Source organism: Heptranchias perlo, chromosome 5 (assembly GCF_035084215.1).
Source record: "Heptranchias perlo isolate sHepPer1 chromosome 5, sHepPer1.hap1, whole genome shotgun sequence".
Lineage (NCBI taxonomy): Eukaryota > Metazoa > Chordata > Chondrichthyes > Hexanchiformes > Hexanchidae > Heptranchias > Heptranchias perlo.
The window spans coordinates 49,179,059-49,251,147 of NC_090329.1; the positions used below are offsets into that span (position 1 = coordinate 49,179,059).

A 72,089-nucleotide genomic window follows, 5' to 3' on the forward strand; every position below is an offset into this window, starting at 1 on the left:
AACCAGGCATGTTTCAGCCAGAATGCACCTCCCCTTCAAGAGATGCTGGCTGCCTTTAAGTAACGTCCAGGTCTCCCAATATCACCGCCCCCACTCACCCAAGAGGCATTATGTTTGACCTGCATGGGTAATAATTAGCGCAGATAACCTGCCCCGCACGCCTATTTTCCGGAGCTATACAATTTCTAGGCCAATGTTTTTTTTAAGATGAATATTTCTTTTACATTTTTGTGTTCTAAAATAACGTGTGACAGGTCAAGAGTGACATAGTGAATTTTAATAGTAAATTATTGCACATTACATTACAGACCAGCACCTTGTGATATTAAATCCTCGCAGTCTCATGTTCTGGAGAGTACTTTTTAGCTTGATTAGCAGATAAACACAGTCAAGAGGGATCAATAATAGCCATGCCAACAGCTGAATACTTCTAGTATTCCATTCTATCAGCCTCCTCTCAAGCATCAGCAAAGCGATGGAAGGAGTCATGGACAGTGCTATCAAGCAGCACTTACTCACCAATAACCTGCTCACCAATGCTCAGTTTGGGTTCCACCAGCCCCACTCGGCTTCAGACCTCATTGCAGATTGGTTGAAAGATGGACATAGAGCTGAATTCCAGAGGTGAGGTGAGAGTGACTGCCCTTTACATTAAGGTAGCATTTGACCGAGTGTGGCACCAAGGAGCCCTAGTAAAACTGAAATCAATGGGGATCAGGGAGAAAACTCTCCTGGAGTGGCTGGAGTCATACCTGGTACAACGGAAGATGATTGTGGTTGTTAGAAGCCAATCATCTTAGCCTGAGGACATTGCTGCAAGAGTTCCTCAGGGCAGTATCCTCGACCCAACTATCTTTAGCTGCTTCATCAATGACCTTCTCTCCATCATAAGATCAGAAGTTCACTGATGATTGATTGCACAAAGCTCAGCTCAATTCCTCAGATAATGAAGCAGTCCATCCCCCTTATGCAGCAAGACCTGAACATCCAAGCTTGGGCTGATAAGTGGCGAGTAATATTTGTGCCATACAAATGCCAGGCAAAGGCCATCTCCAACAAGAGAGAGTCTAACCACCTCCCCTTGACATCCTATTACCAACGCCAAATCCCCCACTATCAACATCCTGTGGGTTGCCACTGACCAGAAACTCAACTGGACCTGCCACATAAATGTCATGGCTACTAGAGGGTATGTACTCAGTGGCATTTGGGTCCCCTCCTGACTCTCCAAAGCCTCTCCACCACCTACAAAACACAAGTCAGGATTGTGATAGAATATTCTCCACTTACCTGCAGGGGTGCAGCTGCAACAACACTCAAGAAGCTCGACACCATCCAGGACAAAGCTTGATCGGCAGCCGATCCACCAGCTTAAGCATCCATTCCCTTTACTACCAGCATTCCATGGCTGCAGTGTATACCATCTACAGGATGCACTGCAGCAAGTCACTCAGGCTTCTTCGGCAGGACTTCCCAAACACGCGATCTCCACCACCTAGAAGGACAAGTGCAGCAACTGCACGGAAACTCCATCACCTCCAAGTTCCCCTTCAAGTCGCACACCATCCCGACTTGGACATATATCATCGTTCCTTCATCGTCGCTGGGTCAAATTCCTGAAATTCCCTACCTGACAGCACCACCACATGGACTGCTGTGGTTCAAGAAGAATTGTAAACAATTTTACAACACCAAGTTATAGTCCAGCAATTTTATTTTAAATTCACAAGCTTTCGGAGGCTACCTCCTTCGTTCAAGAAGAAGGCACACTACCACCTTCTCAACGGCAACTAGGGATGGGCAATAAATGCTGGCCTTGCCAGTGGTGCTTATAGCCCAAGAATGAATTTTTAAAAAGAATATGGGTTCCTTTTAGCTATATATTAGATGAATATTGGTAGGAATGGCCGATTCAGCAAATAAGTAAAGACAGAAGAGTCTTTTAGGTATTTCAGCATATCAGTGTTGAGATGAAGGTGAAGAGTGTAAGTAAGCTTTATTGTTTGTGCTGATTGGAACTTAATTGATCTTGTTCCTGCCACCCCACCCCAAACATCTGCAAGCTCCAGAAAATCTGTCTGTGTGCTCAGAATCTGGGTGTGCGATTTGTTTCAGGAAAGGGAAGAATGTAACTCCAAAGTATATTTTGAGGGTGATATTTAAAATTCTGACTCTAATTTCAACATTTAAAAGTGGTACTGAGAGATCAAACACAGATGAAGAAACAAGGCCAAAGTGTTTTCAAGCACCTTCAGCCATAAGTACCAAGTGCCAATGGCACTCGACCTCCTGCCAAGATCCCCAATTCAGTTCACTACATGTGACATTTAGAAGCAGCTGAGTGGACGAGATACATCGAAAGCTATGGGCCCTGACAACATCCTGGCTGTAGTACTGAAGACCTGCGCAGCAGAAATTGCCAGTCCCCTAACCAAACCATTCCAGGGTAGCTATAGTACTGGCAGTTACCTGATACTGGGGAAAATTGTCCAGGTACGTCCTGTTCGCAAAAAAACGGCCAATTACCACCCTGTCAGTATCCTCCTACCCAATCAGCAAAGTGATGAAAAGAATCATCAATAATGCCAAGAAGAAGACCCACTTACCAAAAACCTGCTCACCATTACTCAGTTTGGTTCTGTCAAAACCACTCGGCCCCAGACCTTGTCATAGTCTTCATCCAGACAAGGATGCAAGAGCCGAATGCTAGAGGAGAGCTGAGAGTACCCGCCCTCAACATCAAGGCAGCATTTGACTACATATAGCATCAAAAAGTCCTAAAAAAACTGAGGTCAATGGGGATCGAGAGGAAAGCCTTCTAGTGCTAAGATCCATACCTGACACCACAGAAGATGGTCATGGTTGTTTTACGCCCAATGATCACAGCTCCAGGACAACACTGCAGGAGTTCCTTAGGGCAGCGTTCTAAGCTCAACCACCTTCAGCTGCTTCATCATTAATCTTCCTTCCATCGTAACGTCAGGAGCGTTGATTCTACAATGTTCAACTCCATTCCCCACAACTCTTGATATTGATACCGCCCATAGCAGCCTACAGCAGGACCTGGGCAACATCAAGGCTTGGACTGACAAATGGCAGGTAACATTCTTGTCATATAAGTGCCAGACAATGACTAAAGCCTGACAAAAAAGGCTCTCCTGCCTTTCGCGACCTTCAACGGCACCAACCATTGCCAAATCCCCTACTGTCAACATTCTGTGGGTCACCATTGACCAGAAGCTTAACTGAATCAATCATATCAACAATATCACTACAAGAGCAAAGTAGAGGCTGGGTACTCTGCAACAAGTACCTCCCCGCCTGACTCCTCCAAGCCTGTCCACAGTTAGAAGGCTTAAGTCAGGAGGGTGATGGACTCACCTGGATGGGTGCAGCCACAGCAGCCAAGAAGCATAACATAATAGTGTTATGCTTCTTGACTGGGGAAGTGCAGTCTGTTTGATTGGCACCATTGCCACTGGATTCAATATCCATCCCTGCACCATCATTGCGTTGTGACTTAAGTACATATTAACATTACACACTGCAGCACTCACCAAATTTACTTCAACATCACCTCCTAGCCCCACGACCTCTGCACGAAGAAGAATAAGAGCAAAACAATCATAGGCGCATCATCCCCAACAAGTTCTCCTCCAAGTTACACACCATCTGATGTGGAATATATATCCATTCCATCATTATCACTGGGTCAAAATCCTGGAATTCCCTACCGAACACCATTGTGGAGGTACCACCAGCACAAGGAGTGCAGCGGTTCGAGGACAAGGTTTTCTCAGGGCAACTATGGATGGACAACAATGGTTTTTTTTGAAGTGTAAGGTCCAGGAGATAGTATGTTCAGGGGACAAAGTTTGGTGTCAGATGCTAAGGTCATCAGAGGACTTAAAGGTCAGTGACCAAAGTTGCAGGAGGAAGACCCAGAGGTCAAAACACTGACATTGGCTCATAATAGAAAATAGGAACAAGAGTAGGCCATTCGGCCCTTCGGGCCTGCTCCACCGTTCAAAATAATCATGGGTAATGATAGGGTAGACCCCGAGAAGGCTTGATGTTCCTAAAATATAAACCTAAAACCCAGCTGGACATTACCGCAGGGCAGTGTTTAAAAGAGTGCAGGTTATGTCGGATTGTGCTTTTGCAAAGAAAGACCTTGCATTTATATGGTGCCTTTTACCACCTCAAGGCCTCCCAAAGTGCTTCACAACCAATAAAGTACTTTTGGAGTGTAGTCACTGTTGTAATATAGGCAAATACATCAGCCAATTTGCACACAACAAAGTCCCACAAACAGCAATGCAATAAAAGACCAGATAATCTGTTTTTAGAGGTGTTGGTTGAGGGATAAACGTTGGCCAGGACCCCAGGAGAACTCCCCTGCTCTTCTTCTAAAAGTGCCATAGAATCTTTTACATTCACCTGAGAGGGTGGCCGGAGGTGTGCTATTGTTACATCCTCAGGTTATGCTATTGTAAGGTAGAATAAGGACAGTGTGAATCAACTGCCATAGAAGCAAGATGCTCAGACTATTTACAGAAGTAGTCTAATGGTCCTGGAACCTCAGTATGAAAACCTATGATTCAATTTAATAAAACACATGAATTGATTACATTTTAAATTCAGAATTTTATTGAACTTATGCATGCTTTCTTTATTCTGCTTTGTGTTGATCTCTGTCACAGAGAAAGAGAAAAGATAGGTTAACATGTCAGGTGTACCCCTTTGAAAACTGAAAGATAAGCAAACAATTGGAAAATAGGAAGGGAAGAAACAACAGATACTCTAATCACAGAAAGGAAGTTAATGATGGAATGACCTGCAAACTTCTTATATGATCATACAGATCATGTACGGTACAGTAGTATTTCATTACTCAGGTACTATACAGCTCAATTTTGCATATATCGTTCTGACTTCAAACAATTTTGTTTTGTTGTATCTGCATAAATGCTTGGCAAAAAGTGGAACCACACTGAAGAAAATGTAGAGCAGGATTTCCAGGTTAAATGAGCTTGGGCTGCCTCAATCCAGTTTCCATAGAAATGAGCCCACAAAACAAAATTATAATTGATTTGGCGCTAATTTGACAAACTCATTTTGACAGGGCATAAGGAAGACTAGAATATAGAAATGAGCCGTCACGCTGGCAGAGTTGTGGTACCGTTCCAGGGTTGGGCCAAGGCACATTGTCAGGGGATGTATTTGGACAATCCATACCTGACTTAGGAATGTCTGAAGCTATTGTTGGATTTGTTTCCAAGCACTTATCTTCATCAATTAGTCTACAAGCACAAATATGAAATATGAACAAAGCTTATTAACAAAAAACCCAGAGATATAGTTGTGGAAATTATGCATAACATCAAAAATGTCAGGAGAAGAATGCATATACAGAATTATGTAAATGTCTTTGCACAAATAAAGGACCCAATTTTCAGAAATATGTTCCTTTTTAAAAATTAAAAATGTTTTATTTTTCTTAAGGTAAGTAACTAAGAATGAAGGGACAAAAATGGGCCATTCAATACATCCAGTTCATTCCATTGGCCTATCTCAGGACTTGATTTAATTCTTTTTCCTGTCCTAAATTTGCATCTTTTTAAATATTTCAGCATAGTCATCATTTACTGCAAGGGACGCCAAGCCATTCAATAAGTTAACAGCTGTAAGCATCTATTATTCGGAATCATAGAATCTTACAGCATGGAAGGAGGCCATTCGGCCCATTATGCCTGTGCCAGCTCATTAAAAGAGCTATCCAATTAGTCCGACTCGCTTGCTCTTTCCCCATAGCCCTGCAATAAATATATATTTTTATTATATATTAAAATCTGCAGGTGGGTCATTTAATTATATGCAATACCTGTAGATGGCACTGTGATACACATTTTTAATGTAAAATGTAACATAACATTATGAACTTTCAAAAGAAAGATTTTTACCTAGTTATTCAAGTCTGAATTGTACGCCATGCACCAGCCAAGGCTCTGCCTCATCCCAAAAGCTTAAAAAGTGCTAAAAAGAGTAATGATATTAAAGTAATCATAGTAATATGACTATGTGGCGTTGTTGCCTTAACATTTTACACAATGCTCTTTCGGTTTTGTTTCCAATTTTCACATCCCCTAACCAATTCAGCATCATAGGTACTTTTTTCAGAAAGAAAAAGCTCCCCTTGACTTCTAATATAATTTATCAAATTCCAGAATTCCAATCTAACAATGCAGCCTTTAGTGTTCAACACTTAGCTTTCAAGATGATATTTCAATGGTCCATGCATATATAAATCATAAAATATTCTTAAAAGCTTCAATCCAGTTCTTAAATATATATTTATCCAGCTCATTTTCCATAGGTGTTAATTGAGATAGTATGGATTCTTTTTGCTGGGATTCTATTCCATATATTTATTGTGGGGGAAAAAATCAGGTCATGCTTGAGGCTTGTTAATTTTGTATTTATGTCTATATTTCTGCAGTTCTAGTCTAAATTCAACAACTTGCTTACAGCCATATTATCTGTGACTTTCAGCATTTTGGGGCCCAAATCTTATACCCTCAATCTTTTTATTTCAATGGAAACAAATTTAGCTCTTTAAACATCTCCTCACAAGTCAGAATCAATCTTACTTTACTTCTTTAAACCCTCTCCAGATCATCAAAATGTTTTTGAAGGTTGTGCTCAACATTTGGTCAATTATTACATGTAGATCCTTTTCCTGAATCATCTTATTTAACAGTGTACCTTTCTACTGTTAATATATTACAAAATATTTAGTACTATTATGCATTCCTTTACTTTTCTCAATATTAAATGCCATTTATGATTCATCTGCTCAATTGGATTCTATAAATCTTAAATGTTATCTTTCTTTTTATTGTGATTAATAATTGTCATTATTAATCACAATGTTATTTGTGTACTCAAATACCTCATCTACACATTCAACTATCTTAAAAAATGATTGTTTTCTATAATTAAAACTAGTTAAAAATATAACTGGCTGAGGAAGCAGCGGCGGCTACACTGATTGACACAAAAATTGCATTGTCATTTGAACCCAATTTAAATATATTGATGAGGCCCCCAGCAGTTTCCGGCGGAACCGCTGGCTGTTTAAATCGGAACGGGTGGATCTCTGGTGGTAAGTCGGTGATTTAAATGAAAAATGTTATCCTGCTACCTCCTTGTTTGTGCCTAAAAACGAGACAAAAATTGGTCCCATTGTTTCAAGTTGCAGCCCTGCCGTATCTTCATGAACTGACCACCCCTGTTAACAGATCCCTTTTTGCATTTAATTTCAATTTAAGGTAATTAACATGCTGCATAATTAATTTTTTTTGCCGTGGGAGTGTATAGAAATGCACTTATTTAATTGCTTCTCCTTAGTTTTTATCCAGATTTAGAACTCCCATCGTCCAAAGCTGATCCACATTTTTCAATAACGTTCACTCAATTGGTGGCAATGTTACTTATAGGAATTGTAAACAATTTTACAACACCAAGTTATAGTCCAACAATTTTATTTTTAATCCCACAAGCTTTCGGGGGCTTTCCCCTTCCTCAGGCGGTGTGGAAATGACATTTTCGAATCCTTCGCATTTTAAGATCACAGAACAATGCTTGGTGATTACTGCCCGTTGCCAAGGCAATCACAGTGAGCAGACAGAAAGGTGTCACCTAAAAAGGCCACCGAATATACAAACCCCCAAAAAAAAGAGAGAGAGAGATAAGGAAGACAGTCAATGACCCGTTATATTAAAAACAGATAACATTTGTTCGCTGGTGGGGTTACGTGTAGTGTGACATGAACCCAAGATCCCGGTTGAGGCCGTCCTCATGGGTGCGGAACTTGGCTATCAATTTCTGCTCGACGATTTTGCGTTGTCGTGTGTCTCGAAGGCCGCCTTGGAGTATGCTTACCCGAAGGTCGGTGGCTGAATGTCCATGACTGCTGAAGTGTTCCCCGACAGGGAGAGAACCCTCCTGTTTGGCGATTGTTGCGCGGTGTCCGTTCATCCGTTGTCGCAGCGTCTGCATGGTCTCGCCAATGTACCATGCTCTGGGGCATCCTTTCCTGCAACGTATGAGGTAGACAACGTTGGCCGAGTCACAGGAGTATGAACCGTGCACCTGGTGGGTGGTGTCCTCTCGTGTGATGGTGGTATCTGTGTCGATGATCTGGCATGTCTTGCAGAGGTTACCGCTGCAGGGTTGTGTGGTGTCGTGGACGCTGTTCTCCTGAAGGCTGGGTAATTTGCTGCGAACAATGGTTTGTTTGAGGTTGGGTGGCTGTTTAAAGGCGAGTAGTGGAGGTGTGGGGATGGCCATAGCGAGGTGTTCGTCATCATTGATGACATGTTGAAGGCTGCGGGGAAGTACTGGACGACAAAGGGTACTCTGTTGGTTGCGTCCCGTGTTAGTCTTCTGAGGAGGTCTACGCGATTTTTCGCTGTGGCCCGTCGGAACTGTCGATCGATGAGTCGAGCATCATATCCCGTTCTTACTAGGGCGTCTTTCAGCGTCTGTAGGTGTCCATCGCGTTCCTCCTCGTCTGAGCAGACCCTGTGTATTCGCAGGGCCTGTCCATAGGGGATGGCCTCTTTGACGTGGTTAGGGTGGAAGCTGGAAAAGTGGAACATTGTGAGATTGTCCGTGGGCTTGCGGTAGAGTGAGGTGCTGAGGTGCCCGTCTTTGATGGAGATTCGTGTGTCCAAGAAAGAAACTGATTCGGAGGAGTAGTCCATGGTGAGCTTGATGGTGGGATGGAACTTGTTGATGTTATCGTGTAGTCTCTTTAGTGATTCCTCACCGTGGGTCCATAGAAAGAAAATGTCGTCGATGTATCTGGTGTATAGTGTTGGTTGGAGGTCCTGTGCAGTGAAGAAGTCCTGCTCGAACTTGTGAATGAAAATGTTGGCGTATTGGGGTGCAAATTTAGTCCCCATGGCTGTTCCGTGTGTTTGGGTAAAGAACTGGTTATTGAAGGTGAAGACATTGTGATCCAGGATGAAGCGGATGAGTTGTAGGATGGCGTCTGGAGATTGGCTGTTGTTGGTGTTGAGTATTGATGCTGTCGCAGCGATGCCGTCATCGTGGGGGATACTGGTTTATAGTGCCGAGACGTCCATCGTGGTGAGAAGTGTTCCTGGTTCAACAGGTCCGTGGGTACTGAGTTTTTGTAGAAAGTCTGTAGTGTCGCGACAGAAGCTGGGGGTTCCCTGCACGATGGGTTTCAGGATGCCCTCGATGTATCCAGAGAGGTTCTCACACAGGGTTCCATTGCCTGATACGATAGGACGTCCGGGTGTGTTGGCTTTGTGTATCTTTGGGAGGCAGTAGAAGTCTCCCACGCGGGGAGTACGTGGGATGAGAGTGCGTAGGATGTTTTGAAGGTCTGGATCGAAGGTCTTGATCAGTTTGTTGAGCTGATGGGTGTGTTCTTTGGTCGGGTCTGCGGGTAACCGTCTGTAGTGTTCCTGGTTGTCCAGTTGTCGGTATGCTTCTTTGCAATAGTCCGTTCTGTTCTGTATGACGATGGCTCCTCCTTTGTCGGCTGGTTTGATGACGATGTTGCGGTTGGTCTTGAGAGCTTTGATGGCGTTGTGTTGTGCTCGGGTGACATTCTGGACTGTCTTCCGAGTGCGGCTGATGAATCTGGCATAGATGCATTTCCTGACAGCTTGAGCATACATGTCAAGCTGAGGGCAGCGACCCTCTGGAGGAGTCCAGTGAGACTCTTTCCTCTTCGGTTGCTGTATCGCGGATCCCTCTGTCTGCTGTTCCGGATCGTTGATTGTCTCATTGGGTTCGCTGCTGAAATTTTGTGGTTTGTGGTAGAATTCCCGGAGCCTCATTCTCCTGATGAATTCCTCTGTGTCTGCCGCGAGACTAGTGGGGTCCATTTTGGTAGTGGGGCAGAAATTGAGCCCTCGGCTGAGAACTTCGATTTCGTCTGGTTGAAGGTATATCGCCGCAACCATCTCATACACCAACTCTACAGCAGACGCCACAACCTCGAAACTAAGATAGAGTCCATACTCTCAACCTGTACTCAGGACACAGCAGACCAGCTACGATATACCGCCAAACAGACAAAGCAAAGGAACTACGCTGCCTACATGAAAACCAAGAGCAGGAAGCTTGAGAAACTCGGCATCACCACCAGCATCGACCAAGCTTCCCCTGGTACCACAGTTGCAACCACAGGGAAGTCTATCGTCAATTTGTCCGACCACACCCTTCAACCAGACGAAATCGAAGTTCTCAGCCGAGGGCTCAATTTCTGCCCCACTACCAAAATGGACCCCACTAGTCTCGCGGCGGACACAGAGGAATTCATCAGGAGAATGAGGCTACGGGAATTCTACCACAAACCACAAAATTTCAGCAGCGAACCCAATGAGACAATCAACGATCCGGAACAGCAGACAGAGGGATCCGCGGTACAGCAACCGAAGAGGAAAGAGTCTCACTGGACTCCTCCAGAGGGTCGCTGCCCTCAGCTTGACATGTATGCTCAAGCTGTCAGGAAATGCGTCTATGCCAGATTCATCAGCCGCACTCGGAAGACAGTCCAGAATGTCACCCGAGCACAACGCAACGCCATCAAAGCTCTCAAGACCAACCTCAACATCGTCATCAAACCAGCGGACAAAGGAGGAGCCATCGTCATACAGAACAGAACGGACTATTGCAAAGAAGCATACCGACAACTGGACAACCAGGAACACTACAGACGGTTACCCGCAGACCCGACCAAAGAACACACCCATCAGCTCAACAAACTGATCAAGACATTCGATCCAGACCTTCAAAACATCCTACGCACTCTCATCCCACGTACTCCCCGCGTGGGAGACTTCTACTGCCTCCCAAAGATACACAAAGCCAACACACCCGGACGTCCTATCGTATCAGGCAATGGAACCCTGTGTGAGAACCTCTCTGGATACATCGAGGGCATCCTGAAACCCATCGTGCAGGGAACCCCCAGCTTCTGTCGCGACACTACAGACTTTCTACAAAAACTCAGTACCCACGGACCTGTTGAACCAGGAACACTTCTCACCACGATGGACGTCTCGGCACTATACACCAGTATCCCCCACGATGACGGCATCGCTGCGACAGCATCAATACTCAACACCAACAACAGCCAATCTCCAGACGCCATCCTACAACTCATCCGCTTCATCCTGGATCACAATGTCTTCACCTTCAATAACCAGTTCTTTACCCAAACACACGGAACAGACATGGGGACCAAATTTGCACCCCAATACGCCAACATTTTCATGCACAAGTTCGAGCAGGACTTCTTCACTGCACAGGACCTCCAACCAACACTATACACCAGATACATCGACGACATTTTCTTTCTATGGACCCACGGTGAGGAATCACTAAAGAGACTACACGATAACATCAACAAGTTCCATCCCACCATCAAGCTCACCATGGACTACTCCTCCGAATCAGTTTCTTTCTTGGACACACGAATCTCCATCAAAGACGGGCACCTCAGCACCTCACTCTACCGCAAGCCCACGGACAATCTCACAATGCTCCACTTTTCCAGCTTCCACTCTAACCACGTCAAAGAGGCCATCCCCTATGGACAGGCCCTGCGAATACACAGGGTCTGCTCAGACGAGGAGGAACGCGATGGACACCTACAGACGCTGAAAGACGCCCTAGTAAGAACGGGATATGATGCTCGACTCATCGATCGACAGTTCCGACGGGCCACAGCGAAAAATCGCGTAGACCTCCTCAGAAGACTAACACGGGACGCAACCAACAGAATACCCTTTGTCGTCCAGTACTTCCCCGGAGCGGAGAAACTACGCCATGTTCTCCGCAACCTTCAACATGTCATCAATGATGACGAACACCTCGCTATGGCCATCCCCACACCTCCACTACTCGCCTTTAAACAGCCACCCAACCTCAAACAAACCATTGTTCGCAGCAAATTACCCAGCCTTCAGGAGAACAGCGTCCACGACACCACACAACCCTGCCATGGTAACCTCTGCAAGACATGCCAGATCATCGACACAGATACCACCATCACACGAGAGGACACCACCCACCAGGTGCACGGTTCATACTCCTGTGACTCGGCCAACGTTGTCTACCTCATACGTTGCAGGAAAGGATGCCCCAGAGCATGGTACATTGGCGAGACCATGCAGACGCTGCGACAACGGATGAACGGACACCGCGCAACAATCGCCAAACAGGAGGGTTCTCTCCCTGTTGGGGAACACTTCAGCAGTCATGGACATTCAGCCACCGACCTTCGGGTAAGCATACTCCAAGGCGGCCTTCGAGACACACGACAACGCAAAATCGTCGAGCAGAAATTGATAGCCAAGTTCCGCACCCATGAGGACGGCCTCAACCGGGATCTTGGGTTCATGTCACACTACACGTAACCCCACCAGCGAACAAATGTTATCTGTTTTTAATATAACGGGTCATTGACTGTCTTCCTTATCTCTCTCTCTCTTTTTTTTGGGGGTTTGTATATTCGGTGGCCTTTTTAGGTGACACCTTTCTGTCTGCTCACTGTGATTGCCTTGGCAACGGGCAGTAATCACCAGGCATTGTTATGTGATCTTAAAATGCGAAGGATTCGAAAATGTCATTTCCACACCGCCTGAGGAAGGGGAAAGCCCCCGAAAGCTTGTGGGATTAAAAATAAAATTGCTGGACTATAACTTGGTGTTGTAAAATTGTTTACAATTGTCAACCCCAGTCCATCACCGGCATCTCCACATCATCACTTATTGGAATAGAATTCACATTCCAAGCACAGCGCCTTATACACTGGGAATGCAGCCGCAGAGATCAGCGTTTCTCTGCAGGTTTTTCCGTCCATTCATTTTAATGCATGAGAGATCCTGACCTCTGCACCCAAATTCCTGATGTGCATTCCCGGAAAATGAAGTCTTGCATCGGTAGTATGAATTCATAAAATCTACCAAAGGTCAGCTTGACTCAATTCTGCCTTCTGAGTCAAATATCAGGCCCGACTCCAGTACTTAACTAATGCGTTCTGCACTATGAGGGGTGCTCCCTCTACAGGAGTTCAAACACAGAAATAATCGTTACTTGCTGAAGCATATATTAGGCTATGTGGAATCTGTGAGTTGCCTGTTAGTACCCTAGTACATAGAATTTACAGCCAAGAAACAGGCCCAACTTGGCCATGCAGGTGATCATGCTCCACAAGAGACTCCTCCTACCTCTCCTCATCTAACCTTATCAGCATAACCTTCTATTCCTTTCTCCCTCATTTAAGGGACTATCAATATCACCAAGTCTTTTTGTACTGCCATCAACCAGTGGGGTCAATTTTGGACATCTGTTCAAGGCAGTGGGACATCCCTGAATCACAGAATTTTGTCCCTGGGCCATCTATATTCACCAAACACTTGTCAGGGTTTTTTTTGACAGCTCTATAGTAATATAACATGCCATGTCACATGATTCCAGTGTTGAGTGGAATGTAACAGGCAACAAAGTATTAACAAAAGTACTTAGTTCGGTAAAATGTAAACAACAAAAAACATGCAGTTTCAAGATCTCAAGAGTATAGACTTATCACTGTCAAAGTTCATGGACATTGCTTACTCACTCTCTCCTGTGCTTGACTTTATGTATTTGGCATTGGAATCATGAGCTGCAATTTTATCCCATAGTCTCTGTTATGCTACAGCTATACAAAGCCCTGGTTTGACCACACCTGGAGTACTGTGTTCAGTTCTGGGCACCTCACCTTAGGAAGGATATATTGGCCTTGGAGAGTGTGCAGCCTAGATTTACTAGATTGATACCTGGACTTCAAGGGTTAAATTATGAGGTGAGATTACATGAACCAGGGTTGTATTCCCTGGAATTTAAAATATTAAGAGGCGATTTGATCAAAGTTTTCAAGATATTAAGGGGAACTGATAGGGTAGATAGAGGGAAATTTCTACACGCAAAGGGTGGTAAAAGTTTGGAACCCTCTTACGCAAACGGCAGTTGATGCTAGCTCAATTGTTAATTTTAAATCTGAGATTGATAGATTTTTGTTAACCAAAGGTATTAAGGGATATGGGGTTAAGGCAGGTATATGGAGTTAGGTCACAGATCAGCCATGATCTCATTGAATGGCGGAGCAGGCTCGAGGGGCTAAATGGCCTACTCTTGTTCGAATATTCCCCGAGAAAGAGAAATGGTATTAATACACAGAATACAAGTAAAAGGACACAAATATCCTCAGGGCACTTTCTTACATAGCAGCCAATCAAGTAAGTGGAGTGAAGTAAACTTTCCTCTCCTGAATCCTCCTGCAATTAGCAAGGATAAAAGAGTCATGAATGGATTGGAGGCAGTTAGATGACATTCCTGGAATCACACATCACCTGCACGTTTACTGAATGAAAGTCTTTACTATTCGGGTGGAAGTTGACTTTTTTTTTGGGTTGTGGGAGGGGGCTCGCAGGAGTTCTTGCAAACCTCTTAAAGGCAACAATGTAGGTGAGAACAAGAGTTATTTTTAGGCTGCAGTTATACTGCAGCTATTGATCAAAGAGCAGTAGCTGCCAGCTGCATGCATAGTGCTCTGCTGTTTCTGTTGCTAAGTTTTTAAACGTTAGGAGCGAGGTACAGGGAGTGTCCTTTTTCTCATTTACATTAAACACACTGCATATAAAATTTTAATAGTTCCCAGGAGTTCTATGAACTGTCTGGGCACTTCTAAAATATGGCATTGCACTAGGCAATTGTACCACAGCTGGTGCAAATTTGACAGAATGGCCTGTTGGAGGGTGATTCAGACTGGTTACCTTTCATGTGCTTATCTGCCAGATCAGGTTAAACAACCACTTCTCTAGTCGATGTGCACATTGATACAAAAGTACAGCCTTTGTGGCACAGCAGTGCATGATATGACACTGCAAATCTTTTTGTACTCCTCCAACACATACAGCATTTGTTTATTGATGCTAAGTCTCTGGAAGCAATACAAATGGGACTAATCAATAAAACTCCAATGATCAGAACATCGGGGTGGGGGAGGAAGGAATTTATTTCTTCATAACAAAATCATTGGTTTGCAACTTGCACCACTGTTGATCAAACAAAATTAATGCTAGAGTATCATCACTTCTTAATATGTAGTTGAAGTGCATGAGTGAAAATCTTCACTCATTTTTGGCAGACCCTCTGAAAAGTGCAAAATAAAATCATGTTGAGTTTACTTAGCAAATTCCTCAAACTTGCCAAGATTTGGCCTACAGCTTTATTTATTCAGGATGCATCTGTTGTCTCATAAACTCAGCAGCTCTAATGCACATTACTTAAATGCATTTGGGACAGCCTTTTCACATTACAATAAAGCACTACCAAGTCAGGAAAACTTGCCTCAAAGCTCCATCCACTCTGACCCAACAATGTGCCTTAAGCCCAACTTCAGAAAGCAACATTGCCATGTCAGTGCCAAGTGATGAATGTCATTTTCCAATTGGCTATGCCCCATAAATGGATGTGAGGGCAAAATCTACTTCTTTCACCTTTGGTCCCCACATCAGCATCAAATATTCAACTCTGAAACAAAACTAGATATCAAACTGATATTCCCCACCTTTATTGAGCACAAATAGTCAAGAAAACATTGGAAAAAAATCTTACATAAACGATTATTTCTCACTCACATCTTTCAGAAGATTCTGCTTTGGAAATTGTTTGGAATAAAAGCAGTTGAATAGTCCATACACAGCAACTTATACAGGGTGTGAGTTCATAGAGAGTGTACCACTGAATAATACATAAAGAATTCCCTGAGCTTCTTTCATGCAGCTTGCTTCTGACACAACCCACTTTAAGCATAATCACTATTTTACAACTGAAATCACTGACAGCCTGAGGAAAGGAAATTATAGAAATGAAAAAATGCAAAATGTTATTGCAGCAAATAAATGATGTTCAAAAAATCACTAACTCTTATTTTGCAAACATAATTACTCAAAAGAAAAGCACAAAACATAAAAGGCCATTTAGTCAAACAATCTGGCCCTTCAACACATATACAGTCTTCTCCATCATGGAATATATCTGTCCTATTTAATCTCTGCAGAAAAAGATCTGCAAAGAATCTCCCTACCCTCCCCAAAGGTGAATCAAGCAAACTTAACAATATCTATACAGTATTATGTTGTACATTATGCATCCTTAACCATGTACCTTCCTTGGAATGACATTTTCATGGCCCTGCAGCTCAGCAACCATTATGTTCCACACAGCATTTGAACATTTCTATCCCTACTTATTTTTACGACCCTCAATACTTGTCTATTCATCCAATTTTTAAAACAATGTTAATTGCCATATTAATTGGTTTAGCTGAGTCTACGTTCACATAACCATCATCCGTTGGGAAAACTTTTGCTTGAAGCTGTTTAATTCTGCACAGCTGAGCATACATTTCCAATTGGTCATGCCCCATAAATTGGTGTCAGAGCAAAACCTACTGTAAATACGGCAGAGATTGATTATAGGCAGATATCTGCCTGTGAAGTAAATCATATGCATTTCCAGTCAGATATTTGAAGGAGGCAGAATGATGCTGTCGGAAACAGGTGAGAGCTTAATTGTAGTAAGTTGATGAAGTAGATATGGGCATTTCTTCGTTGCCCATGTAAGTTCCTAGTGCTTTCGCAAGTGTACAGTTGCATCAATTTGTGCATGCAAGATGGCATTCAGGATACAGAATAAATTTAAAGGGGTAAATAGCATGTAAATTAGAGGTTTTGAAGGAAGCTTCAATGCTCATTTTTGTGCATTTTTTTTTCTGACAAGCATATTGTTTTTGCCCAGTTGGGAGATAAAAAGGGTTTTAACGACTTCTTAGGCATTGCCATATTTATTTAGATCCTAGAAATTCAGACAATGGGTTTCCCTATGTGAATACCACTATATTTTTATTTTCTGGAGGAAAAAGCAACAGGATGCCTGGCAGGTAAGAATGCACCAAAGGAGGACTGCGTCCACTCACTCTCACTCTCCTAAACTAGATATACAGGCAGAGACAGACTTACTTGGACTTGTCCAAGGAACAGTGGGGGTTAAATTCGATAACTCCCGAATCCGTGTGTGGAGGTCACAGTGCGCGATTAACCCGCGCCCAGTCGTTACGATGCAGACGTGCTGCGTGGTCATTTACCTGATTTCTGCATGCAGCCATCATTAACCATGCTGTTGAGTGGCTGCATGCACCAGCAGGAGGCCCTATATGGGGCGTGGCCAGCACTACTTAAAGGCAGCCTGCACCTCTTAAAGGGGAAGTGCACTGTCAATGCAAACAGTGGAGGATAAGAAGTGGAATGGCTGGACCGGCAAGAGAGCGTGCTCCGAGGTTCTCCGATGACACACTGGAGGCCTTGGAGGAGGAGATGGACGCAGAGGAATGCCAGGAGCTTTGAACCACGCAAGAGGATGCAGTGCAAGAAAAATTTCAATGATTTGACACGAGTGGTTAAGGCGAGTGAATGCAAGTGTTCAGTGGCACATCCTACTAACTTCTCCATGCACGACACACCCATCACCCACCCACCAACAAACACTGCCCATCCGTACGCATGGCTGCACTTCGCAAGTTGCATCTCATCCTCACATAGTACCACACTTGCAATCCACACACCCAGCACTCACAGGTCACACACACACTGGCAGCTATTTGACCATGACAGGCACATCACCCAAACATCTTGCAGGACACTCACTGATACACTTCCCCACTCACTGATACACTTCCCTTTGTCTTGCTGGAGAAGGTGATGCATAACAGCGGATGGAGACAGGGACACCTACATGTCCTCACTCCCACAGAGGAGACAGTGCTGGGGATCATTGGATGGACCATCGCCGCGGCCGTGGCCACTGGAGGTCCTGATGATGAGGGTCTCTGCATACCTAATCCTCTGTCTCGTTTCCCACTTCTCCCTCATCTCACGTGCTGTAGATGGTTTCAGCACGCACATCTTACTTGCTCCTCTCCCCGCTCCACAACTCAACCCATCTCCCTTCGTCATTGCAGATATCCAAGAATTGGAGCCGGAACCATCCGAGGTGGTGGAGGAGGAAAAAGACAGTGACAATGAAGCCACACTGTCACTTGATCTGACACTCGCATTCAACAGCTCAGATACTGATACTGACACTGCGCATACTTTAGAGGCCAGGTTAGAGGAGGGATCCGCACGTGGTGAGACACTGAGCACAAGTGTGCAGGAGCTGGGGCGGGGGGAGAACGGATACCACAGGTGCCAGCTCACCAGAGGGCGAGATCTCACAATGGTTCTGCTGCCGAGGAGTCAGATGATGACTTTGATGGGCCAGGCTACAGAAGACAGCTGATGGGCGTACACCACCAAATGCTTGGGACACTGGAAAGCCTGCCAGAAAGACCTGCGCACAATGACAAGGGGCATGGAGGAGTCCACCTCAAACTCCGTAATGGGCTTTGCACAGAGCTTGGAGCCCATCTTTTCCCACATGGAACGGGTGCTCACCTCCATCAGCACATCTATGGAACCCACCATGATGCAGCATCTGATGACCGATGTCGCGGCTTCCACTGCAGCACAAACCAATGTCATCAAAGGTTTATATGCTTCAGTTGGAGCTAAGACAGCTGCTATGGCAGCTAGGACTATTGCTTTGGAAGCGCAGACTGCTCTGTTCCAGGCTCAGACTGCTGCTATCGTGGCTCTAGGTAACACTGTGGAACGGGGCTTCCAGGGCGTCACAGCACTCTAGCAATCTATCCTCCAGCAGATCACCAAGATTGCTGAGGCGCCACCCCGGGAGAGTGGCAGTGGCGCCATGGCAGTCGAACCTGCTGTCCTCTCTTCAGATGACAGCATTCCTGCTCCCACCCCTGCCACACTGCCAGTGCTCTTGCTGTTGCCTGTCAGCCAGCCAGCTGCAGCCCAGGCCGAGATGGTGCAGTCTGAAGCCGGGCCCTCCCGGGCCAGAGCTGCTCGAGGTCATCCTCCACAGCCATCTGAATGCACCTCAATTGAAGGTCAGCAGCCTTCCACACCCATGCTCCAGCCACTAGGGATGCACCTCGTAGAAGCACTAGGAAAGGCAAAGGCACACGAACAACAGGCACTGAAGGAATGCACAAGGGTGGATAGTGTAATGTATACATGAGTTCATGTGTAACGTTATAAATTTGTATTTGAAGTCGCAGTTGTTGGTGGTTTTTATTTATGTGATGAGCTGCAGGAGGAAGCAGTGTTTAATCACATGGAGGGTGATTGGATGGTCACGTGGGAGAGGATAGGTGGGGAGCGTAGGAGTGTTGGTGACTTGGGAGGTTTTGTTGAGGTTAATGATATCGCTCATGAATAAGGTGAGCACGCAGAGCCCTGGCAGACAGGGTCTGTGCACCTTATTGCTTCCTTGCGTCTTCCTCATTCTCCTCTTCCTCTGGCTCAGGGTCTTGCCGGATAAGAGATGGCAAAGACTAAGGGCGAGGTTGTGCAGCACACAGCATACCACGAAGAATCTTGACACCCGCTCAGTGGAGTGCTGCAGGGCTCCACCAGAATGGTCCAGGCAGCAAAAGCGTTGCTTTAGGATGCCTATGGTATGCTCAGTGACGTTCCGTGTGGCCGTATGGCTCTCCTTATAGGCCTGCCCTGCACGTGTGCATGCATGCCTGACCGGAGTCACGAGCCACCTCAGGATAGCTCTGGTCACCCAGTAGCCAGCCTTTGACTTGTCGAGCTGGTTCACAGATAGTTGGAACGTTGGACTGCCGCAGAATGAAGGCGTCATGACTGCTGCCAGGGTAGCGGGCACTGACCTGCGTGACGCGTTGCGTGTGGTCACACACCAGCTGCACATTGCGGGAGTGGAACCCCTTTCTATTCATGAACATGGCCATTGTTTAAAAAGGGAGTGAGGGATAGACCGAGGAATTACAGGCCAGTCAGTCTAACCTTGGTGGTGGGCAAATTATTGGAATCAATACTGAGGGACAGGATAGGATAAACCGTCACTTAGAAAGGCATGGAGTAATCAAGGACAGTCAGCATAAATTTGTTAAGGGAAAGTCGTAACTGACTAACTTGATAGAATTTTTTGAGGCGGTAACAAGGAGGATCGATGCGGGGAGTGCATTTGGTAGTCTACTTGGATTTTAGCAAGGCTTTTGACAAGGTCCCACGTGGCAGACTTTTTTTTCTTTATTCGTTCATGGGATGTGGGCGTCGCTGGCGAGGCCGGCATTTATTGCCCATCCCTAATTGCCCTTGAGAAGGTGGTGGTGAGCCGCCTTCTTGAACCGCTGCAGTCCGTGTGGTGACGGTTCTCCCACAGTGCTGTTAGGAAGGGAGTTCCAGGATTTTGACCCAGCGACGATGAAGGAACGGCGATATATTTCCAAGTCGGGACGGTGTGTGACTTGGAGGGGAACGTGCAGGTGGTGTTGTTCCCATGTGCCTGCTGCTCTTGTCCTTCTAGGTGGTAGAGGTCGTGGGTTTGGGAGGTGCTGTCGAAGAAGCCTTGACGAGTTGCTGCAGTGCATCCTGAGGATGGTACACACTGCAGCCATGGTGCGCCGGTGATGAAGGGAGTGAATGTTCAGGGTGGTGGATGGGGTGCCAATCAAGCGGGCTGCTTTATCTTGGATGGTGTCGAGCTTCTTGAGTGTTGTTGGAGCTGCATTCCGGACACCATTTTGGGACCTTAGGAGGCTGCCTGCAAAACGGGCGGTATAGGGCCCAATTTATAGCCCAGTGTCTCCTTACACTGATTACTCTGGGGGATTAAGTTGTGCCATATGCTATAAGGACACTTGTAGCATCAGTGGCAGACAAGACTAACAGTGCACTCAACCTTTTTGGCTTCACCTCCTGCCAGCCTACCATAGGCATCATCTGCACTATCAGCTGTTGTGCTGACTACAAATGTATGAAACAACTGATAGATGCATCTGTCAGCAAATCCAGCTATTTCATCTCCTTTCTTAATTTAGTAAGAAAAGTGTGACATGGCCCTAACTTCACCACACAATTACAAGTACAGAGAAACCAGCAGGTTGCTGCTTCTCCTTTGGCACCACTACTTGCTCCTTTTTACTTGCACTCTGTGGCAGGGTCGGCCTACCTCCAAACGGGTGAACACAAAACCAGCCGCACCTGCTTCCTGTCCAGTCCATATGGGAACCCAAAAATACTTTCTCAGCATTTAAAAACAACTTGCATTTATGTAGTGCTGTTAATGTAGTAAAAACATCCCAAGGTGCTCCACAGGAGCGTTATCAGACAAAATTTGACACCGAGCCACGTAGATGTTAGGACAGGTGACCAAAAGCTTGGTCAAAGATGTAGGTTTTAAGGAGTGACTTAAAGGAGGCAGAGAAGCTTAGGGCCTAAGCAAATGAGAGCACAGCCACCAATGGTGGAGTGACAAAAATGGGCGATACACAAGAGGCCAGAATTGGAAGAATGTAGCGATCTCTGATTCCTTTTCCAATGTGTCATATTATTTACGTAAGTGCCTTAGCATGTCTATCAAAAATCTAGATCATAGGGTAGATTTTCCAAGATCTTGCCTGCTTCAAGCACATACGGTGAAACGGGTGTGCATAAGAATTCAGGTGTGCAGTTATGGGTCTATTCAGATAACAAAACCAACTTAAGTACAAAATGGTGGCTAAGCATAAACACAATAATATCTCTAATTAATTTGGAAAGTGTGAACAAATAATTCCTTGTCTACAGGATAAAAATGACATTACTCAAAATATCTTTTAGGACACATTAGAACCATCATATGAAGTTTATATAAAACTTGTTAATTGCTTACTATTATGACAAAGCATTTTTACCAAAATTTGTATGAAATTACCTGCATTGAGTTAAAATACCTTAAAAATTAGGTAAAACTAAATTTAAAAATATAACTGACCATCTAAATATTGTTGCAGGATTATTGCAATTTCTTGATAGAATACAGAAATGTTAATTTCCAGAATTAAAGTTCAGCTCAAGGAAGCAGATGGCAAACTGTTCAGCAGATTAATAGGAATGTATGAGGAATGTAATACGTATGCTCTTCCTCTGCTAATTATACATGCCAGGTGTCAAACAAACAGTAATCACAAAGCTGTCAAGAACTGCCTAGTACAGTGGCAATGCATTTTCTTTATAAACAGGGTGCTGCAACATGCTGGGTTTTTTCTTTTACGTTTCAGAAACACCAAATTAAATGTTGAATAATGCAAGGCAGAGATACTTAATTTTCTCCAGCAACAGGTAATGTGTATTAGATATTTATGAAATGGTTTGAAATATTTGGAGAAAGTGGGTGATTTGCTTTAATCACCACCAAAATAGGTTGTTAGGAGATGTGAGTACTTATTCCCCTCTTTTTAAATTCATATTTTCTTCTTTTTAGGTCTCCAACCTCACTGAACAAGGCATCACTTGAAAGTAGTCAGGTGATCTGTTTTCAGGCCTCAGGCAACAAAGCTCTTGGAGAGCCACCAGGAGGCATGAGAGAGCATATCAATCCCACCCGCTGGAACCGTGAGGATTAGATTGTGAAGAATCATTGATCGAGCATTTCTTGCTACTATGCTGTCTGAACATGTCAGAAAAAAAAAATAACATTCATAAATATTCTACTTAAAAGGATTCAAGTTCAGTAAACATAAAGCAAAGTATATTTTATTGTCTCCTACTTTGGAAGGAAAATATCCTTGCTTGTTTAATCATCTTTTGAAACAGTATTACAACAACTTGCATTTATATAGTGCCTTTAACGTAAAACGTCCCCAGGCACTTCACAGGAGCGTTATCAAACAATATTTGACACAGCCACATAAGGAGATATTAGGACAAGTGAGTTATATTTTAAAGGAGTGTCTCAAAGGAGAGGTAGCGAGGCAGAGAGGTTTAGGGAGGAAATTCCAGCGCTAACGGCAGGGCTGCCAATGGTGGATTGATTAAAATCGGGGATCTCCAAGAGGCAAGAATTGGAAGAGCACAGAGATCGGAGGGCTGTAGGAGGTTACAGAGATTGGGAGGAGCAAGGCTATGGAGAGATTTGAAAACAAGGATGAGAAGTTTAAAAATTGAGGCATTCCCGGACCGGCAGCCAATGTACGTCAGCGAGCAGAGGGGTGATGGGAAGAACGGGACTTAGAGCAAGTTAGGAGTTTTGGATGAGCTCAAGTTTTGGAGTGTGGAGAATAGGAGGCCAGCCAGGAGAGTATCGGAATCGTCGATTCTAGAGGTAACAAAGGTCGAGACGGGGATTTCAGCATCAGATGAGCAGAGGCGGAGCAGAGACGGGCGATGTTTCAGAGGTGGAAGTAGGTGGTCTTGGTGATGGAGCGCATATGTGGTTGGAAGTTCATCTCGGGGTCAAATAGGACACCATGGTTGCAAACGGTTTGGTTCAGCCTTGGACAGTGGCCAGGGAGAGGGATGGAGTCAGTGCTTAGAGAACGGAGTTTGCAGCGGGGACCAATAACAATGGCTTTGGTCCTCCCAATATTTGGTTGGAGGAGACTTTTGCTCGTCCAGTACTGGATGTCGGACAAGCAGTGTGACAAATGAGAGACAGTGGAGGGGTCATGGGAGGTGTTGTCAGCATACATGTGGAATGTGACCGTGTTTTCGGATGATCTTGCTAAGGGGCAGCATGTAGATGAGGGGACCAAGGATAGATCCTTGGGGGACTCGAGAGATGATATGTCATTTAATCTACACATATTGCTGAAAACCTTAAAATGCACTTATCCTCTCGTACAAGACAGAATGTAGTACAGGTTAGAACGTCATGATGTTAAGGTGTATTTTGACATTAAAAATTATGTGGCTGTATGTCAGTTCTTCTGATCACAATCATATACCACAATACTAGTGATAATTATGGATAAACTCAGCAGTAATAAAATCTGCAACTTTATTTTGGTGAACATAATTAAGCATCCCAGAAATGGCAAGATTTATTTAATCTTTCAAAGTAGGCAAGAAGGACCTGCTCTGGCTTTTTCTAGGATTAAACATTTCTATGCTTTGAAGTAATTATCCCGTTAGAAGAATCACAGCAGGCCATCTGAATTATGGAACTAGGAGATTGTTTATTTAATATGATGATGAAACTGTATAATTGATTTTTCTTGTTCACTGGTTTCTATGGAACCACGACGAATTCTTCGTATTTCTTCAATTGCATCAACTCCTGTTATTTTCTTACTTTTTACAAGATAACAGGCAAGCATCGTTCCAGTTCTTCCAAAGCCATGCAGACAGTGGACTCCAACTCCCTAGAAACGGATGAAATAAAACAAGCCAGTTAGTACTGAACTCTCGTTTCATTAGTTCACTGGTAATTCACTACTTTGGTGCTAAAATACTATCATTTGTAACTATCAATGTGTACATTTCACTTTTTAAAAAAAAAGACATGTACGTACAAAGCTCTTCAAGATTTGGAGGTCCATTTTGGATTTTATAAATATTCTGACTTACTTTGAACCATCTTTACAGACTCAAGTAAGCATTAACTCAGTCAAGGATGTTCTCACAGTACAAGCTCAACATTGCAATGTTCCCAATCAGTGGAATATGTTGAATTGCAAAAACCTCAACAAAATTCTTAAAAGGAGTTACTTTTGTTACATTACAAAAAGTTATTTCCGTTTACCTTGTTGCAAGCAATTGACAGTTCATTCAACTAGCCACCCTTTCAATTTCCAGACAAATTATATACATTGCAAACTTCAAATATTCAAGTGTCACAATAATTCCAGTAAATCTATACAGAATTGAATTCCTCACAAACACAAAACAAGTGAGGTCAGTCAGAGACCAAAGCTTGCAATTTTTTGGCTCCTTTAGTAAAATAGATGTTCTTTTCAAAACTCTGGGATTAAGGAAGGGATTCTGAATTACCCTATATAAGTCTAGGAATTACTGTTAGCAATACTAGTAACACGCTGTAATGTTTTTATATGATATTCCTCCATCTGCCCTTTTAAAGATGACTCATTTAAGCATTCATCCTCTAATCTAAGCAACAGTAATTTCTAAGCTATGTTTAAGTATAACTGTGAAATTCAGCATTTAGGGAATAAGCATTGGGCTGGATTTTGCTCTGAAAATAACATCGAGCCTAACAGGGCTCATCATTATTTCAGTGCAAATGGTAGAGAAACTTCCGGTGAGTGTAGATGCGCAGTTAAACGCAGAAATCTGGAAGTTTCTGTATCAGATGCCCTGCTTCTCCGTAAGCTTTGTGGGAAGGACATCTTGCCGGCTGACTCACCTGCTCAGATGAATGGAACAACGAGATGTTTCTGCACTGCCTGATGGATACAAAGTAATCTCACCAAAAAAAAGTACGTCAATTTTTTTTTAAAAGTCTAAGCACCCTGTTAATGGAGTGGTAAGTCTTAATGACTGCCAAATAATCACTGGCACTGAAAATTTACTTTTACAAGTGTGGCGTCACAATCCTTCAAATTTTAATTGTTGTTGGTCATTAAAAGAAAATTAAATTTTTTTGTACATTTTCTCTGTCACTTAATTCAATATTTCTTAACCTCTTTATGTTGCGTTGTGTACCTGATCTGGAAATATGAAGCACAAAAGAATTTGGCAAATATCAATTACTAAGCCTAAAAGTATAAGAAATGGCTTCAATAGGTTAATCACAAGTAATTTCTATGTGTTTCTTACATACAAAAAGGCTATTTGGTTCAGGAGGTGTTGGCATTTATGCACTGCATGTGCAGCAGTCCTAATCCCATGCACCCACACTGTTTCCATATCCCTTCATTCTAATTTCCTTTGGCCACCTATCGGATGAGATGTTAAACTGATGTCTGCCCTCTCAAGTGGACGTAAAAAAATCCCATGGCATTATTTCGAAGAGCAGGAGTTCTCCCAGTGTCCTGGCCAATATCTGTCCCTCAACCAACATCACAAACAGACTATCTGGTCATTATAACATTGCTGTTTGTGGGACCTTGCTGTGCGCAACAGTGACTATGCTTCAAAAATGTGCTTCATTGGCCGTAAAGCACTTTAGGATGTCCCGAAATTGTGAAAGGTGCTATATAAATGCAAGTTCTTTCTTTTTTTCACCTATTCTTAAATGTTGATATGGTTTATACTTCAATCACTAACTCAGGTAGTGCATTTCACAGTCTCGCAACCCTCTGTGTAAAAATGTTTCTCCTGCTCTATGTCTGAAATCCCTTACATTTAATCTTTTATCTATGTAAATTCTCTTATTCTAGACCCCATAATCACTGAATAGTCAATTCCTATCTACTTTGTCCCATCCCTTCATAATTTTAAATACCTCTATCAAATCACTCTGTAATCTCCTCTGTTCTAAGGAAAACAGCCCCAATTTTTCCAAGTCTTTTTGTATTTGAATTTCCTCATACCAAGAAGCATCCTAGTGAATCTATGCTGCACGCTCTGTTGCCTTAACATCCTTCCTATAACAGAGCCCAAAACTGCACAGTGGTCTTAGGTTTTATATAGATTTACCATTACATCTTGATTTTCATATTCTGAAACCTCTCGTCATAGAACCCACCATTCCATTACCTTTTTTGTGGCCTTATCCATTTGAAGTATTGCGTGAGGAACCTGAACCCCCAATTCCTCTGCTCTTCCACATCACCCAGCTTTTCCCCAAAAGTATAATTATTACTTTTTTAAAAAAAATGTTCCTCACAATTATTGATATTGAATTCCATCTACCACCTTAGTGCCCATTTCACCATCTTATCAATATCCCCATGTAGCTTTGTTTGGTCTTATTAATCCAATTTTCTACCCTTCCACAAATTCCATACCCCTTAATCTTCTCCAGTAGTCTCCTGCGTGGTACCTTGTCAAAGGCTTTCTGAAAGTCCATGGATACCACATTCACAGCATTTCCCCCAATTATCATACCGGTCACCTCCTCAAAGAATTTTATTGGGTTTATCAAGCATTATCCTCCTTTCTGAAATCCTTGTTGCCTGCTTCTAATCAATTTATCTTTATCTAGATATTCATCAATTTGATCTTTAAGGGTTAATTATTCTTTACAATAACTTCTCCATTTTGCAAAAAAAATGTATTGGTTGCAAGGTAAATTTATTGATAATGGACCAAAGCTTGCTGGAGCGGGGCACCTCCCGGCATGCGCTGTTAGTTAGACTTTTTCCTGCACTCTTCAGTTCAAATATATTTTGCGCCATAACTTGCTGGAAGTTCGAGTATCTGGAACCTTAGTGAACAACGGGACCAACAGTGTATCTCAACCAATGACATTTAAGGATTGAGAAAGAAAGAGGAACATAAGGAGTAGGCCACATGGCCTCTCGAGCCTGCTCCGCCATTCAATAAGATCATGGCTAACCTTTGAACTCAACTCCATTTTCCCGCCCGATCCCCATAGCTCTTGATTTCCCTAGAGTCCAAAAATATATCGATCTCAGCCTTGAACATACTCAACGACTGAACATCCACAGCCCTCTAGGGTAGAGAATTCCAAATATTCATGACCGAGTGAAGAAATTTCTCCTCATCTCAGTCCTAAATGGCTGACCCCTTATCCTGAGACTAGGTTCCCTAGTTCTAGACTCTCCAGCCAGGGGAAACATAGTCTCAGCATCTACCCTGTGAAGCCCTCTTAGAATCTTATAGGTTTCAATGAGATCACCTCTCCTTCTAAACTCGAGAGTATAGGCCCATTCTACTCAATCTTTCCTCATAGGACAACCCTCTCCTCCCAGGAATCACTCTAGAGGCAGTGCAATGAAGGTTCACTAAAGGCAAGTGTATCCTTCCTTAAGTAAGGAGATCAAAACTACACACCGTACTCCGGGTGTGGTCTTACCAAAGCCCTGTAACAATTGCAGCAAGGCTTCCTTACTCTTGTACACCAATCCCCTTGTAATAAAGGCCAACATACCATTTACCTTCCTAATTGCTTGTTGTACCTACATATTAACTTTCTGTATTTCATGTACAAGGACACCCAAATCCATCTGAACACTAAAATTTAATAGTTTCTCACCATTTAAAAAAAATTCAGTTTTCTATTTTTCCTACCAAAGTGAATAACCTCACATTTAGAGACTCGATGGGCCAAATGGCCTCCTTCTGTGCTGTAACCTTTGAGTCTATGATTTTCCCACATTGTACTCCATCTGCCCACTCACTTTGCAGACTCTTTGCATCCTTCTCACAGCTTACTTTCCCACGGAGCTTTGTATAGTCAGTAAACTTGGATACATTACACTCGGTCCTTTCATCTAAGTCATTAATATAGATTGTAAATCACTGAGCCCCAAGCACAGATCCCTGCAGCACCCCACTAGTTACAATCTGCCAGCCCGAAAATGACCCGTTTATTCCTACTCTCTGTTTTCTGTCCATTAACCAATCCTCAATCCATGCTAATCTATTATTCCCAATCCCATGAGCCCTAATCTTGTGTAACAACCTCTTATGTGGCACCTTATCAAATGCCTTTTGAAAATCCAATTATACTACATCCACTGGATCCCCTTTATCTACCCTGATAGTTACACCCTCAAAAACCTCTAATAGATTTGTCAAACACAATTTCCCATTCATCATTGTGTTGACTCTGCCTAATCATATTATAATTTTCTAAGTGCCCTGTTACTACATCCTTAATAATAGATTTTAGCATTTTCCCCACTACTGTCAGGCTAACTGGCCTATTTTCTGTTTTCTCTCTCCCTCCTCTCGACATATTCAAAAGGTGTATTGGATGTTCACTGAAAATTCCTGATTTTTTTTGGATAAGTACAGAAACACCATATCAAATAATTTTGACTAAACTACAAATTAAATTTATTGCAAAAATTACACACAATACAAATTAGCAAATAAACAGAAATGCACTACTTACTTCACCAATAATTTAAATTGATTTCTAGAATCAAAATAAGAAGCTATATATAAGAGTCCTTTTTCACAGTTTGTTAACCGAATTTTGGATGAATGAAGCATGAACACTTCAGCTTCACGCAGTTCAGCCTCAGCACCATAATCTGTAAATACCGTTGGACTAAGGCCGAGTAAAAAGATGGCCAAAAGGTTGGGGCTGAAAATTTGCAGGAGGATCCATAAGGAGTAAGTGCCAAAATGTGCCTGTCCAGGATCGTGGCCACTGACCCTGCCAATGTTTGCATGGGCGACCCAGGTCCTCATAATTGACATCACAATGGCAAGGACCTTTGCTCCTATGGATGCATCTAGGGCACCCACTGAAGAGGCTTCCCGCTGCAGCGCACTTTGCCAGGTCTTGGAAAAAGGGGGTAGAAAAGTGCTGGGTCTACCCCGGAAGATTTAATGAGCTGTATCCTTGGTCTCTTTGTAAGGCGGCTGCTTTAAATATACAAGAACATTTTACTTACCTCAAATCTTCAGGGTTCCCGGCTATGATCCATGGCCTGAACTCGTAGGTGGGCCCCACAGCCGCTAATTAACGGCCAGGTATTCAGGCATACCGCCAACCAAGATAATATGCTGGGTCTCTGAAGCCAAGGATGCAGAAAATCTTGGTGCTAAGTTCTCAACTCAGTCCCCGCCCCTTACTAAAGGGCTCTTGGAGCATAGAACTGTCAATCAAGCTTGATCAGACACACACAATAATAGGAGATGCTTACATTCCATGTTAATGACCATACAGCCACTTGATAAGCCAGGGTTTCATACCTTGTACAGGTCTCATATAAACAATTAACGCATTGACGAGACATAATCAGATTTAGTCCTGGGAACAACGCTCAGTAGTCTCAGTCACTTACAAATTAAAGCAGCTAGCTGACTCTGCAGATACGCCCATAACCAGCAGGGTCACCAGCTTAAGGTTTTTCCATTGCAAATCTATTACATTTTCCATAAAGTTTATATCAAGTTAAAATCATAAAGGAAGAGATACATAATGGCCCAAAATTTGCTGGAGTGGGGCATCTCGTGATGTGTGCTGTGAGTTGGATTTTTTTCCCCTCCCCCCTTCAGCTCCAACTATTATTGCGCCGCAAATTGCTGAAAATGGGAGTTGATAACGAGGCATCTGGTGAACAACAGGACCAATAGCCTATCTCCTTAACCAATTAAATTTAAGGATAAAGAAACAGAGCGAACAACAGAGAAGGAATAGGGTGAATTAGAGTCAAATCAGATACACAGAGAAATAAAGAGGGAAAGATTGGATTGAGAGAAATAAAGAGATAGAAAAGTAAGAAAAAAATTTAAAATTTAGGCGTGGAATTTCTGATGGGGCACAATCAGAAAATGTGCTGGATACTGCGCCAGTTTTCCACAGGTGAAGTTACGACCAGCTTTCTGTATAAACTCATTAGCATAAACCCAAAAGTAAAATCTCCCATGAATCTGCGGCGAGTTTAATTCGTATTTACAATGCAAATCCAGCAATTTCTTGACACTCATGGGGATGTTGATGGCGAGCTACCGTTTTCGTGAAGCTAACTGCAGACCATCTAGCAATTTGTGGCAATTCGCAACTCGTGGGGGATGTCCACCTCGCTGCAAATGGCTGAGCCTTTTTAAAAAAAAACACACTAATAACGCCATGAACTAGTTGTTATTTTTCCAGCAAATTCTGGGCCATTATCATAATTTCCTAATTTGCAGCAGCATAGAGCTTAGGGTCTGTCACACATATCTCAGCAAGAGTTATAGCATTAGGTTAGGGGCTCAAGAGTAAAAAACTGGATATGTAGCTACCATCAAAAATATGCATTTAAAATTTCAAATAATTCAGCTTAGTGATATTTACATCTTTGAATAAAGTTGCTAATTTAGAGCAAAACGTCTGTGTTATGGTGTTGAAGTATTCCATTTCAGGGGCAAAAGATCGAAGATACTGTGCCCTGTACAGCATGTCTCAATTTGAAGGCAGTCATACAGAAGTCATCATCTCTGACCATCTTATCTCAAAAGAGGATAGGATGAAGGAAAGCAGCAAAAATAAAACTTGGAGGGAAGAAAGTTGCAAATCTATGATTGCAGGAGTCTGTCTACGGCCTTGTGGATTCTTAGGATCATAACCATTACAGACAGGATAGAAATGCCAAGCTCATTTTGTGGAAGTTATTACAGCTGAGAGAGATATTTTCATCCCATTAGTCAAGGCCAAATTTAATACAAAGTCTCAGTTAAAAATACAGTGTATTCTCCAATCCCTCAGGGTACTGTATTTAAAAGTTCTTTTTGAATGCACACAATGAGAGTAAGTTTAGTGCTAACTGGTTTCAAAGTGTACGGCCATTGGCCACCAGCCTCAGGCTGCTGTTGGGTAACGGCAGCTAGACTGCCTGTGAGCCCAAAAATTGCTGCGATGTTGAGCAAAAGAAAGGCTCTCACTTGCCTTCCAGACCTGTTCCCCTTGTGCAAGGCCCACTGTTAATTGTATGATTTACATCAATGAGTGTTAATTGTATTCAGGTGGTGGGTATCAATTGGGAATACTCATCCTTTTTATAGGAGAGGCTATCTCAGGTGTGGTGTGTGTAAGGGGAATCTCCATGAATAAAAACTTGGAAACAACTAAAGACCAGGCTCCAATACTCTATCCTTTACCACATGACTATCTATTTATGACACCCACTACCAGTTTCTTGGAACACCCTGGGCCTAAATCCAAAGAAACAGAGATGGGAGGTCAGAGACATCCTCCCCCCCCCATTTCCATTGGTATGCTGGGCCTACATCTATTGCTAGCAAAGGCCGTACTCTACCATTTGGTGGAAGCCCAGGAATCCCAGAGCAACGTAAAGGGGGCAGAGATCCGGAAGAAGTCTTTGTCCCCATTGTGCCCAGGTAATAGACCTTCTCGGGGTCGGGTCAAGAAAATTGGCCCATAATCTTCAGATACAACATTCCTTTTTCCTCTAAACAAACACCTCATCACTCCATGCACTTCACAAAGGTAGATTGCTGAAAACAAGAAAACCCCTGCAATTTGAACTGCTTCACTGAATAATACTGTGCCAATCCTGTCAAGTGCCATTATAGTTTTATTCTCTGATTTTTAGAATAATGTTCATAATTTAAAAATGGCACCAACACAAAGAACAACTTTGTTCCCAGTTGTTAAACTTTCCCAACTTCACTCTTACAAATATTGGTCTTAATGTTGACTATGATGTATCACTGTAAAGAAGTTTAATGGAACCTGGGAAGCCATAAATCAACACTTTTTAGTACAGGACTAAGCTTATTTAATTGTGATAGTTCTGAATTAGAATGTATTATACTTACAGATACCCACACACTTTTAAAACAACGTTCAATGGGGAAAAAAAGTCACATGATTATTGAATATAGAAAGGCAATCAATGTTTATACCTACTTCACTCTTTGCATTGGCTTCTTCAACTATAGCAAGAAATCTCTTGATTTGTTCAAAAGAGGGCGGGCAAAAGTCTCCGATTTTTATGTGGTGAATTTTCACTCCTGGACAAGTATCATGGTATGGTGGCTTACGCTCACTAAGCGTGACTAGATGTTGAATGCCATTATCGTACAAATACTGATAGTGAGCAGGAAACCGCGGCATGGCCATTCCAGCTAGTTTATTTGGTTCAATCCAGGAAAAGTTGTGTGGAGCAGATGCCATTTTTCATTCACCTATTTAAAAAACAATGTTTAATATCACATAAATTGCTTTCATGGAATCTGTTAAGCACGTAGCTACTAAATACATACTTTTTAACGTCAAATGGGTTTGTTTCACTATGTTGGAATGTTCCCCAAGGGTTGCACTGAAGGCTATAAAAGGCATGGGGAAGTGTCCAGAAATATGAACTGAAAATGCACTTACATTTGTGTCTCATTGTACCCTTAATTTGCAAATACTCAAATACCAGCAGTTCTTTTTGCCCGTTTGCTGTCAATGATGCGTAGTGTTCCTCATCAGTCATTTAGGATTTCTGCAATTAAGATGCAAGTCTAACATGAGGGACTACTGCCATCTGATAGTTTACTGATCTACTGGTAGAATAGTATGAAAATACTAGTGGGCTTTTATATAATTTTATTAAGTATAGGCTCATGTCTACAAGCCAAGCATAGTAAATCAAGAGGAAAAGTGATTTCCTGACAATCTTAAAGGAACACTACGGAAATGCAGAGTCCAGAAACTGGAGCCTAGGAAAGAGGCTGAGAATTTTTATAGTAAATCCTAATCTAATGACACCCTGAAATAAAATCTCCACCCTTACCATGGCCATCTTAATCCTGCTGCACATAAAACTACTACTCAAATATAAACATTCATAAACACAACTCATTAAACCAATGTAAATTGCACCAAATATAAAAATATGATTTGTAAAAGTTTCTCATTAACTGACATGTTCTCAATATAAAATCAAAAATTATAGCTCCCACTATGCACCATTGTTGGACCACATCCACTGTTTAACTTCTGCCATGATTTCTGTTACTCAGAAATACTGTATTATAATGTTATATGACATGGTACTATGAAGACATGACAGCAGTGTTGCCCCCTCATCCAAGGTCAGCCTGTGCATAATAGTGTGTTTTTAATAGATGATTTATATATCTAGATACTTTGGAGAAGCTCCTTGACTTCATTCCTCAGGTAATGGAAAGATAGATGGATGGATGGTCGGTCGGTTGTCGGGCACGGAGTCCATTATGGCAGATGGTTGTCGGGTACGGAGTCCATTATTGTAGTGGCCATCACAGCAGCCTGCCGCTCGAATTGATCAATGAAAGCTAACTGATGTGTCAAGAAGGATTTTCGCAGCCTTCATGCACAGTCTCCATTCTGTAGCAGACGTGCCTCCTGAGAAACAGAAAATAGGAGCACGAGTAGGCCATTTGGCCCTTCGAGCCTGCTCCACCATTCAATATGATCATGGCTGATCCTCTATCTCAGTACCATATTCCCGCTCTCTCCCTATACCCCTTGATGCCTTTTGTGACTAGAAATCTATCTAGCTCCTTCTCAAATATATTTAGTGACTTGGCCTCCACAGCCTTCTGTGGTAGAGAATTCCACAGATTCATCACCCTCTGAGTGAAGAAATTTCTCCTCATCTCAGTCCTAAATGACCTACCCCATATCCTGAGACTGTGATCCCTCGTTCTGGACCCCCCAGCCAGGGGAAACATCCTCCCTGCATCCAGTCTGTCTAGCCCTGTCAAAATTGTGTATGTTTCAATGAGATCCTCTCTTATTCTTTTAAACTCGAGTGAATAGGGCCGAGTTGATCCAATCTCTCCTCATAAGACAGTCCTGCCATTCCAGGGATCAGTCTGGTGAACCTTCGTTGCACTCCCTCTATGGCAAGTATATTCTCTCTTAGGTAAGGAAACCAAAACACCCAGGTCCCTTTGTAAATCAACATTTCCCAATCGATCACCATTTAAATAATACTCTGCCTTTCCTTCCAAAGTGGATAACTTCACACTGTACTGCATCTGCCATGTATTTTCCCACTCACTCAACTTGTCTAAATCGCCTTGAAGCCTCTTTGCATCCTCCTCACAACTCACGATCCAACCTAGTTTTGTGTCGTCAGCAAACTTGGAAATATTACATTTAGTTCCCTCATCCAAATCATTGATATATATTGTGAATAGCTGGGGCCCAAGCACTGATCCCTGCAGTACCCCACTGGTCACTGTCTGCCACCCCGAAAAAGACCCATTTATTCCTACTCTCTGTTTCCTGTCTGTTAACCAATTTTCAATCCATGCCAGTATATTACCACCAATCCCATGGAAAGGAGGGGGCCTCTGGCAGTGACTTGCAATCATAGGCACAGGATCAGCCATGTGACCAAAATCTCAGTACCAGCCCTTGCACGGTGCCTTCTATGGGCATCTCAAAGCAGGGACACCTCACCAACTCATGAACAAGAACTTCCTGGCATTGAAGAAAAAACAAATACACCCACTCAGTAGGATGTAACTAGTGAGACAGAAGTATTATCACAGGATGAAACACATGGCATTAGTGATCAGAAAGAACTGAGGGGATGTTAAGAACATAAGAAATAGGAGGAGTAGGCCATACGGCACCTTGAGCATGCTCCACCGTTCAATCAGAACACGGCTGATCTTCAACTTCAACTCCACTATCCCTTGATTCTCAGAGTCCAAAAATTTATCAATCTCAGTCTTGAATATAATCAACGACAGAGCATCCACAGCCCTCTGGGGTAGAGAATTCCAAATATTCACAATCCTCTGAGTGAAGAAATTCCTCCTCATCGCAGTTCTAAATGTCTGATCCCTTATTGTGAGACTATGCCCCCTAGATCTAGACTCTTCAGCCAGGGGAAACATAGTCTCAGCATCGACCCGGTCAAGCCCTCTTAGAATCTTATATGTTTTATAAGATCACTTCTCATTCTTCTAAATTCCAGAGAGAATAGGCCCATTCTATTCAATCTTTCCTTAAAGGACAACCCTCTCATCCCAGGAATCAATCTGAAGAACCTTTGTTGCACCACCTCTAAGGCAAGAATGTCCTTCCTTAGGTAAGGAGGCCAAATCTGCACACAGTACTCCAGGTATGGTCTCACCAAAGCCCAGTACAGTTGCAGCAAGACTTCCTTACTCTTGTACTGCATTAGGAACCAGATGACTCTTCCTGGGGGGTGGAGGAATTCACGACATGCAAGACAACGCAGGTGATCTTATTGAAACATAAAAGATTCTAAGAATGTCAGGGCATCCTGTGGAATGTGGCAATCCAGGAGATTTCTACAGCAACAAAATGTCAGGAGGAGGTTCTAAGGGCAATTGTGCTTAAAGATTGGCAGCCAAGACTGCTTTCACAGATTCCCTCAAAAACACCTTTGCTCAAAGTTTTCATGATTTCACTAGCATTATTCGATCTGTTCTCACATTGACTGACTGAGCTTGTAAGCAGCATAAGTGGGCTGCAAGGAGTGGTCGCAAATGTAACCCCGCTATTCAAGAACGGAGGGAGAGAGAAAATAGGGAACTACAGGCCAGTTAGCCTGACATCAGTCGTCGGGAAAATGCTGGAATCTATTATAAGGAAGTGATAACAGGGCACTTAGATCATAATATGACTAGGCAGAGTCAACATGGTTTTATGAAAGGGAAATAGTGTTTCACAAATTTATTAGAATTTTTTGAGGATGTAACTAGCAACATAAAGGGGAACCAGTGGATGTAGTATAATTGGATTTTCAAAAGGCATTCGATAAGGTGCCAAATAAAAGGTTTTTACGAAGATAAGGGCTCATAGGGTTGGGGGTAATATATTAGCATGGATAGAGAATTGGTTAACAGACAGAAAACAGACAGTAGGGATAAATGGGTCATTTTCAGGGTGGCAGGCTGTAACTAGTGGGGTTCCGCAAGGATCAGTGGTTGCGCTTCAGCTATTTACAATCTATATTAATGAAATGGATGAAGGGACCGAGTGTAGTGCATCCAAGTTTGCCTATGATACAAAGCTAGGTGGGAAAGTAAGCTGTGAGGAGGACACAAAGTCTGCAAAGGGATATAGACAGGTTAAGTGAGTGGGCAAGAAGGTGGCAGATGGAATATAATGTGGGGAAATGCGTGGTTATTCACTTTGATAGGAAGAATAGAAAACTGAATATTTCTATTAAATGTTGGTGCCCAGAGAGACTTGGGTGTCCTGATACAAGAAACACAAAAAGTTACCATGCAGGTACAGCAAGCAATTAGGAAGGCAAATGGCATGTTGGCCTTTATTGCAAGGGGGTTGGACTACAAGAGTAAAGAAGTGTAACCACAATTGTACAGGGCTTTGGAGAAACCTCACCTGGAATACTGCGTACAGTTTTGGTTTCCTTATCCAAGGAAGGATATACTTGCCTTAGAGGCGGTGCAACAAAGGTTCACTAGATTAATTCCGGGGATGAGAGGGTTGTCGTATGAGGAGAGGTTAAGTAGAATGGGCCTATACTCTCTGGAGTTTAGAAGAATGAGAGGTGATCTCATTGAAACATAAGATTATGAGGGGGCTTGACAGGGTAGATGCGGAGAGGTTGTATCCCCTGGTTGGAGAGTCTAGAACTAGACGGCATAGTCGCAGGATAAGGGGTCGGCCATTTAATGAGATGAGGAGGAATATCTTCACTCAAAGGGTTGTGAATCTTTGGGGTAGAGAATTCCAGAGGGCTGTGGATGCTGAGTCATTGAGTATATTCAAGGCTGAGATAGATTGATTTTTGGATGCTAGGGGAATCAAGGGATATGGGGATCAGGCAGGAAAGTGGAGTTGAGGTTGAAGATCAACCATGATCTGAGTGAATGGTGGAACAGGCTCGAGGGGCCGTTTGGCCTACTCCTGCTTCTTATGTCACAATAGTTTAGTAAAATAACGGGCCAGAACTTCTGCAGAGGGGCCTGGCAGCACTTGCCACAGCTCCTGTGAATTAAATTAATGAATATACTTACTGCGGGCTCTGTGGGTCGACTTGCTTGATGTTGAACTTTAAAAAAATTGTGTGCTATCAGCTCAGCCTCTGAGCAGCGTGAGTTGATGCACATGGAACAATCTGTGAGGATAGAAGACACACCCACAAAATCTGTCAGGAAGAGAAGTCACGCCCACAAGCAGGCAAGCAAACTTCATACATTTAAAGTTAGTATTCTGGAACTCACTGTAAATAAAAATTTAACATTTTTTAAATAAAAAGCCAAAAGAAATAATTGAATTAAATTAAGAGAGATAGAAGGAAAAAGTAAAAAAAAATATTTTTTTAAAAAATGACGAAAAACTATTAAAATAAGTAAGATGAGATTCCACATTTTTAAAATTTAATTTTTAGTTGTTTAGCAGTCATTAAGACTAACCTCACTTTTAAAGCTCAGTTTGGACCTGGTATTGTTAACCGTATTTGTTTGGTGGTGTAATTAGTTACTTTCCAGCTGGGCGGATAAGCAAGTTTGCGATTTTTCAATCATTTCTCTGATTTCAGCATACGATGGCCCTTTAATTCAAAGCTGTCAAATTGTCTGTGAACCAATCGGAGCAAGTTCACAATTTCTGCGTTTTATTGTGCATGTGCAAACGCAGGAACTTGCTCCTTCAATTCACCATTAAAAACAGGTCGCACAGTTGAGCTCCTCCGTTATTGCGAGAGCAAGTTCTGCCCCAATTTTCTGGAACTTGAAACACTTCAGCTGTGCTGAAATTAATGTGAGGCTTGACTAGATGAGAATATTTCCTACTTCGAATTGTTTCTATGTTGATAAAAGCATCAACTCTTTCAATGTAAAACATAAGTTCAACAAGTATATTTCCAACATTAATAAGTGGTTAATAAACTCTCAATGTGGCTTATAATCATGTTTAGGTGAAAATACATTTTAAAGCAATTTACAAAAAGATAGCTTTTTCTTTACCAGTTTGTGCACTGCACTGCTGTCATAACTGTTTACACCGTAAGAAAAATATACTCCACAGTATCTCAATATATAATTGCAAGTTGCTGTTGCATACGAATGCCACATGCAAGTCCTTTGCTTCCCCGCGTGTACCATTTATGAGAGGGTTACAGTTAGAAAATTTAACTATTTTTCAGCTTTGCATGCAACATCATTGCAATTTTTTCATCTGACTCATTTGCTAGCACTCAAATCTAGGTTAGGCAGTTATTGGTTCTTCAGCATTGCACTGTGTCAGCTTTGATTAAGTGTGCTGTATTATTGAAAGTGTCACTCCAGTAAAATGTTAAACTGCAGTCTCATTTGCTTGTTCTGTGGTTCTGCTTTATATTAAAGGAACAGAAAGTTCTCCTAACATCCTGACTAGCATTCCTCCCTCAACTAATACCATCAAAAAAAGATTAACTAGTCATTCACCTCACTACCGTTCGTAGGACATTGCTGCTGCATTTACCTACATAACATTCACTATGCTCCGTACAAATGCAAGGACTGAATTAATTTAAGATTTTAACTCCAGATGTTGGGGGAAGAGATGAGAATGCTGGTCCTATCTGCTTCCCAAAACTCTCCCACCAAATCGGTCTTCAGATTTCCCTCGAATGTGGACAAATGGAAGATAATGAAATTAATTAGTCACAGGTCAGCAGGTAGGTGATTGGCTGGTGAGTATTACAGTTTTTTTTTCCTCTGAGTTAGGGAATTGGGTAAAATTTAATTAAAAGCTAGAAACGTAAAAGTACTGGTAGAACATTAAAATTAAAAACTTAAACTACTTAACTAGAGTAACAAAACCAAAAATAACCGTATTTAAGGCTTAATTTGTTTTTGCTTGGTTTAAGTTAATCTAATAAATTAAGGCACAGCAGGGCAGCTCAGACCTGTGGAATGCACGACCTGTGCCATGTGGGAACTCCAGGACGCTTCCCGTGTCCTGGACAACCACATATGCAGGAAGTGTTGTCAGCTGGTGGAGCTCGAGCTCTGGGTTTCGGACCTTAAGCAGCAGCTGGTGTCACTGCAGTGCATCCGTGAGGCTAAGAGTTTTGTGGATAGCATGATTCAGGAGGTGGTCAATTAAGAGAGTGCAGGCAGAGAGGGACTGGGTGACTGCCAGACAGACAAAAGAGGACCAGGCAGGTAGTGCAGGAGTCCCCTGAGGGCATCTCACCCTCCAACCAGTATTGAGTTCTGGGTACTGGTGGGGGAAGAGGGTTCCTCTGGGGAGTGCAGCCAGAGCCAAGACCAGAGCACCATGGGTGGCTCAGCTGTACGGGGGCGGGGAGGAGAAAGGTCGAGACAGCAATTGTGATAGAGGATTCTATAGTTAGGGGAGCAGACAGGCGTTTCTGCGGCCGCAAATGTGATTCCAGGATGGTATGTTGCCTCCCTGGTGCCAGGGTCATGGATGTCACCGAGCGCTGCAGGACATTCTGAAGGGGGAGGGTGAACAGCCAGAGGTTGTGGCACATATCAGTACCAACGACATAGGTAAGAGAGATGAGGTCCTGCAAGCAGAATATAAGGAGTTAGGAAATAAGTTAAAAAGCAGGGCCTCAAGGGTAGTAATCTCAGGATTACTCCCAGTGCCACGTGCTAGTGAGTATAGGAATAGGAGAATAGACCAGATGAATGCGTGGCTGGAGGGTTGGTGCAGGAGGGAGGGATTTAGATTCCTGAGGAATTGGGACCAATTCTGGGGAAGGTGGGACCTGTACAAGCCAGACGGGTTGCACCTCAACAAATCCGCGACTAATATCCTTGCAGGGGGGTTTGCTACTGCTGTTGGGGAGGGTTTAAACTAGAGTGGCAGAGGGATGGGAACATAAGCAGGAAGTCAGAAGAGAGTAAAGTTGAAAGCAGCAAGAGAGGGGAGGACCCAGGGGAAATTTACAATATAAATAGTACAAATAGTTGTTCAAGAACAAGTGAAAGGGAAAAGCGTAGAGCAGCAGAAAGAGTGTGTACTTTAGGCACTGCAGATAAAGTGAAAACTAGAAGGTGTAAAGCGATTAACCCAGCATCAAAGCTGAAGGACAGGCTAGGGTGTGTGGCCCAACTACGAGTTCTATATACAAACATACGGAGTATAAGGAATAAATTAAATTAACTACAGGCACAAATTCAAATTGGAGGGTAGGACATGATAGCTATTACTGAGACATGGCTGCAGGATGGTCAGGATTGGGAACTAAATATACCAGGTTATAAAGGTCTACAGGAGACATAGGGAAAATGGAAGAGGGGGAGGAGTAGCCTTAGTGATTAGAGATGAAATCACTTCAATGATAAAGGAGGATATAACGAGAGGTAAGCAGCCAACAGAGACATTATGGGTTAAATTGAGAAATCGGGAAGGATCTAAGACTATAGTGGGAGTTGTGTGTAGGACCCCTGGCAGCAGCCCTGAAGTGCTAAATTGTATAAATACAGAGATTAGACAAGCATGTAACAAAGGCATAGTGGTCTTAATGGGGGACTTTAACCTTCACATCCTAGAGTACTAAAGGAAGTGGCCCTGGAAATAGTGGATGCATTGGTGATCATCTTCCAAAATTCTACAGACTCTGGAACAGTTCCTAGAGATTGGAGGGTGGCAAATGTAACCCCACTATTTAAAAGAGAGAGAAAAAACAGGGAATTACAGACCAGTTAGCCTAACATCAGTAGTGGGGAACACTTGGAGGGCGTTAATGGGATTGGACAAAGTCAGCATGGGTTTATGAAAGGGAAATCATGCTTAACAAATCTACTGGAGTTTTTTTGAGGATGTAACTAGTAGGATAGGGGAGAACCAATGGATGTGGTGTATTTGGATTTTCAGAAGGCTTTTGATAAGGTCCCACACAAGAGGTTAGTGTGCAAATTAAAGCACATGGCATTTGGGGGGGTGGGGGGGGAATATACTGGCATGGATTGAGAATTGGTTGACAGACAGGAAACAGAGAGTAGGAATAAACGGGTCTTTTTCCGGGTGACAGGCAGTGACTAGTGGGGTACCGCAGGGATCTTTGCTTGGGCCCCAGCTATTCACAATAGATATCAATGATTTGGATAAGGGAACTAAATGTAACATTTCCAAGTTTGCAAACGACACAAAGCTGGGGTGGAATGTGAGCTGTGAGGAGGATGCAAAGAGGCTCCAATGTGATTTAGACAAGTTGGGTGAGTGGGCAAGAACATGGCAGATGCTGTATAACGTGGATAAAAGTGAGGTTATCCACTTTGGATGTAAAAACAGAAAGGCAGATTATCTGAATGATGATAGATTGGGAAAAGGGGAGGTGCTACGAGACCTGGGTGTCCTTGTACACCAGTCGCTGAAAGCGAGCATTCAGGTGCAGCAAGCAGATAGGAAGGAGAATGGTATGTTGGCCTTCATTGCAAGAGGATTTGAGTACAGGAGCAGGGATGTCTTACTGCAGTTATACAGGGCCTTGGTGAGACCACATCTGGAGTATTGTGTGCAGTTTTGGTCTCCTTATCGGAGTAAGGATTCCTTGCCATGGAGGGAGTGCAACAAAGGTTTACTAAACTGATTCCTGGGATGGCAGGACTGATGTATGAGGAGAGATTGGGTCGACTAGGCCTATATTCACTAGAGTTTAGAAGAATGAGAGGTGATCTCATCTAAAGATATAAAAATCTAACAGGATTAGACAGACTAGATGCAGGGAGGATGGTCCTGATGGCTGGGGAGTCCAGAACCAGGGGTCACAGTCTCAGGATATGGGGTATGCCATTTAGAACAGAAATGAGGAGAAATTTCTTCACTCAGAGGGTGATCAACCTGTGGAATTCTCTACCACAGAAGGCAGTGGAGGCCAATCATTAGATGTTGTCAAAAAGGGATCAAGGGATATGGGGAAAAAGCAGGAACAGGGTACTGAGTTAGACGATCAGCCATGATCATTTTGAATGGCGGAGCAGGCCCTAAGGGCCGAATAGCCTATTCTTGCTCCTATTTTCTATGTTTCTATGTTTCACATAGATTGGGAAAAGCAGACTAGCAACTGTCAGAAAGGTAGTGAATTTCTTGAGTGTATCCGGGATAGTTTTCTACAGCAGTATGTCCTAGAGGCAACAAGGGGGCAAGCCATACTAGATTTAGTAATGAGTAACGAACCAGATTTAATGAACAGCTATCCAATAGCGATCATAACATGATCGAGTTCAAGGTAATGTTTGAAAGGGAAAAAAGTGAATCAGTAAACTGGGCAAATCTGTTAATGGGTAAAACGACTGATGATCAGTGGGAAATGTTTAAAGAAACATACAGAACTTAGGGCCTGCTCCGCCATTCAAAATGATCATGGCTGATCGTCTAACTCAGTACCCTGTTCCTGCTTTTTCCCCATATCCCTTGATCCCTTTTTGACAACATCTAATGATTGGCCTCCACTGCCTTCTGTGGTAGAGAATTCCACAGGTTGATACCCCTGAGGGGCAAGAACTCTACTTGCCAAAAAAAAAAGCCATTGACAACTAAAGAGATAAGGGACAGTATAAGACATAAGGAAAGGGCATACAAAAAGGCAAAAATGGCACAGATCCTGGCGAATGGGAAAGATACAAAGAACAACAAAGGGTCACAAAACAAATAGTAAGAGCTACAAAAAAGAGAGTACGAACAGAAACTTGCAAGGGATATCAAAACCAATAAGAACTTTTATAGTTATATTAGGAAAAAGAGGGTGGTCAGGAGCAGTGTTGGCCCCTTACAAACTGAAAGTGCGGATATTGTCATTGACAATGGGGAAATGGCAGACATGTTGAATAATTACTTTGCGTCAGGAGAAAAAGAGGATAGCATGCCGGAAATCCCAAGAAAACTAATATTGAATCGGGGACAGGGATTCAATAAAATTAACATAAGTAAAGCAACAGTAATGAAGAAAATAACAGCACTAAAGAGTGACAAATCCCCAGGACCAGATGGTTTCCATCCCAGGGTTTTAAAGGAAGTAGGTGAGCATAATGCAGATGCCCTAACTATAATCTTTCAAAGTTTTCTAGATTCAGGAACTGTCCCTCTAGATTGGAAAATTGCACGTTACTCTGCTTTTTAAGAAAGGAGAGAGAGGGAAACCAGGGAATTACAGACCAGTTAGCCTAACATCTGTTGTGGTGAAAATGCTAGAGTCTATAATTAAGGATAGGGTGACTGAACATCTCGAAAATTTCCAGTTAATCAGAGAGAGCCAGCATGGATTTGTGAAAGGTAGGTCGTGCCTGACAAACCTGACTGAATTTTGAAGAGGTGACGAAAGTAGTGGACAGGGGAATGTCAATAGATGTTATTTATATGGACTTCCAGAAGGCATTTGATAAAGTACCACATAAGAGACTGTTAGCTAAGATAGAAGCCCATGGACTTGGTTAGGAAGTTGGCTGAGCGAAAGGCGACAGAGAGTGAGGATAATTGGTAGGTACTCACATTGGCAGGATGTGACTAGTGGAGTCCCGCAGGGATCTGTCTTGGGGCCTCAATTATTCACAATATTTATTAAAGACTTAGATGAAGGCATAGAAAGCCTCATATCTAAGTTTGCCGATGACACAAAGATTGGTGGCATTGTAAGCAGTGTAGATGAAAACATAAAATTACAAAGGGATATTGATAGATTAGGTGAATGGGCAAAACTGTGGCAAATGGAATTCAATGTAGGCAAATGTGAGGTCAACCACTTTGGATCAAAAAAGGATAGAACAGGGTACTTTCTAAATGGTAAAAAGTTAAAAACAGTGGATGTCCAAAGGGACTTGGGGGTTCAGGTACATAGATCATTGAAGTGTCATGAACAGGTGCAGAAAATAATCAATTAGGCTAATGGAATGCTGGCCTTTATATCGAGAGGACTAGAGTACAAGGGGGCAGAAGTTATGCTGCAGCTATACAAAACCCTGGTTAGACTGCACCTGGAGTACTGTGAGCAGTCCTGGGCACTGCACCTTCGGAAGGACATACTGGCCTTGGAGGGAGTGCAGCGTAGGTTTACTAGAATGATACCCGGACTTCAAGGGTTAAGGTTACGAGGAGAGATTACACAAATTGGGGTTGTATTCTCTAGAGTTTCGAAGGTTAAGGGGTGATCTGATCGAAGTTGATAAGATATTAAGGGGGACAGATAGAGTGGATCGAGATAAACTATTTCCGCTGGTTAGGGATTCTAGCACTAGGGGACACAGTCTAAAAATTAGAGCCAGACCTTTCAGGAGTGAGATTAGAAAACATTTCTACACACAAAGGGTGTTAGAAGCTTGGATCTCTCTTCTGCAAATGGCAATTGATACTAGCTCAATTGCTAAATTTAAATCTGAGATAGATAGCTTTTTGGCAACCAAAGGTATTAAGGGATATGGGCCAAAGGCAGGTATATGGAGTTAGATCACAGATCAGCCATGATCTTATCAAATGGCGGAGCAGGCACAAGGGGCTGAATGGCCTACTCTTGTTCCTAATTACAAAAATTTGAAGATTGTGTTAAAATGCAATATAGAAAAGTAACACAAATTATTTACACAATACTAATTTGTAAACTGATAAAAAGTTACATTTTTACTTGAAATAATCATGTAGATTTTCCCTCAAGTAAATCCACTGAGGCATAAGGAAAAAAAATGAATGCTGAATCAAAGAAGCAGACAGTAGGAAAGGTGTCCAAAGGCTCAGTTGAAGAGGTGGGTTTAAACAGCATCTTTAAAAAGAGGGACGTGAAGAAGCAGAAAGGTTTAGGGAGAGAATTCCAGAGTGTGACGTTTAGGCGGCTGAAGGCATAGCCACCAAAGTTGATGTGAAGGGACAGGGGGATGCATAAGAGACCAGAGTCAGAGCAATGGAGCGTTGTGGGCTGGGGGTTTGTAAGGCATGAGGAGATAGAGAGGTGTAAGGCAACAAAAGGATTTAAACACAAGCATAAGAATTTTAAACTGGAGATATTGGAGGTCCGGGAATCAATGTATGTCAAAAACGACAGGTACGATGGGTGAGTGGGATTTGGTGCGAGATAGGATCTGGGCAGCAGAGTTATGGAGGGTGGACGCTGGCCAGAAGAGAATTGGAATAGTTTAATCTGGAGATGCCAAAAGGAATGGATAAGGGTTTCATCAGCAGATGGGCTAAGTCAGAGACGGAGACAGATGATGTTATGGAGGTGGAAGTAGGTAGTCTTTGTGATGGAGAATTTGGTGTTGGAAACTCAACTCAGGATCAAAAAGGATGCCAAAGTGGCGAAGTCTGGTTCAGCTTCTGACAGTAGCCAGGGAAAGGATGGAATAAGTGGCATGGGTATGGAGTTTGTGCCAGGGTCGAAGGTGATGGCTTTGGTCTTCCCAATGTTTAGCTGCAGGAAATTGTGGGTATTGCACAACTGGATAACGGGCAGTCTGTCAACAGAGGCTGCGGAGGAGTTAGAGCAAGGTTTCTTCAGCGACATGTGGAAGGTATAGAAGATAGTAAATGGTATGGAAAAGGTTAATCTGGAATACGATTTCAAATTAAACTGTGGGAGCCGAACATGAGGACACAGGTTCAAACTAGTAAATGATAACTTGGAATGGACTCCTCTGGGCAGTGATGGGTGGCAAAAATCCTGGAATCACTTAAGAAACAACTAGATGCAGCATTAAGGAGTGGGGAGGGTTGGAATGAGAGAGAGAGAGAGAGAGAGAGAGAGAGAGAGAGAGAGAGAAAATATGAAAATGGGTCAACGATCTTACTCATCTATTGATTTGATGCAGAGGTACACTGTGACAAAGAGGATAGCTGGAGTAGGTGAGGAGTACACACGGTCACTGAAATGAGTTGGAAAAAAGTCAGTCATATCTATATTTGAGTTGTACTTCTCCAGCATATAAAATTATTTTTTAAAATCAAATGTATTTTTCAAAGTTACATCGTAAATACCAAACAGGAATAAATAAATCTAACTTAAACATTACAATAGTTGTATAAGAGGGGAGCGTTGCTTTACAACCAGTGCTTATCTACAGTAATAAGCCTTACAGAGTAATCACACAATGTCCTTATGCACCATTAAACTAGCTTTAAATGAGTCAAAGACTACCTGATTACTACCAAGTTATGCAGAGTAATTTCATTTTTAGCAGGAGTAGTAATATGATGCAGAGAAACCATTAACAAAGTCACCAGTTGTCTATTGACAAATTCGAGGCTAAAGTTCATCCACCAATCTTGGAATGATTTTTCATCTGTCATTGTGGTGATTGTAATCCTTGGTCATGCATATAAAATATTTAAGCTGATTTAGAAAAGCACAATAAGGAAAGGTTTGCTAAAGAGAGTACAATCCACTGATCCACAAAAAATGAAAATGCCTTTCATTCCAAAAAATGAGCTGTTTTTCATCCTATCACACCAGGCTAAAACCTAAAGCACTACCAATTATATCTTTGAATAGCCAGAAAAAGATAGTAAGAAAAAAAATACTTACATCTAAAAAGCACTTAACATGACCTCATGACGCCCCAAAGCACTTCACAAGTGATGAAGGACTTTTGAAGTGTAGTCACCGTTGTAATGTCGGGAAATGGAGCAGCCAATTTATGCATGCAAGGTCCCACATACAGCAATAAGTTTAACGACCAGATAATCTGTTTCAGTGATGTTAAGGGATAAATATTTGCCAGGGCACCAGGAGAACACCCCTGCTCTTCTTTGAATTGTGCCATGGAATTTTTGTTATAACCACCTGACAGGACAGGACATTGATTTAATGTCTCTTCTAAAAGACAGATCATCCGACAGTGCAGCACTCCCTCAGTACTAGACTGAAGTGTCAGCTTAGATTACGTGTTCAAGTCTCCGGAGTGGGGCTTGAATCCACAACCTTCTGCCTCAAAAGCAAGAGTGCTATCGCTGACCCAAGGCTGAATCTAATTCTACTTTGTATTAAATGTAACACAAGAAGCACATAAGTGAGGGATGTGCAGAGGCATTCCATTCCATCAAATCTCATTGCGCAAGCAAATTCTCTATTGAGTAGGAGCTCTTCTGGGATTCAGCTGGAGAAATGTCGTAGGGCATAGTAGATGGAGCATTACTATGAATTTAGCTGACCCGAGAGTGCTCGATGCTGTTACTGGGTGCCCGAAATGGGAAGAGTTTCAGTACCAAAATCAGTGATGAGCACAAAAAAAATTATATGACTATATAATGGAGTCTTGATAGGGAGAAACGGTTTCTGCTGGAAGGAGGGTTGGTAACCAGAGGACACAGATTTAAGATAATTGGCAAAAAATCCAAGGGGGAAATAAGGAGATTTTTTTTTAAACCCACCAAGTTGTTACGATCTGGAATGCATTTTCTAAAAGGGTGGTGGAGGCAGATTCAGTAGTAACTTTCAAAAGGGAATTGGATATATACCTGAAAAGAAGAAATTTGTAAGGCTATGGGTAAGAGCAGGGGAGTGTGACTAACTGGATAGCTCTTCCAAAGAGCTGGCACAAACATGATGGGCTGAATGGCCTCTTTCTGTGCTGTATAATTCTATGATTTATACAAAAAAAATGTTCATTTAAAAAAAGTGTGGTAAGGAAACATTTTGGATCAATAAACTAAGTCTTACTGTTTGAACCTTGCACTCTTATATTGCTTTTGTATAGTAACTGCAAATTGTATTATTAAAAAGAATGAATAGTTAACACGTTCCAACATTTAAGATTGCATCAGGAAGCTAAATTCATGATTTAAGCGAGATTTAAAAGTCCATTAGGAAATTACACCATCTTGTACCTATTTCCTTCTGTCTAAATCTTTCAAATTTACATTATAATTTATTTTTCTGTATATAAATTTACATAATGTACTCCAAAAATATTTTGTTACTAAATCACATTCTTTTATATTTGTTATTCAATTCATATACATACATTTTTGTATGTGCTTATATAGGCCGAGCTGCCTACCAGCAGCATCCTACGCAAACAAGGACCCAGAATTTGCTGCAAAAATAACAGCGAGTTCACGGAGATCTCCGTTATTAATGCGAAAAAACCCAGCAATTTGTGGTGTGCCGCTCTGCCATTAGCCTCGCAAAAACCGGAGTTCGCAGTCAATCTCCCCAGGAGTGTCAAAAAATTGCTGCATTTGCACTGTGAATACGAATTAAGCTCACCACAGAAAATTAGGATTGCAATTTCACGGCATAAGGACCGTTATTGGGGTGATTTTTGTTTCCAATGGCCTTCCACTTTAAAACCAGTTAGCAATTAATTCTGCACATGCCACAAAAAGCATGCAACCAGGATGCGTGTTAAACTGGGGAAATTATAAAAGGAAGTAAATCCTTCGCAGAGAAAAATGCATTAGGGTATACAATTAAATGATAGGACTGAAAGGAAGGAGAGCACAGATTGGAAAGTGCTTTACTGGACGCGAATGTTGCCGGAGAGAATATGCGGGCTAGTAACTGGCTGGTAAAGCAAGAAATGTTTCTCACCAGTAGAGAGCAAGATAATCAAATTTGATTTGTTGTGGATTCTGGCTGGGAGTAAAGTCAATGCTAAATTCATTTCAGCTCGCCAGGATTTAACAGTTTGCCCTCCCCCGGTCCCTCAACCCTCTCCTCATGGTATGTGGGTCCACTAGAGCTTAGGGAATACATTTTTTTAATATTTGATCATAGAATGTGGGCGTCGCTGGCAAGGCCAGCATTTATTGCCCATCCCGAATTGCCTTGGAGAAGGTGGTGGTGAGCCGCCTTTTTGAACCGCCGCCGTCCGTGTGGTGACGGTTCTCCCACAGTGCTGTTAGGAAGGGAGTTCCAGGATTTTGACCCAGCGACGATGAAGGAACGGCGATATATTTCCAAGGCGGGATGGTGCGTTTCTTGGGGGGGGGGGGGAAAACGTGCAGATGGTGTTGTTCCCACATGCCTGCTCACCTTGTCCTTCTAGGTGGTAGAGGTCGCGGGTTTGGGAGATGCTGTCGAAGAACCCTTGGCGAGTTGCTGCAGTGCATCCTGTGGATGGTACACACTGCAGCCACTGTGCACCGGTGGTAAAGGGAGTGAATGTTTAGGGTGGTGGATGGGGTGCCAATCAAGCGGACTGCTTTGTCCTGGATGGTGTCGAGCTTCTTGAGTGTTGTTGGAGCTGCACTCATCCAGGCAAGTGGAGAGTATTCCATCACACTCCTGACTTGTGCCTTGTGGATGGTGGAATGGCTTTGGAGAGTCAGGAGGTGAGTCACTTGCCGCAGAAGACCCAGCCTCTGACCTGCTCTCGTAGCCACAGTATTTATACGGCTGGTTCAGTTAAGTTTCTGGTCAATGGTGATCCCCAGGATGTTGATGGTGGGCGATTCGGCGATGGAAATGCCGTTGAATGTCAAGGGGAGGTGGTCATTGCCTGGCACGAATGTTACTTGCCACTTATGAGCCCAAGCCTGGATGTTGTCCAGGTCCTGCTGCATGCGGGCTCGGATTGCTTCATTATTTGAGGGATTGCGAATGGAACTGAACACTGTGCAATCATCAGCGAACATCCCCATTTCTGACCTTATGATGGAGGGAAGGTTATTGATGAAGCAGCTGAAGACGGTTGGGTCTAGGACACTGTCCTGAGGAACTCCTGCAACAATGCCCTGGGGCTAAGATGATTGGCCTCCAACAACCACTACCATCTTCCTTTGTGCTAGGTATGACTCCAGCCACTGGAGAGTTTTCCCCCTGATTCCCATTGACTTCAATTTTACGAGGGCTCCTTGGTGCCACAGTCGGTCAAATGCTGCCCTGATGTCAAGGGCAGTCACTCTCATCTCACCTCTGGAATTCAGCTTTTTTGTCCATGTTTGGACCAAGGCTGTAATGAGGTCTGGAGCCGAGTGGTCCTGGCGGAACCCAAACTGAGCATTGGTGAGCAGGTTATTGGTGAGTAAGTGCTGCTTGATGGATGGTGTCGTCGACAGTGCTATCACTTTGCTGATGATTGAGAGTGGACTGATGGGGCGGTAATTGGCCGGATTGGATTTTTCCTGCTTTTTGTGGACAGGACATACCTGGGCAATTTTCCATTTTGTCCGGTAGATGCCAGTGTTGTCGCTGTACTGGAACAGCTTGGCTCGAGGCGCAACTAGTTCTGGAGCACAAGACTTCAGCACTGCAGCTGGGATGTTGTCGTGGTCCATAGCCTTTGCTATATCCAATGCACTCAGCCATTTCTTGATATCACGTGGAGTGAATTGAATTGGCTGAAGACTGGCTTCTGTGATGGTGGGGATATCGGGAGGAAGCCGAGATGGATCATCCACTCAGCACTTCTGGCTGAAGTTGGTTGCAAACGCTTCAGCCTTGTCTTTTGCACTCACGTGCTGGACTCCGCCATCATTGAGGATGGGGATGTTTATCGAGCCTCCTCCTCCCGTTAGTTGTTTAATTGTCCACCATCATTCACGACTGGATGTGGCAGGACTGCATAGCTTCGATCTGATCCGTTGGTTGTAGAATCACTTAGCTCTGTCTATAGCATGTTGCTTCCGCCATTTAGCATGCATGTAGTCCTGAGTTGTAGCTTCACCAGGTTGGCACCTCATTTTTAGGTACGCCTGGTGCTGCTCCTGGCATGCTCTTCTACACTCCTCATTGAACCAGGGTTGATCCCCTGGCTTGTTGGTAATGGTAGAGTGAGGAATATGCCAGGTCATGATGTTACAAATTGTGCTGGAATACAATTCTGCTGCTGCTGCTGCTGATGGCCCACAGTGCCTCATGGATGCCCAGTTTTGAGCTGCTGGATCTGTTCTGAATCTATCCCATTTAGCACGGTGGTAGTGCCACACAACACGTTGGATGGTGTCCTCAGTGCGAAGATGGGACTTCGTCTCCACGGGGACTGTGCGGTGGTCACTCCTACCAATACTGTCATGGACAGATGCATTTGCGACAGGTAGATTAGTGAGGACGAGGTCAAGTCAGTTTTTCCCCTTGTGTTGGTTCGCTCACCACCTGCCGCAGGACCAGTCTGGCAGCTATGTCCTTCAGGACTCGGCCAGTAGTGGTGCTACAGAGCCACTCTTGGTGATGGACATTGAAGTCCCCCACCCAGAGTACATTTTGTGTCCTTGCTATCCTCAGTGCTTCCTCCAAGTGGTGCTCAACATGGAGGAGGACTTCTTTTTTTTTTATTTGTTCACGGGATGTGGGCGTCGCTGGCAAGGCCGGCATTTATTGCCCATCCCTAATTGCCCTCGAGAAGGTGGTGGTGAGCCGCCTTCTTGAACCGCTGCAGTCCGTGTGGTGACGGTTCTCCCACAGTGCTGTTAGGAAGGGAGTTCCAGGATTTTGACCCAGCGACAATGAAGGAACGGCGATATATTTCCAAGTCGGGATGGTGTGTGACTTGGAGGGGAACGTGCAGGTGGTGTTGTTCCCATGCGCCTGCTGCCCTTGTCCTTCTAGGTGGTAGAGGTCGCGGGTTTGGGAGGTGCTGTCGAAGAAGCCTTGGCGAGTTGCTGCCGTGCATCCTGTGGATGGTGCACACTGCAGCCACAGTGCGCCGGTGGTGAAGGGAGTGAATGTTTAGGGTGGTGGATGGGGTGCCAATCAAGCGGGCTGCTTTATCTTGGATGGTGTCGAGCTTCTTGAGTGTTGTTGGAGCTGCACTCATCCAGGCAAGTGGAGAGTATTCCATCACACTCCTGACTTGTGCCTTGTAGATGGTGGAAAGGCTTTGGGGAGTCAGGAGGTGAGTCACTCGCCGCAGAATACCCAGCCTCTGACCTGCTCTCGTAGCCACAGTATTTATATGGCTGGTCCAGTTAAGTTTCTGGTCAATGGTGACCCCCAGGATGTTGATGGTGGGGGATTCGGCGATGGTAATGCCATTGAATGTCAAGGGGAGGTGGTTAGACTCTCTCTTGTTGGAGATGGTCATTGCCTGGCACTTATCTGGCGCGAATGTTACTTGCCACTTATCAGCCCAAGCCTGGATGTTGTCCAGGTCTTGCTGCATGCGGGCTCGGACTGCTTCATTATCTGAGGGGTTGCGAATGGAACTGAACACTGTGCAGTCATCAGCGAACATCCCCATTTCTGACCTTATGATGGAGGGAAGGTCATTGATGAAGCAGCTGAAGATGGTTGGGCCTAGGACACTGCCCTGAGGAACTCCTGCAGCAATGCCTTGGGGCTGAGATGATTGACCTCCAACAACCACGACCATCTTCCTATGTGCTAGGTATGACTCCAGCCACTGGAGAGTTTTCCCCCTGATTCCCATTGACTTCAATTTTACGAGGGCTCCTTGGTGTCACACTCGGTCAAATGCTGCCTTGATGTCAAGGGCAGTCACTCTCACCTCACCTCTGGAATTCAGCTCTTTTGTCCATGTTTGGACCAAGGCTGTAATGAGGTCTGGAGCCGAGTGGTCCTGGCGGAACCCAAACTGAGCATCGGTGAGCAGGTTATTGGTGAGTAAGTGCCGCTTGATAGCACTGTCGACGACACCTTCCATCACTTTGCTGATGATTGAGAGTAGACTGATGGGGCGGTAATTGGCCGGATTGGATTTGTCCTGCTTTTTGTGGACAGGACATACCTGGGCAATTTTCCACATTGTCGGGTAGATGCCAGTGTTGTAGCTGTACTGGAACAGCTTGGCTAGAGGCGCAGCTAGTTCTGGAGCACAAGTCTTCAGCACTACAGCTGGGATGTTGTCAGGGCCCATAGCCTTTGCTGTATCCAGTGCACTCAGCTGATTCATCAGCTGAGTGAGGACGGTAGCTGGTAATCAGTAGGAAGTTTCCTTGCCCATGTTTGACCTGGCAAGGCCCAGCAACATGAAAGGGCAAGTCAGTTTAATCTGAGCGACAACCCCATAAACATTGCTTCCAATTATAAGTAACCAACAATCACCATGCTGATTCCACAAGTAACATCATGCTTTGAATTGAGCCTTCAAGTGTAGGCAGCAGCTGCCTTCGGTTCCTGAATTTCATGAATTAAAAAACAATCTTAACCCTGGGCTGGAGACTGTCTTATTCATATGTTTATGTAGCATATTCCATAGGCAAAAAATTTTAGACCTACACAATTTTACATGTAACATGATAATATTTTAATAAACTTTGTTTAAATAATCAGATGTCCAAGCTGCCACTTCAGAGCTTTGCTAACCATTCAAATCCTTAAATTTAATTAGTTAAGGAGATAGGCTATTGATCCCATCGGTCATCATGGTCCCAGATGTCCCACTGACCTCGCAATTATCAATTCACACTTCCAGCAATTTGCAGCGCAAAAATGAAGGGTGAAGAAAAAAAATCCAACTCACGGCGCCCATCACGACATGTCCACTCCAGCAAATTCTGCGCCCAGCACTTTTGGTAGGATTTATCTCTTAAAATAATACACCAGGATTAACCAGGACAAACTTTTTGTCTTTGTGAACTTGCAGTCCATAAAGCCCCACAGGCCACATTCCAAGCTTAAATCCTCGTTCTTAGTAATCTGCATAAATCTGAAACTGCTGATCCCAACAGGTCTTCGTGTTCATTTATCCAATAAGGAAACAACACTAACCCCCACCACCTTCCAAACCTTCAGGCCTACAAAAGTTTTCGGGACGAACAAGGGAGAAGCAAATACACGAACAAATATTACTGAGTTGCCTGGGCTCCTTGCAGACCGAATCGTTTAGTCACTCACTAATTTTACCTGCTCCAAATCAGAGACCGAGCCCTTTTGTCTTTTAAAAAAAAAGCTCCGTCTATATTCTGCACTGGGAAACAGCAGTTTTAATTAAAGCACAGCGGCTCGCTGTGCTTTAATTAAAACAAATGAATGCAGTTGCAAGTGTTAAAACCTTTAATGGAAACTGCAGAAATAAGGAACATGCGTTCATTTACCTTCTCACTTATCGCATCGATTAAACATGCACCTTTTAAAACATTCTGCAGAAAGTAAACACACTCATTACACCTCACCTCCCTTGATCAGGTTATTGATTAACGCTCCCGAGGAACCAAGCAGAGCAAGTCCCAGAGCGAAGATCTGCTACAGGACATCACAGGAGACTGTCGGGGCAAAATCGAGGTCAACATCCTCCAACGTGACCATAGATATTAATAGCTGGTAAAAGAGGCATACGCATGGGGGCGGAAATAACTACCGTTAATGGCGAAATGAGAAGGAAGTTCAGGCGTTGGCACATATGCAGTGAAACATGGAAATCCGGAACTTGCTCCTAGTGGTTCGCAGGCGATATAACAGCTTCCAGTTAAAGTGATCTCTCAAGTTGCAATCTGAAAAATCATTGAAAAGGTGTAAACTTGCTTATCTGCCCAACTGGAAAGTAACTAATTACTCCACCAAAAAGGTACACTTAAAAATACAAGGTCTAAACTAAGTTTTAACAGTAAGTCTTAATGACTGCCAAACAACCAAAAATTAACTTTTTAAAATGTGGAGTCTCATTACTCTTTACTTTGATAGCTTTTGGTCATTAAAAGTTTTTTAAAATTAAAAAATGTCTTTTTTTTTTCCCTTTTCCCTTCTGTCTCTTTATTTCTTATTTCTTACCCTCTCTTTTTTTCACTGTCTATAGTTGTTTTTACATTGATTTAAAATGTTGTACCTTTCACTTCCTTAGTTTAAGGTTTTAAGCCTGCAGAGACAGTGAATGCAGCTGTCAAAAATGCTGCGATCTGATTGGTCGATCCTTCCGCTTCTCCCAGGGTTCCAGCTTCGCCTGATCAAACGCCCGGCTCTTCTCCGCTTCTCATTCGAGGAAGAGGCCGACGAAAAGACCGCGCTAAGTTTGTGGGTTAGTATAAATCTATGGAGTGGCGAGCAGTGTTGTTTCGCCAGTTGGGGGGGGTTGTCGGCCGATTGTGGGGTCATGTCACGCCAGCTGAGCTTGTTGGGCCTGGATGAAGCACTCTTGCTCCTCCGGGCCCACAAGCAGTGCAATAAAGGCACTCACCTCATGGATCCAGCCCTTCCTGCCTGCTTTCACCTGATGTGAATTGGAAGCGATGGGAAACCTGAACAGGTAAGGTTAAAGTTGTTTTACTTTTGTAATACACAAAAAATTAAGTACCTCAACTATTTCAATGAGGTACATTGCCCCTTTAAGTATCAGCCTGCCAGCTTTAAGTGAGAGCGGGACTTCCGGGTGTCTGTCATCCAAACACGCCTGGGTTAAACCCGGAACTGGCGTATTGGAGCCGGGATGCGGTCCCACTCCAGAAATCCACCATTTTCACTGCCCGTGCCCTCAACTCACCCGTTCTTGGTGGTTAAAATTACCCCCCCCCCCCCACCCATCTTTTTGACATATACATGCTTCATTTTCATGCCTCAGTATGGGCCAACCAAAACCTACCTTTTGTAGATAATTTATTTTGAGGTTTTCCATACTGCCAACATATTCCATACCAGAATATTAGATTGTGCAGAAGGTGATACTGTCCTCCAGACTTCACACAACCTCTTCCTGCGTTAGTTAAAATCCTGCTTAGCTAAGGATTTTGAAGCTGCCCTCTTACCTGAATTAACAAAGTGATTAAAGTTCCATATTCATGCCAAGTATGGAAATCTTAAATGTCAGCCTGGCTCAGTGGTAGCACTCTTATCTCTGAGTCAGAAGGTTGTGGGTTCAAGATCAACCACAAGACTCAAGCACATAATCTAGGCTGACTATTCAGTGCATTTCTGAGGGAGTGCTGCATTGTTAGAGTTACCATCTTTTGGAATAGATATTGACTGAGGGTCTTGACGTAAAAGTTCCAATGACACTTTTGGAAGAGCAGGAGTTCTCGCAGTGTCTTGGCTGACAGTTGACTGTTTAATTTGCAGCTTTACTTGCCAAACTCGCTAACAGGGAAGGAGCTAGGGGTCAAACTGCCAAACTTCCTGTGCAGCATGACCATAAAAGAATAAAGACCCACATGTTCAAGGTGAGTAGGTAAGGTCTGCTAAGAGAAAGGCAGATAAGGCCTAAGCCATTTTATAGAATTACATAGAATTTACAGCACAGAAACAGGCTATTCGGCCCAACTGGTCTATGTCAGTGTTTATGCTCACCACAAGCTCTTCCCACCCGATATCATCTAACCCAATCTGCATATCCTTCCATTCCTTTCTCCCTCATGTACTTATCTAGCTTCCCCTTAAAGGCATCTATGCTATTCGCCTCAACTACTCCATTAAGTCACACCTCAGCCTTCTCTTTTCTAGAAAAAAGCCCCAGCGTGTTCAGTCTTTCCTGATAGGTATAACCTCTCAGTTCTGGTATCATCCTTATAAATACTTTTTGTACTTTCTCCAGTGCCTCTATATCCTTTTTGTAATATGGAGACCAGAACTGTACATAGTACTCCAAGTGTCTACAAGTTTAACATAACTTCCCTGCTTTTCAATTATATTCCTCTGGAAATTAACCCCAGTGCTTTATTTGCATTTTTATGGCCTTCTTAAGTGGTGTTGCTACTTCTAATGATTTGTGATTGAGTACCCCTAGATCCCTTTGCTCCTCTTTTTATTCGCTTATTTTGAAAGGAGTATGTGGCCCCTTATTCCTCCTGCCAAAATGCACCACCTCACACTTATCTATCACAGTATCATAGTAGGCACAGCACAGGAGGAGGCCATTCGGCCCATTATGCCTGTGCCAGCTCTTTGAAGGAGCTATCCAAATCATCCCATTCCCCTGCTTTTTCCCCATAGCCCTGTAATTTTTTTCCCTTCAAGTATAATTCCCTTTTGAAAGTTACTATTGAATCTGCTTTCACCATTCTTTCAGGCAGTGCATTTCAGACTCGTTGCGTAAAAAATGTTTCCTCATGTTGCCTCTGGCTCTTTTGCCAATCACCATTAATGTGTCCTCTGGTTACCGACCCTGCTGCCAGTGGAAACAGTTTCTCCATATTTACTCTATCAAAACCCTTCATAATTTTGAACACCTCTATTAAATCTCCCCTTAACCTTCTCTGCTCTCTGGAGAACAATCCCAGCTTCTCTAGGCTCTCCACATAACTGAAGTCACAATCCCTGGTACCATTCTAGCATATTGAAATTAATTTGCCATTTACAGGCCCATTTTGCAAGTTTATTAATGAATTCCTTAGTATTAACTATAGGCTCAATTTGACATCATCCACAAATTCTGAAATTGTACTTCTAATTCCCAAGTCCAAATCATTTATCGAAATGGTGAACAGTGGGCCCAGCAACAATCCCTGGGAACACCACTTCTAACCTTCTGCCAGTCTGAGTAACTACCTTTAATCCCTACTCTCTGCTTTCTGTTTTATAGCCAGCTTGGTATCCATTCTGCTACTTGTCCCCTGATTCCACATGGTCTGACTTTAGTCATGAGTCTACTATGCAGTACCTTATCTAAGGCCTTTTGTAAATCCAAGCGGATTACACCTACTGCATTGCCCTTGTCAACTCTGTTACTACTTCAAAGAATTCAATAAGGTTGGTCAAGTGTGACCTTCCCTTTTGAAATATGTGTTGACTATTTATTATTTGTTTGGTTTCTAGATGTTTTTCCATTACATTTTTGAGTAAAGATTCCATTATCGTTCATACCACTGGTGTTAAGCTAACTGGTTTATAGTTCTCTGGACTTGTGCTATTTCCCTTTTTAAATGTCCTTCAGTCCTCTGGCACTATACCATTTTTCAATAAATTTTGATAAATATACAATAGCATCTCTACTATCTCTTCCCTGGCATCTTTTAGTATGCGTGGATGCAATCCATCCGGACCAGGGGTTTTATCCTCTCTAAGTTTAACTAGTTTATCAATTATCTCCCCCCCTACCCCCAACTTTGATCTTGATATCTTTTTTGATCTTTTCTTCTAATGTTATGTCCGCCCAATTAGGCTCCTTGGTAAATATTGAGGCAAAGTAATTATTCAATATAGCTGCCATTTCACTGTCATAGAGTCATAGAGTTATACAGCACGGATAGAGGCCCTTCGGCCCATCGTGTCCGCGCCGGCCATCAGCCCTGTCTACTCTAATCCCATATTCCAGCATTTGGTCCGTAGCCTTGTATGCTATGGCATTTCAAGTGCTCATCCAAATGCTTCTTGAATGTTGTGAGGGTTCCTGCCTCCACAACCCTTTCAGGCAGTGAGTTCCAGACTCCAACCACCCTCTGGGTGAAAAAGTTCTTTCTCAAATCCCCTCTAAACCTCCCGCCTTTTACCTTGAATCTATGTCCCCTTGTTATAGAACCCTCAACGAAGGGAAACAGCTCCTTAGTATCCATCCTATCTGTGCCCCTCATAATTTTGTACACCTCAATCATGTCCCCCCTCAGCCTCCTCTGCTCCAAGGAAAACAAACCCAATCTTCCCAGTCTCTCTTCATAGCTGAAGCGCTCCAGCCCTGGTAACATCCTGGTGAATCTCCTCTGCACCCTCTCCAAAGCGATCACATCCTTCCTGTAGTGTGGCGACCAGAACTGCACACAGTACTCCAGCTGTGGCCTAACCAGTGTTTTATACAGCTCCATCAGAACCTCCTTGCTCTTATATTCTATGCCTCGGCTAATAAAGGCAAGTATCCCATATGCCTTCTTTACCACCTTATCTACCTGTTCCGCCGCCTTCAGGGATCTGTGAACTTGCACACCAAGATCCCTCTGACCCTCTGTCTTGCCTAGGGCCCTCCCATTCATTGTGTATTCCCTTGCCTTGTTAGTCCCTCCAAAGTGCATCACCTCGCACTTTTCCGGGTTAAATTCCATTTGCCACTGTTCCGCCCATCTGACCAACCCATCTATATCGTCCTGCAGACTGAGGCTATCCTCCTCGCTATTTACCACCCTACCAATTTTTGTATCATCAGCGAACTTACTGATCATACCTTTTACATTCATATCCAAGTCATTAATGTAGACCACAAACAGCAAGGGACCCAGCACCGATCCCTGTGGTACCCCACTGGCCACAGGCTTCCAGTCACAAAAACAACCTTCGACCATCACCCTCTGCCTTCTGCCACTAAGCCAGTTTTGTATCCAAAGTGCCAAGGCACCCTGGATTCCATGGGCTCGTACCTTCTTGACCAGTCTCCAGTGGGGGACTTTATCGAAGGCCTTACTGAAATCCATGTATACCACATCCACTGCGTTACCCTCATCCACACGCCTAGTCACCCTCTCAAAAAATTCAATCAAATTAGTCAGACATGATCTTCCCTTGACAAAGCCATGTTGACTATCCCTGATTAATCCTTGCTTCTCCAAGTGGAGACTAATTTTGTCCTTCAGAATTTTTTCCAATAATTTTCCTAACACTGATGTTAGGCTCACTGGCCTGTAGTTCCCCGGTTTTTCCCTACTCCCCTTCTTGAATAATGGTATTACATTAGCGGTTCTCCAGTCCTCTGTGGAGGACTGGCGAGGCCGGCATTTATTGCCCATCCCTAATTGCCCTTGAGAAGGTGGTGGTGAGCCGCCTTCTTGAACCGCTGCAGTCCGTGTGGTGACGGTTCTCCCACAGTGCTGTTAGGAAGGGAGTTCCAGGATTTTGACCCAGCGACGATGAAGGAACGGCGATATATTTCCAAGTCGGGATGGTGTGTGACTTGGAGGGGCACGTGCAGGTGGTGTTGTTTCCATGTGCCTGCTGCTCTTGTCCTTCTAGGTGGTAGAGGTCGCGGGTTTGGGAGGTGCTGTCGAAGAAGCCTTGGCGAGTTGCTGCAGTGCATCCTGTGGATGGTACACACTGGTGGTGAAGGGAGTGAATGTTTAGGGTGGTGGATGGGGTGCCAAACAAGCGGGCTGCTTTATCTTGGATGGTGTCGAGCTTCTTGAGTGTTGTTGGAGCTGCACTCATCCAAGCAAGTGGAGAGTATTGCATCACACTCCTGACTTGTGCCTTGTGGATGGTGGAAAGGCTTTGGGGAGTCAGGAGGTGAGTCACTCGCCGCAGAATACCCAGCCTCTGACCTGCTCTCGTAGCCACAGTATTTATATGGCTGGTCCAGTTAAGTTTCTGGTCAATGGTGACTCCCAGGATGTTGATGGTGGGGGATTCGGCGATGGTAATGCCGTTGAATGTCAAGGGGAGGTGGTTAGACTCTCTCTTGTTGGAGATGGTCATTGCCTGGCACTTATCTGGCGCGAATGTTACTTGCCACTTATGAGCCCAAGCCTGGATGTTGTCCAGGTCTTACTGCATGCGGGCTCGGACTGCTTCATTATTTGAGGGGTTGCGAATGGAACTGAACACTGTGCAGTCATCAGCGAACATCCCCATTTCTGACCTTATGATGGAGGGAAGGTCATTGATCAAGCAGCTGAAGATGGTTGGGCCTAGGACACTGCCCTGAGGGACTCCAATTGTAAACAATTTTACAACACCAAGTTATAGTCCAGCAATTTTATTTTAAATTCACAAGCTTTCGGAGGCTCCCTCCTTCCTCAGGTGAACGATGTGGAAATGAAATCCTCGAAATGAAGTCGCATTTATAATTCACAGAACAATGCTTGGTGATTACAGACAGTTTTTTCAACTGCCCGTTGCCAAGGCAATCAGTGTGCAGACAGACAGGTGTTACCTGCCAGGTCTCAGAATATACAAATCACCAAAAAAAAACAACAAACAAAAAAAACAGAGATAGAGAGGTAGAAACATAGAAAAGACAGCAACTGACCCGTTATATTAAAAACAGATAACATTTGTTCGCTGGTGGGGTAACGTGTAGCGTGACATGAACCCAAGATCCCGGTTGAGGCCGTCCTCATGGGTGCGGAACTTGGCAATCAATTTCTGCTCGACGATTTTGCGTTGTCGTGTGTCTCGAAGGCCGCCTTGGAGTATGCTTACCCGAAGGTCGGTGGCTGAATGTCCTTGACTGCTGAAGTGTTCCCCGACTGGGAGGGAACCCTCCTGTTTGGCGATTGTTGCGCGGTGTCCGTTCATCCGTTGTCGCAGTGTCTGCATGGTCTCGCCAATGTACCATGCTCTGGGGCATCCTTTCCTGCAACGTATGAGGTAGACAACGTTGGCCGAGTCACAGGAGTATGAACCATGCACCTGGTGGGTGGTGTCCTCTCGTGTGATGGTGGTATCTGTGTCGATGATCTGGCATGTCTTGCAGAGGTTACCGCGGCAGGGTTGTGTGGTGTCGTGGACGCTGTTCTCTTGAAAGCTAGGTAATTTGCTGCGAACGATGGTCTGTTTGAGGTTGGGTGGCTGTTTAAAGGCGAGTAGTGGAGGTGTGGGGATGGCCATAGCGAGGTGTTCGTCGTCATCGATGACATGTTGAAGGCTGCGGAGAACATGGCGTAGTTTTTCCGCTCCGGGGAAGTACTGGACGACAAAGGGTACTCTGTTGGTTGCGTCCCGTCTTAGTCTCCTGAGGAGGTCTATGCGATTTTTTGCTGTGGCCCGTCGGAACTGTCGATCGATGAGTCGAGCGTCATATCCCGTTCTTACTAGGGCGTCTTTCAGCGTCTGTAGTTGTCCATCCCGTTCCTCCTCGTCTGAGCAGACCCTGTGTATTCGCAGGGCCTGTCCATGGGGGATGGCCTCTTTGACGTGGTTAGGGTGGAAGCTGGAAAAGTGGAGCATCGTGAGGTTGTCCGTGGGCTTGCGGTAGAGTGAGGTGCTGAGGTGCCCGTCTTTGATGGAGATTCGTGTGTCCAAGAAAGAAACTGATTCTGAGGAGTAGTCCATGGTGAGCTTGATGGTGGGATGGAACTTGTTGATGTTATCGTGTCGTCTCTTCAGTGATTCTTCACCGTGGGTCCATAGAAAGAAAATGTCGTCGATGTATCTGGTGTACAGTGTTGGTTGGAGGTCTTGTGCAGTGAAGAAGTCCTGCTCGAACTTGTGCATGAAAATGTTGGCGTATTGGGGTGCGAATTTGGTCCCCATGGCTGTTCCATGTGTTTTGGTAAAGAACTGGTTATTGAAGGTGAAGACATTGTGATCCAGGATGAAGCGGATGAGTTGTAGGATGGCGTCCGGAGATTGGCTGTTGTTGGTGTTGAGTATTGATACTGTCGCAGCGATGCCGTCATCGTGGGGGATACTGGTGTATAGTGCCGAGACGTCCATCGTGGTGAGAAGTGTTCCTGGTTCAACTGGTCCGTGGGTACTGAGTTTTTGTAGGAAGTCTGTAGTGTCGCGACAGAAGCTGGGGGTTCCCTGTATGATGGGTTTCAGGATGCCCTCGATGTATCCAGAGAGGTTCTCACACAGGGTTCCGTTGCCTGATACGATAGGACGTCCGGGTGTGTTGGCTTTGTGTATCTTTGGGAGGCAGTAGAAGTCTCCCACGCGGGGAGTACGTGGGATGAGAGTGCGTAGGATGCTTTGAAGGTCTGGATCGAAGGTCTTGATCAGTTTGTTGAGCTGGTGGGTGTGTTCTTTGGTCGGGTCTGTGGGTAACCGTCTGTAGTGTTCCTGGTTGTCCAGTTGTCGGTATGCTTCTTTGCAATAGTCCGTTCTGTTCTGTATGACTATGGCTCCTCCTTTGTCCGCTGGTTTGATGACGATGTTGCGGTTGGTCTTGAGAGCGTTGATGGCGTTGCGTTGTGCTCGGGTGACATTCTGGACTGTCTTCTGAGTGCGGCTGATGAATCTGGCATTGACGCATTTCCTGACAGCTTGAGCATACATGTCCAGCTGAGGGCAGCGACCCTCTGGAGGAGTCCAGTTTGACTCTTTCCTCTTCGGTTGTTGTACCGCGGATCCCTCTGTCTGCTGTTCCGGATCGTCGATTGTCTCATTGGGTTCGCTGCTGAAATTTTGTGGTTTGTGGTAGAATTCCCGGAGCCTCATTCTCCTGATGAATTCCTCTGTGTCTGCCGCGAGACTAGTGGGGTCCATTTTGGTAGTGGGGCAGAAATTGAGCCCTCGGCTGAGAACTTCGATTTCGTCTGGTTGAAGGGTGTGGTCGGACAAATTGACGATAGACTTCCCTGTGGTTGGGTAACACCTGTCTGTCTGCACACTGATTGCCTTGGCAACGGGCAGTTGAAAAAACTGTCTGTAATCACCAAGCATTGTTCTGTGAATTATAAATGCGACTTCATTTCGAGGATTTCATTTCCACATCGTTCACCTGAGGAAGGAGGTAGCCTCCGAAAGCTTGTGAATTTAAAATAAAATTGCTGGACTATAACTTGGTGTTGTAAAATTGTTTACAATTGTCAACCCCAGTCCATCACCGGCATCTCCACATCCTGAGGAACTCCTGCAGCAATGTCCTGGGGCTGAGATGATTGGCCTCCAACAACCACTACCATCTTCCTTTGTGCTAGGGATGACTCCAGCCACTGGAGAGTTTTCCCCCTGATTCCGATTGACTTCAATTTTACTCGGGCTCCTTGGTGCCACACTCGGTCAAATGCTGCCTTGATGTCAAGGGCAGTCACTCTCAGCTCACCTCTGGAATTCAGCTCTTTTGTCCATGTTTGGACCAAGGCTGTAATGAGGTCTGGAGCCGAGTGGTCCTGGCGGAACCCAAACTGAGCATCGGTGAGCAGGTTATTGGTGAGTAAGTGCCGCTTGATAGCACTGTCGACGACACCTTCCATCACTTTGCTGATGATTGAGAGTAGACTGATGGGGCGGTAATTGGCCGGATTGGATTTGTCCTGCTTTTTGTGGACAGGACATATCTGGGCAATTTTCCACATTGTCGGGTAGATGCCAGTGTTGTAGCTGTACTGGAACAGCTTGGCTAGAGGTGCAGCTAGTTCTGGAGCACAAGTCTTCAGCACTACAGCTGGGATGTTGTCGGGGCCCATAGCCTTTGCTATATCCAGTGCACTCAGCCGTTTCTTGATATCACGTGGAGTGAATCGAATTGGCCGAAGACTGGCTTCCGTGTTGGTGGGGATATCGGGAGGAGGCCGAGATGGATCATCCACTCGGCACTTCTGGCTGAAGATGGTTGCAAACGCTTCAGCCTTGTCTTTTGCACTCACGTGCTGGACTCCGCCATCATTGAGGATGGGGATGTTTGCAGAGCCTCCTCCTCCCATTAGATGTTTAATTGTCCACCACCATTCACGACTGGATGTGGCAGGACTGCAGAGCTTTGATCTGATCCGTTGATTGTGGAATCGCTTAGCTCTGTCTATAGCATGTTGCTTCCGCTGTTTAGCATGCATGTAGTCCTGAGTTGTAGCTTCACCAGGTTGGCACCTCATTTTTAGGTACGCCTGGTGCTGCTCCTGGCACGCTCTTCTGCACTCCTCATTGAACCAGGGTTGATCCCCTGGCTTGTTGGTAATGGTAGAGTGAGGAATATGCCGAGCCATGAGGTTACAGATTGTGCTGGAATACAATTCTGCTGCTGCTGATGGCCCACAGCGCCTCATGGATGCCCAGTTTTGAGCTGCCAGATCTGTTCTGAATCTATCCCATTTAGCACGGTGGTAGTGCCACACAACACGTTGGATGGTGTCCTCAGTGCGAAGACGGAACTTTGTCTCCACGAGGACTGTGCGGTGGTCACTCCTACCAATACTGTCATGGACAGATGCATTTGCGACAGGTAGATTGGTGAGGACGAGGTCAAGTAAGTTTTTCCCTCGTGTTGGTTCGCTCACAACCTGCCACAGGCCCAGTCTAGCAGCTATGTCCTTCAGGACTCGGCCAGCTCGGTCAGTAGTGGTGCTACTGAGCCACTTTTGGTGATGGACATTGAAGTCCCCCACCCAGAGTACATTCTGTGCCCTTGCGACCCTCAGTGCTTCCTCCAAGTGGTGCTCAACATGGAGGAGGACTGATTCATCAGCTGAGGGAGGACGGTAAGTGGTAATCAGCAGGAGGTTTCCTTGCCCATGTTTGACCTGATGCCATGAGATTTCATGGGGTCCAGAGTCAATGTTGAGGACTCCCAGGGCCACTCCCTCCTGACTGTATATCACTGTACCGCCACATCTGGTGGGTCTGTCCTGCCGGTGGGACAGGACATACCCAGGGATGGTGATGGAAGAGTCTGGGACATTGGCTGAAAGGTATGATTCTGTGAATATGGCTATGTCAGGCTGTTGCTTGACTAGTCTGTGGGACAGCTCTCCCAATTTTGGCACAAGTCCCCAGATGTTAGTGAGGAGGACCTTGCAGGGTTGACTGGGCTTGGTGTTTTGCCGTTGTCGTGTCCGGTGCCTAGTGGTCCGATGCCGGGTGGTCCGTCCGGTTTTATTCTTATTATGACTTTTTGTAGTGAGATTTTACAACTGAGTGGCTTGCTAGGCCATTTCAGAGGGCAATTAAGAATCAACCACATTGCTGTGGGTCTGGAGTCACATATAGGCCAGACCGGGTAAGGACGGCAGGTTTCCTTCCCTAAAGGACATTAGTGAACCAGATGGGTTTTTACGACAATCCGGTAGTTTCATGGCCATCGTTACTGATACTAGTATTTAAATTCCAGATTTTTATTTAATTAATTTTAATTCATTAATTGAATTTAAATTCCCCAGCTGCCGTGGCAGGATTTGAACTCATGACTCTGGATTTTAGTCCAGGCCTTTGGATTACTAGTCCAGTAACATAACCACTATGCTACCGTATGGCCCTTTCCCAATCCTAATTTTCCTTTTGTTATTTATGTAACTGTAGAACACTTTATGATTTCTTTTTATATTTTGATAATTTAATTTTGTAATTCCTCTTTGCCTTCCCAATTGCTTTTTGACTACTTTCCTAACCTCTTCGTATTCCTTTTAGTCATTCTCTCCTTTATTGTCTATGTACTTACTGTATGCCTTTTTCTTTAGTTTCATTGTTGTCCTTATCTCTTTATTCATCCATGGTGTTTCATTGGCTAGTTTGTTCTTGTTTTTTTAGCAGAATTTATTTCTCCTGAACTCTGTTGATCACCACCGTAAATATTTCCCACTGCTGTTCTATCTCTTTGTTTGTCAGTATTTTTTTCCAGTTTATCTTCCCCAGTTCCATTCTCATTTCCTCAAAATTAGCTTTTTTCCAATCTGTTACTTTGGTCTTTGTTTTACTCATGTCTTTCTCAATCATTATCTTAAACCTTATTATGTTGTGATTGTTATTGCCTAGATGACCCCTTAGTTTACTTCTCTTATCTGCTCTGGTTCTTTTTTTTATTTGTTCATGGGATGTGGGCGTCGCTGGCGAGGCCAGCATTTATTGCCTATCCCTAATTGCCCTTGAGAAGGTGGAGGTAAGCCGCCTTCTTGAACCGCTGCAGTCCGTGTGGTGACGGTTCTCCCACAGTGCTGTTAGGGAGTTCCAGGATTTTGACCCAGCGACGATGAAGGAACGGCGATATATTTCCAAGGCGGGATGGTGTGTGACTCGGAGGGGAACATGCAGGCAGTGTTGTTCCCATGTGCCTGCTGCCCTTGTCCTTCTAGGTGGTAGAGGTCGTGGGTTTGGGAGGTGCTGTTGAAGAAGCCTTGGCGAGTTGCTGCAGTGCATCCTGTGGATGGTACACACTGCAGCCACAGTGCACTGGTGGTGAAGGGAGTGAATGTTTATGGTGGTGGATGGGGTACCAATCAAGCGGGCTGATTTGTCCTGGATGGTGTCGAGCTTCTTGAGTGTTGTTGGAGCTGCACTCATCCAGGCAAGTGGAGAGTATTCCATCACACTCCTGACTCGTGCCTTGTAGATGGTAGAAAGGCTTTGGGGAATTAGGAGGTGAGTCACTCGCCACGGAATACCCAGCCTCTGACCTGCTCTTGTAGCCACAGTATTTATATGGCTGGTCCAGTTAAGTGTCTGGTCAATGGTGACCCCCAGGATGTTGATGGTGGGGGATTTGGCGATGGTAATGCCGTTGAATGTCAAGGGGAGGTGGTTAGACTCTCTCTCTTGTTGGAGATGGTCATTGCCTGGCAATTGTCTGACGCGAACGTTACTTGCCACTTATCAGCCCAGGCCTGGATGTTGTCCAGGTCTTGCTGCAGGCGGGCACGGACTGCTTCATTTCGTGTTACTAGATCTAGCAATGGTTCCTCTCTTGTTGGGCCTCTTATGTACTGGGTAAGAAAGGAGACCTGTACACTCTGTAAAAACTCCATTCCCTTTTCTCCTTTCCCCTACCTCTTGACAGCTTATTTGGGGGTAGTTGAAATCTCCCATGATTATTATTCTATGTTTTTAATCATTCCAAAAGTTTGCTTACATATTTCTTCCTCCACTTCCCTTCCAGTATTCGGTGGTCTGTACAGTACCCTATTATCATGATTGATCCCTTATCTTTTATCAGTATCCATATGGATTCTGTTTCTATTTTAATGTTTGTGCCTTTTTCTGCCTTTCACTGCCATCTCTAATTAGTACAGCTACTCCACCCTCTTCTTCCTTCCCTATCCTTTCTTAATATGTTATAACCTGCAATATTTAACTGCCAGTCCTGTTCTTTATGTAACCATGTTTTAGTTATCTCTACTACATCTGGTTCCTCGCTACGAATTATTGCCTCCAGTTCCTTGTTTTGTTTTGGATGCTCTATGCTTTGCTGTACAGCCAATTTATTTCAGTTTTTAAATTGTTCTCACTTTATTTTTAACAGTCATTTTATCCTTATGTTCTATAACTTTATCTATCCCCTGCCTTGGTCTGACCCTTTACTCATCTATTTCTTTTATCTTCAGGCTTATTTATTTCACCAGATTCCTCCCCCGTCTTACTAGTTTAAAGTCTTATCAACACTCCTATTTATCCTTTTCGCTAGAACAATGGTGTGACTCCCCAGTAAAAGCCAGAGAGCCTGCCTCCCACATGTGAATGAATAGGGTTAGAATAATGGCTGGAATCAGAGTGCCATTTCCAGGGCAAGCAGAAGCCCGCCCTCTGCCCAGAGATGCGCCTTAATCAAGGAGCAGATGCTGAGGCCAATGTACACTGTATACGGGAGATATGACATGAGGTGCATGCTTAGCAAGATTTTTTTTTATTCGTTCATGGGATGTGGGCGTCACTGACAAGGCCAGCATTTATTGCTCATCCCTAATTGCCCTTGAGAAGGTGGTAGTGAGCCACCTTCTTGAACCGCTATAGTCAGTGGGGTGAAGGTTCTCCCACAGTGCTGTTAGGAAGGGAGTTCCAGGATTTTGACCCAGCGATGATGAAGGAACGGCGATGTAGTTCCAAGTCGGGATGGTGTGTGACTTGGAGGGGAACGTGCAGGTGGTGTTCCCATGTGCCTACTGCCCTTGTCCTTCTAGCTGGTAGAGACTGCAAGTTTGGGAGGTGCTATCGAAGAAGCCTTGGCGAGTTGCTGCAATGCAGCCTATTGGTGGTAAACACTGCAGCCACAGTGCGCTGGTGGTGAAGGGATTGAATGTTTAGGGTGGTGGATGGGGTGCCAATCAAGCGGGCTGCTTTATCCTGGATGCTGTCGAGCTTCTTGAGTGTTGTTGGATCTGTACTCATCCAGGCAAGTGGTGAGTATTCCATCACACTCCTGACTTGTGCCTTGTAGATGGTGGAAAGGCTTTGGGGGAGTCAGGAGGTGAGTCACTCGCCGCAGAATACCCAGCCTCTGACATGCTCTTGTAGCCACAGTATTTATGTGACTGGTCCAGTTAAGTTTCTGGTCAATGGTGATCCCCATTGATGGTGGAGGATTCAGTGATGGTAATGCTGTTGAATGTCAAGGGGAGGTGGTTAGACTCTCTCTTGTTGGAGATGGTCATTGCCTGGCACTAGTCTGGCATGAATGTTACTTGCCACTTATGAGCCCAAACCTGGATGTTGTCCAGGTCTTGCTGCATGTGGGCACGGATTGCTTCATTATCTGAGGGGTTGCGAATGGAACTGAACACTGCGCAACCGTCAGCGAACATCCCCATTTCTGACCTTATGATGGAGGGAAGGTCAAGATGAAGTGGAATAGCCTGCCTCTTGGTCACAACAGACATTAGTTTTCCTGTTGGACATCATGATTACATTACAGCAATAATTTACTATAGTAATATAAAATATATAGCCTCACTAAACAAGATGCTATTCCCACAACAAATTCATAATGACAGGTACAAACTAAAATGAATAATTTATGCTTCCAGTCACCAAAATTCAATATAAATATTAAGCCCATGAAAAAAACACACTTTCAATCAAGTTTTCTATCTGAATATATTTCTTACTTAAAAAAATAAAAAAACAATTTCTCTCAGGTTAGACATTACGTAGCCTCTTAAATGCAGCTCACTGATATGGAGGTGGGAAATCAGGTGGTATCGCCACTTCTCAAGGATCACTTAAAGGGGAAATGTATTTTATGTGTGGCATAGAGAGAAGTAACACTATGGAACAGCATGCAACCACAAGTTCAGAAATCTATAGCAGCAACTACAAGCACTTTCAAATGCTTGAAGTTTTACCTGAGAGCAGTCAAGATCCCTTTTAAATATAATTCCAAATGGCTTCTTCCTGGTTTGTACTGTCCATGATTGGTGAGCAGGAGCAGGAACTGGTAGTAGTCACCCAAATTAGTTAGAAAGAACTTAAGATTAAAATTAAGAGTGCAGAAACTAGTACAACTGCACTGCAACTCTTTCCAAGGTGGAAAATGGAGTCGGGGTCTAAATACATCAACTGACCCCTATTTGCATGTATTCATGAGGCTCCCGCTTGTTTCAGATGGCGTACAGACTTCATGTTTGCCCAAAAATCAAAATGCAGATAAAAGCAATATGTCGGCAGGACCAGCAGGCACTTTCTTTTCAGGCCGCTACTGCCGCTTTTTTGAATGCAAATGAGGGTGGGGGGTACAGAGACGAAAATCACCCTCAATTTATTTCTGGTTATGCTGTTTTGTATAAAATAAACCATTCAATATGGCTTCAGTTCAGTTATCCTTGCAAAGCTTGTGGTTAACTCCAATCCTTGCTTCATGACCAGTCTCCAACAGTTATCCTCTGCCCTCTATTTTTCAACCAACATAAAAACTACAAGATATACATGTTTTTAGAGCACAACAAAAATCTACCTTTATTTTCAACAAGCTAAATTAAGAAAAACACAAATCAACATCAGGATTGTACAAGTCTTTGTTTCAAACATTGTACAACATAGATTTCTCAAGATATAATGGATACATTTGTTATACAACATTTTAAATTAAATTTGAAAGGTAATCTTGTATTTTTAAAAAATACTACACTTTTTTTTGTATATGGACACTGATATTCTTAGGAAGAGGGATTCCTTTACTGTCATTTTTAGATTAAGTAAATAAATTTCAAACTAGCAAACTTTAACAAAATCAATCTGCAATTAAGGCAGTTTTAACAACAGAAAATTCCAGTTTCATATTCCAGTCATACGTAGTGATAGATTCTTAGTCTTCACTAACCTGTATAGACTTTTTAAAACGTATTTTTAATTTCTTATAATTAATCTGGCACAGATTTAGTCATAACTTTTGCATTTGTGACATCCTTGAAAATTTGAGTTGGAAAGAGATACTTCTTAGAAATGGTTGTAGTCTTGTTCTACCTATTTCTTCACTTTTAATTGAAGTCCTCAAGTATTTTTAACCAATTCTATCCATGATTCAACACAGGGCACATCAATGAAGCAAATGAGGTCACAACAAAGATCAGTCTTGATGAAAGTTTTGTTGTGTTGCAGCAAGACATCTTTAGAAAGACATGTTCATATCTAAAAATAAAAAGCACACTGTAGTAGCATATACATATTTCTGCAAATTACATCTATGTTCAATTACTGGTTGTACTATTTTTAAAAAAATACAACTTTATTGGAGAATCTTAATTCATTAAAACAAAACTTTTCCACTTTTGGTATCCAATGTTAGCATAAGGCATTTTCAGGGTTAGGTATAGGGCTAGATAATCAAATTTCTCTACTTTCCACGTTTTTGGACTTACTAGAACATCATTTCTGATTTAATGACATTAAAAAAATTATATATAGATATGACCGTCACGCACTTCACCACAGTCAAATATATTTATAAACATGCCAAACAAATTATAACCTTGTCCAAACTTTTAGCAGTTAATTCAATCCCAATGAATACATTTTAAATTTGTATCACACAATCAAAAATTTGTTAAGACGAACAAGTGAACCAACTAAGTTACTCAAGAAAAAAATCCAAATACTTTTGTCTGACATTTCTTTCCACAGTAACTGAAATTTTTAATGCTTAAAGTAAGTTTTTCTTTAAAAAACTTAGATATTTCACAATAACATGACTAAAATTACCTATATAGGGGTAATTTTCTGATCTAACACGAGGGTGATTCTAGGATCTGGCAGTGGTGTTTGGGTTCCAGCAGTGTTGAGGAGGGGTTGTGGAAGTGCTCGGAAAATGGCCTTAGGGTCTGGAACACTGATGGAAAGGGGTAGGAAATAATGAGGTGGATTGTAGAATCCACAGCAGGCAGGAGTCAAGGAATGTGGGAGCAGGAGGGGGTAGTACTGGGAGGGAGGGTCTTGGGGTGTGACAGCAGTGGGGGGGGGGGAAGGGGGAAGAAAACCCCATGGCATAACAACATTTTGAGGATCATCCTAGGTGCTGGGAAGCATAGAAAGGGAATCAGAATTTTGGGGGATGGATTCAGGTGAAGGAGTATTTGGG

General features: G+C 43.7%; 1 protein-coding gene across 3 annotated transcripts; it reads right to left on the minus strand.

Annotated features, from left to right (window-relative positions):
* Positions 1-22,744: 22,744 nt before the first annotated feature.
* Positions 22,745-54,736, minus strand: dusp23b (dual specificity phosphatase 23b). Of its 3 annotated transcripts, XM_067984322.1 has the most exons (5): positions 54,487-54,736; positions 37,551-37,651; positions 32,932-33,040; positions 32,461-32,738; positions 22,745-24,367 (listed from the first exon to the last, which is right to left on the minus strand). In XM_067984322.1, exons 4-5 carry the CDS (start codon positions 32,725-32,727, stop codon positions 24,182-24,184), a joined length of 453 nt encoding a protein of 150 aa, XP_067840423.1. In that variant the 5' UTR covers positions 32,728-32,738; positions 32,932-33,040; positions 37,551-37,651; positions 54,487-54,736; the 3' UTR covers positions 22,745-24,181. The 3 variants fall into 3 exon arrangements, with proteins under 3 accessions (XP_067840423.1, XP_067840422.1, XP_067840424.1); XM_067984321.1 differs by lacking the exon at positions 32,932-33,040 and having other exon boundaries at positions 54,487-54,732; XM_067984323.1 differs by lacking the exon at positions 32,932-33,040 and having other exon boundaries at positions 54,409-54,497.
* Positions 54,737-72,089: the final 17,353 nt, after the last annotated feature.

Excerpts from the sequence above, each read along its gene's own strand:
- dusp23b (XM_067984322.1), bottom strand. The coding sequence starts at position 32,727 with ATGGCATCTGCTCCACACAACTTTTCCTGGATTGAACCAAATAAACTA. Across the intron at positions 24,368-32,460 it reads AAGCCAATGCAAAGAGTGAA|GGAGTTGGAGTCCACTGTCT; the intron begins GTAGGTATAAAC and ends ATCCGTTTCTAG.